Source organism: Lontra canadensis, unplaced genomic scaffold (assembly GCF_010015895.1).
Source record: "Lontra canadensis isolate GAN:19392208 unplaced genomic scaffold, GSC_riverotter_1.0 scaffold1, whole genome shotgun sequence".
Classification (NCBI taxonomy): domain Eukaryota; kingdom Metazoa; phylum Chordata; class Mammalia; order Carnivora; family Mustelidae; genus Lontra; species Lontra canadensis.
This window is the reverse complement of record NW_022630995.1, coordinates 105,679,937-105,752,025: the sequence shown is the minus strand read 5'-3', so window position 1 is coordinate 105,752,025 and position 72,089 is coordinate 105,679,937. Positions and strand designations below refer to the sequence as shown.

At 41.2% G+C, this 72,089-nt stretch overlaps 1 pseudogene; it reads left to right on the top strand.

The window, feature by feature from the left end:
- The first annotated feature begins 27,988 nt into the window (after positions 1–27,988).
- LOC116867794 lies at positions 27,989–34,745 on the top strand (annotated as a pseudogene).
- The last annotated feature ends 37,344 nt before the right edge of the window (positions 34,746–72,089 follow it).

Below are 72,089 nucleotides of genomic sequence, written 5' to 3'. Positions count from 1 at the left end.
TGAGAAAATAAGAATTCTTTGGAAACAAACACTGGAACCCTTCACTCTACAATCTAGAGGTTAAAAAATGGAAATAAATAGGCTCTGAGGTGTTAGAAATTCCATTTTATATGGAGACTGTGATAGAAAATAAGGACAACTTAGGGGCAAAGCCAGAGTCACTTAATATAGAGAACTGGCCTTGAGTTCACACAGTCTCAATTTATTTTAAAGTGGAATTTTGTAATAGTACTCTTTGAGTTGTAATGTCCAATATGGCGTCCTCTAGCCACAAAGAGCATGTGAAATGTGGTTAGTCTGAACAGAGATGGAAAATACACACTGGATTTCCAAGATTTAATTTGAAGAAAGGAATATAAGTTTTATAATTAATAATTCTTTATATCGATTATATGTTGAATGATAATGTGACAGAGTTAAATAAAATATATTATTTAAATTAATTTTATCTATTTCTTTTAAAACCTTTAATGTGGCTACCAGGAAATTCAAAATTATGCATGGGTCACATTATATTTCTATCAGAAGATGTTGACATACAGTCTTTTATGATCCTGAGAAGTGTTCGATTATCTGAGAGAGAAGTGGACACTCTCATGGCTTTGCTATTACCCATGAACTGATGAGCTCATTCTTCTCAGATGTTGCCTTTCTTCTTTCTAGAGTAGTGGTTGACAAACTTGGTGACATATCAGAATCCTCTGGCAAGCCCTGAAACATGTTGATGCTTGGCTCCAGATTAACTTCACTGAGCAGAAAAAGCTCCTTGAGTGACTGTAAATGTGTAGCCAGGTCAAACCACCACTCTAGAAGTCTACAGTGGTTAGAGTAAGCACAAATCAGCAGAGGAAGCCATTTCAGGAACACATTTCAACACAAAGTTTAAAATGGATATTCTGAAAAAGTTCACCTGCTAACAGAAGAACCAACTTTGAGAATCAGGAAGGGAATGACGCGGCTCTCTTAGAGGAGCTAAATGTGGTTGGTGACTGACTACTTGTTATAAATGCAACATCTGAGACCCTAACCCAACCCTACTAGAGCAGAAACTTCGTTTCAACAAGGTTTTGGGTGACTAGTATGTGCATTAAACTTAGCCTAAAGAGTATTTTGGAAGCCAGGTTCTTTCTTTCATGGGACCATACAATTAAAAGCCAATTTGAAAAACCTTTCCATCTTTCAGTGATGGCTTCCCTTGTCAGGAATGTGGTGGGAAAATATTACAAAAATGAGATTTACTCTTGTTCTGTAAAATATAATTTATAGTTTATGACTTGGGAAATAATTTATGTCTAACAAGAAAAACACTGGGGAAAAAAAAAAAAACAAAACTGACCTATGTCCTATCTCACAGTAAAGACTACTGTAAATATTTTGATGGGTATTCTTCTAGACCTTTTTCAACTGATATATGAATGATATTTCTTAATTTATTTGAAGATTTCCCTATTTTCTTACTATAGATACTATAGATAGTTTCTTATTATCACAAACTGCTTTTGGAAATAGCCTTTCTTTCATATATATCTTCTTGAAAATCTAATTTCATTACCCCCCTCAAATCACCAAAAATAGAATTATTACGTCAGACAAGGATCATTTCTAAAGCTTTTAGGTACATATTGCAAAACTATTCTTTTTTAAAAAAAATATTTATTTATTTGAGAGAGAGAGAGTGAGCAAGCAATAGAGAGCAAGTGAGCATGAGTAGGGAAGAAGCAGACTTCCCCTGAGCAGGGAGCCCTAAGCAGGGTTTAATTCTGGGACTCCAGGATCATGACCTGAGCCGAAAGGCAGATGCTTAACTGAATGAGCCACCCAGGCTCCCTGCAAAACTATTCTGAAAGGTTGTCTAAGTCCACTCTAGTGTATGCTTATAGATTTATCAATAATATTTTTAATCACTTGTTAATCTTTGCCAACTTGAATAACAAAATAAGATGTCTCATTTAAAATTTTTCATTTTTATCAAATATAAAGTTGAACATTTTTTTTTTAAATCTGCTGTAATTTCAATTTCTTTTCCTGCAAATTGCCTGTTCATGTTGTTTGCCCATTTTTCCTTTGGATTTTATTTTCTTACTAATTTTTCAAAATAGTCATGCATTAAAAATAGCAAACTTTTGTACCCTTCCTGTATTTCTGACAACTTTTTCCCCCTAATCATAATTAACTTAAAAAAACTGCAAAGAAGGTAATGATTATATAATTCATACTGCCCAGTATGATGGCCATTAGCCACACATGGCCATTTAAATTTAAATGAATTAAAATTAAAAAATTAGTTATTGGGGTGCTTATGTAGCTCAGTCAGTTAAGTGTCAGACTCTTGATTCTGGTTCAGGTCATGATCTCAGAGGTGTGAGATCAAGCCCTGCATTGGGCTCTCTGTTGGACATGGAGCCCACTTAGGATTCTCTCTCTCCCTCTTCCTCTGACCTCCTCCCATAAATAAACAAACAAATAAATATTTACCTCTTCAGTTGCACTATGTACATTTCAAGAATTGAATAGCCACAGGTAGCAAGCAGCTACTGTATTGGACAGAATATTTCCATCTTTGGAGAAGGTTCTATTGGAAAGTACTGGCATATTACATCATATTACAGCAGTTGGAAATAGGGCTTAAGGATCAGCTTACATTTTACTGAATTCCTAACACTCCCAGATGGTTCTTTCTTATATTTTTTACTTCCTGTGTATTTTGAAGGGAAGGGTATAATTATTTTGATATTTGGAAAAGCTGATGAATGGGTTTAGAGCAAGTAAGTGACTTAAATATTCTTACATTAGTTTTTTAAAAAAAGTACTGCACATGTTTCAAATGAGAGATATTTTTTAATGAAAGAGACTTATTAACATTTGTCTAGATCTATGATAAGATGGTTCCCAGTAATGGTTACATATTTGTATTGACACTGCCCTTGTTTTGCTAAGGAGATGCTTTTTTGAGGGACTGTTTCCTTGTTTTTTATTGCATACTCTCTCCCCACCACCCTTCCGGCCCATATAACCAGTCCCTTTTCTTTTCCTTTCTTTTTTAGACAAGCCTCCAAGCAGGACCATCCCCATGCTTCCTTTAACCTTGCAGTAGGAAAACTGAAAAACATGACTGGGTCCATGGAAGTAGGGTAATGAAATTAGCGGTCTTTCCCCTTTGAGCTGAGATGTCATTCTTTCTAAACCTGCCCCCATATATTACCTGCATTTGAGAGACAAGTGTTTTATATATAGTTCACTTCCTACTCTTGCCTTTTTATGTACTTACATTGTTATGAGTTATGATAAAAGTCACAAAGTAAGGGAATCTAAGATTCATACATGTGCACAGATTCCACTGATGATATTCTTAAGGCATTCCACAAACTGGAAATGAAATACCCGGTTATTTCATGGTCCTTACACTCTCCTGTACCCTGTATGTATCATCTTTATGGCCTTATGACTTTTTCGTATAAACGACGAAGCATATAAAAATATAAGTGGATAGTTCTCTTTGGGCACAAATTCTTCTTGTGTCTATTGCACTAATTCTCTTCTGGTTACTTATAGTCATCAAGAGAAGTACAGCTATTTTCTCTGGAGAAGTTCTTAATGTTTTTGAATAGTTCATAATCTGTGACATTTTTTATACAGCTATTTTGAGGCAGAGACATTTTGATAGGGTCCCCAAGATAAACCATTAAACTTTCAGCTTGTTTTTTTTTTCCAGTAATGTAACTGACATATATTCCATTACCAAGTAATGTGTACAACCCCTTCTTTCAAACCCCATTCCTTAATCTACCTAAGACTGATGGGTAGACAAGGTTCAGAAAGAGGGAATCTCAGTGAGGCACTGATGGATAGAGTGAGTCTTGGGAATTGAAATACCACTCAGGGATATTGGTTGCATGCATTACTTAGTAATGAAATTTTGAAATGATCTCTTTGAGGCAGCCAAGTAAAAATAGTGTAGTCAGTATGTTCCCTTATTACTGACAGTTGGTAGTTTTACAACTGATGGACAGGCATGTTGAATGGGGCCCCTCTCTAATTACCACTTCCAAACAAAAAATATGGAATTTGCTTGCAAGAAGGGGGTCTCAGACATTACCTAAGAGTCTTGGCTAGAAAAACTCTTCTAAATAGGGAAAAAGATTCAGCCAGACTCTGACACTCTAAGACTATTTATTCGGGTGGCTTTGGTTTTATTATGAAGACACTTATGAGGAAACCCTGATGAAATGGCACGTGTTTCCCTCAATACCTTAGAATGAGTCCAAACAGGTGTTAACATGGCCCTTAGCCTAAACTTTGGATGCACAGGTGGTTTTGGTTTACTTTTCTCTCCACATGACTAAACAACTGCCTCTTCTAGGGATGTAGAGATTCTCCTTAAAGTTGCTGCACGACAGGGGGTCCAAGAAGCCCAGGAACTTCTGGAGAATGTTATTTGGACGAGAAGCAACCTCTCACCAACTTAAAGAATGAAGGTTTTTACAAACCCTAGTATGTGTGCTCTGTGCTCTTCCTGGATGGGGATGCTTCCCTCTCCCTCCCTCCCTGTGGCTTTCCAAAGTTTACTGGAACTTTCAGTGGAAGTGGTTTTTAGTTATAGTTTTATATGCTGCTGCATCACCAATTTGCTGTTTGAAATCCTTTAAGCATGGTGTGGCTTGTGCTTTCCTGGGATTCAAGTTTGACCTCTTGCGGATGGAAGAGTATTTTATTTGGATTTCATTACTGCTCACCTCAGCTTAGTTTCAAGTCAGCAAGCATTCTATGAAGTGGTAGGACGGAAAAAAGGAAGAAACCTGCCACCAGAGATTTGGCTTCTTAGATGTGTTAGTTGGCACCCACAGATCACTGAAGGAGCTAAACTCGTCATTAGGCTGATCTATGGCATGTGGTGTTCTGCTTAAAATAAACCTGTTTTCGTGTCTCTACATTTCAATGATCTGCTCTATTAGGTTCCTATGGTATCTTATTATATTACTTTTGTATTAGTTTGTATAAAAAGTCCTGTATGAGGAAAAAATAAAAAGGCTGTGAATATTGCCAACAAAAGATAAAGAGGATAAAGTATAAGAGCTCACATTTACTGAGCACCCGCCATGTTGTAAGGTTTTGTCCTAACTGCTTTTAAGTATTTTAGCATTCACTAAAGCCTTATGAGGTGGGTGGTATTATTGATATGGGAAACAAAGGCAGAAAAAAATATTTAATTTCCTTACTATCTACAGCCCATTGACAAGTTCTTGAAACAGGCAGAGTGACATTCCTGTAGGGACTCAACTGCCTCAATGTTAATACTTTGCTAAGGGCAAAAAGCAACCTTAGCCCAACCTCCAGGATCCTGTAAGTGCACCTTAACATATAAAAATTCCTTAGGAAACTCCCTTTATCTCTATTCCACAAGCTACGTGTTGGCACGTATCATCCCCCAAGTATGTGACCCACCGATATATAGCTGAAGGGTCTTATGGTTCAGGTATTATTAGACAATAACAAATGACACTTTCCCAACAATATGTAGCCCCCTCAAGTTCCTGGAAGGCTTGCTTCCAAAATTCCTTAGAGACTTCTGGTATCACTAACCCCCTCCCAACTGGAAAGTACAAAATGGGCCACTTCTCATGACCTCAGTGTAGCTCTTTCTGCCCATGAGTCCTTTCCCTGTGCTTTAATAAAATCACCTTTTTGCACCAAAGACATCTCAAGAATTCTTTTGTGGCCGTTGACTTTGAACCCTAATATCTTTCCTACATCATTATCATTCCCATTTTACAGGTGTGGGAATAAAGGTGTAGAGGTCAAATAATATGTGCAGGGTCATAGAGTGAGCGATAGGTTAGGATTTAGAATTTTTTTTTTTAAGATTTTATTTATTTGACAGACAGAGATCACAAGCAGGCAGAGAGGCAGGCAGAGAGAGAGGAAGATAAGCAGGCTCCCCAATGAGCAGAGAACCCGATGCAGGACTCTATCCCAGGACCCCGAGATCATGACCCGAGCTGAAGGCAGAGGCTCCAACCCACTGAGCCACCCAGGCACCCCAGGATTTTGAAATTCTTAACTAGTTCTACTAACATTACTCTCCCAAATCTCTTTCCTAACAATTACAAAGATTCCCCAAGAGTAGCTACTTGGTTTATAGTACATAGTGAGAACTTTCCTTAGCCAATAATGCAGCCACATTTTCTAAAGGTATTTTTTCTTTTTCTTTTCTTTCTCCCTTCTTCCTCTTTTCCTTCCTTCCTTCCTCTCTCCCTCCCTCCCTCCTTCCTCTCTCTCTCTTTCCCTCTTTCTCTTTCTCTCTTTCTTTTTCTTTCTTTCCTTCACATGAATTACATATTCTTAAACTTCTAAAGTGGCATTTTTAACCTTAAATATAGTTACATTTATTTATTGCATTTAGATTATAGCACAATTCTCTTCTGGGAATATAAATTCAGAAACATGTGAGAATGACAGAAGTGTTAAACCAGAACTCAATAAAATGATTAAGCTGTATGTTTAAAATACTTGTTTCACTTTTAAGTTTGAGTATCAAGTTTATACTATAGACACATTCAAGATGACTGAATCTTAGTCAACCTTCTTTTGAAGCCGCTTAAATCCATAAAGCTGAACAAAAAATCAAAATGGCTGCACAAACGCTTTGGTGAAGCTCTATTTTAAAGTAATCTCTTTCGTCTCTTTCCCAATTTCCCAAACCTCCCCTCCTCTTTTCTTAGCCTTTTGTTTTGGGACCCCTGTCCACAAGAGGAAGGGCTGGTAGCACTTACACAATTCCTGTCAAAATGGGCTAGATACGATTCCTTATAATTCTCCCCTCCCCCAGCCTCTTCCTGTGGGAGGCCTGCAGTTTTTGAAGGCCATAACCTGCCATAACCTCCTTTGCCCAGCAAAGCAGTAAAGCTATTTTCTTCTTTATCCCAAACTCCATCTTCACGTTGTATTTAGACTCTGAAGCATGGGGGGAGGGGTGGTGGTTTTATTAACACTTTTTGTCCAAACTTGCTCAAACTCAGAAGGATGTAGACGAAATGGTCCAAGACTGTTTTTTTCTTCCTCTTTCGTAGTTCACGAAGCAATTAAAACCCTTTCAATATAGAAAATCCAAAATCCATACACTAAATTCTTCACTTGAACCATTGTTAAGTATTTTTGGCCTCCTCAGAACCCCTTCTCAGTTTTCTTACATTTTCCCAGAGGACACAATCTGTACTGCTTGAGATAAAGCTGGGGAAATTTTATCCTGAACCATGAATATCTATTTGCATAATACTAGGGCAATCATTTTGATCACCATGTAAATATGCACTTTTTTTTTTTAACTTTCACAATGATACCACTTTACTGCATTTTTTTTTTTTTTGAAGATTTTATGGATCTGACAGAGAAAGACACAGTGAGAGAGGTAACGCAAGCAGGGGGAGTGGGAGAGGGAGAAGCAGGCTTCCCGCTGAACAGGGAGCCTGATGGAGGGCTCGACCCCAGGACCCTGGGATCATGACAGGAGCCCAAGGCAGATGGTTAACAACTGAGCCACCCAGGTGCCCCACTGCATTGCATTTTAAAGTAGTATTTCAAAGACTTGTTTATAGTGACAACAAAAGCCCACCATTTTGAAGCTACTATAGAAATATTCACTACAGGGTATTCAATGTTTTTATTTTAAAAAATTCCTTTAGTTGACATCTACAAATATCCCCAACCAGCATTGGTTTTAGGTATTTTTTGGTTTAATATGTGTTCTGACAGCTCTTCGTTGCTGAAATAAAGTGGTAGAATAATTCAAGTTATTTAAAAAGTATGACTGTTGGGGCGCCCGGGTGGCTCGGTGGATTAAGTCTCTGCCTTCGGCCCAGGTCGTGATCTCAGAGCCCTGAGATGGAGCCCCGCATTGGGCTCTCCGCTCAGCGGGGAGCCTGCTTCCCCGCCCCCCCTCTCTGCCTGCCTGCCTACTTGTGATCTCTGTCTGTCAAATAAATAAATAAAAATTAAAAAAAAAAGATTCATTAAAAAGTATGACTGCAATTAGAAAGGCGAGGTAAGGACTCACTATAAAACCCCTTCGATTTCAACTTTCTTACTACCTGAGTGTTAAATAGAGCATGACCTGCCAATCCACTGAACCTGTGGAAGCCAAATCCTTCATGCAAAACCAGAGTGTAGAAGATCAGACCTCCCTGACTCCAAAACTCTTCTCTCTTTCCTTTCTGTAGTTGGGGAAAGATTTGAGGGGGAAAAGCAAGAAATAAGAAAGAAATTGAAGGGAGGTGGGGGAGAGAGAGACAGAGAAGACAAATTTGTAAATATTTGTTGGCTTCGAGAGAACCCAGATTTTGCTGCCCTCCTTCCTTCCCCTTTGCTCCTTGTAAACAATACTGATCGAGACTCTGCTCTCTTCTATATTCCCCCACTTTCCTGTTGAACTCTTTGATACCTTGATCTTTTTCCTTTGTAAGGCAAGTCTGCCTTGATGTCAACATACAAAAAATATTTTACATTCAAGTATAGATTAATGGTACAGAGATTTTTTTTTAAAGATTTTATTTATTTATTTGACAGAAAGAGATCACAAGTAGGCAGAGAGAGAGAGAGAGAGAGGAGGAAGCAAGCTCCCTGCCAAGCAGAGAGCCCAATGTGGGACTCGATCACAGGGCCCTGGGATCATGAACTGAGACGAAGGCACAGGTCACTGAGGCACAACCCACTGAGTCACCCAGGCGCCCCGGTACAGACATTTTAAAAAAATATTTTATTTATTCATTTGAGACAGGGATATATATATATATATATATATAGAGAGAGAGAGAGAGAGAGCATGAGCAGGGGGAAAGGAGAAGCAGACCCCCCACGGAGCCGAGACCCCCCCCTCCCCACCCCTGGCCCCCACGTGGGTTTGGACGTGGGGCTCCATCCCAGGACCTGGAGATCATAACCTGAGCTGAAGGCAGACGCTTAACCATCTGAGCCACCCAGGTGCCCCATGGTACACAGAACTTCAGCCTACAACTCAATGAATTTTGCACATGTATCATCTGCATAGGCAACACTCAGAGGATTTTGATTTCCAATATTCCTTCTTAGTCAGTTCCTCTAAATAGCCACTCTCCTGTTATCTATCACTTTGGATTAGTTTTTCCTGCTTTTGAATGCTGTCACATTTGTGTGTAAATTTGGTTATAAAAATTATACTCTGCAGTCTGTTGTATCTCTATTCATGCACTCATGCTTGTTTTAAAAGTTATCTTTGTTGCCTGCAGTTGAAGTTAGTTCATTCTCTTTCCTGCCCAATATTCCGGTGTATGATTCCACCACAATATAAGCTTTCTACTTCTTATAAGCATTTAAATTGTTTCCAGTTTCTGGCAATTATTAAGAGAATGGCTACGAACATTCTTGTAGATGTCTTTTGATGGATCTATACACTCATTGCTTTCAGATATGTACCCAGGAATGGAGCTGCTGGGTTAGAGGGTACACATAGGTTTAGCTTTAGTTTGTTCTGCCAAATATTTTTGCAAAGTGGTTTTTTCCATTTTACATTCCCATCACCAATTTTTTGAGAGTGCCAGTTTCTCTACATCTTTGCCAACATTTGGATAGGTCAGTCTCTAAATATAAGCTCTTCTGGTCATTGCAGAGAGTTATCTTACTTATTTATCTTACAGTAGCTTCAATTTGCATTTCTCTGATGAGTAATAATGGGGATCACATCTGTTTGAAAGTGTGAAGGGGGGTCTTAAATGTGGCATGTATTGCACGCCACCTTCTCAGAGGGATTTGGGATAGACTAACAGTGCAAAACTAAGTAGTGAATAGGTGGCTTTCAGTGGTCTGCACAGAGGTAGGGTTTTGGTGGTAACTTGTCACCATAGGATTTCCTGGGATAATGGATATAAGCTTAGTTAAGAAAGCAAAGATAATTATAACTGGTAGTTTAAACAGAATAACTTTATTACAATTGTGCTTTATTACCCAGACTCTTGCTGGATACAATCTATACATACTGCTCTGGTAAGAAATATCAAATCAGTCCATATATATGTTATTTAGTAAGGTTCATTGAATCTTGATTCAAAAATGAAAATACTGTATTTTAAATTTTATTGTACAGTGCTATTTGACATATGACAAAAATCGAGTTGAACTGTTGGCTTATCCAAGTTACCCTAAGGCAGCGCCAATATCTGAAAGAACTTTCTGGACTCTTGGCCTAGGGTCCAACTTAGTAATAGAAAGTATTGATGTAGCACTTTCAATTCTTTTTTTTTTTTTTTAAAGATTTTATTTATTTACTTGCCAGAAATCACAAGTAGGCAGAGAGGCAGGCAGGGGGGAGGGAAGCAGGCTCCCCGCTGAGCAGAGTCCAATGCAGGGCTTGATCCCAAGACCGCTGGATCATGACCTGAGCTGAAGGCAGAGGCTTAACCCACTGAGCCACCTAGGAGCCCCAGCACTTTCAATTCTTAGTGAGACTTTGATATCTATCCATTTTCATGTGTTTTTGCTAAAGAAAGCATAGTAAATCCTTCTCTTGTTCTTCTACCTAAAGCTCATTCTCTTCTCTCAAGAAAGCAGGAGAGCATACTTGGATGTGTGCCCATTTTGGAAATATTGGCACTCATTTTGCAATCTTGAACAAACGGCATAACCTTTCAGAGCCTACATTCCCTCAGCTGTGCAATAACCACTACCCCCCCAGTGTTGTTGTGAGGATGACATGAGCTCATGATTAAAACAGCACACAGCACAGTCCTTTGCCTGAAGTGATCACATTGAAGGTGAGCACATTAAAGTTGTCTCACATGTGAAAATGAGAGACGAGACATTTTCTGTCCAAAGAGGACTGATAATGAAGCAAATTGTGTTTAAGCTTCAGGGCCCCCTAGCAGGGAGTCAAAATAAGATATTCTGTCACACATGTAGTCAAAATAAGATATTTTAACTGCGGTTGGCAAGCATCACTTACTCCTTTCATTTTGACTTGCTTTCTATCACATTTGCGCTTACATCAACTGGCACTGGGGAGAAATAAGCATTTCTGGGCTTCGGTTGTGGGAAAGTTGAGTCTGGGAATGTGTTTAGTTTGGGCTTCTGGGATCTATTTGACTCACACTTATACATGTAGTTGAGTTACTGCTAGCTGTCTTGGTGTTAGAATAACTTCCAGAGGGGCATCTAGGTGGCTCAGTGGGTTGGAGCCTCTGCCTTCGGCTCAGGTCATGATCTCAGGGTCCTGAGATGGAGCCCTGCATCAGGCTCTCTGATCAGCAGGGAGCCTGCTTCCTCCCCTTTCTCTGCCCACCTCTCTGTCTACTTGTGATCTCTGTCTGTCAAAAAAAAAAAAAAAAAAGAATAGCTTCCAGAAAAACTCCAGCTTCCATTGTGATTTGCTTAGGTGGAAGGCCAGAGGTGTGGTCAAGCTGCTGAATGTGTGTATGGTACTCGAGATCAGGAGCCTGTCGGGGGCGGTGGAGGAAATGATTTGATATGTACTCATCTAGATGCAGCTGGTAGAAAATTCCCCTTAATCCTAGAACTCACATGTTAAAGAAACTTGACAAAAGCCTTCCCGATATTGACCACAATCGTACAAATGTATACGAAGTTAGCGGTGAAGAGTTGTGAAGATGAAAGAACGTTTTCTACGCCACCAGTAAATTTTGAACAAACCTGCTTACAGAAATATTGAAGTCTATTCTTTCTACGGAAATTACAAAAGAATTGTCGTACAAAAAGTGGCTCAAAGGGCATGAAGTTCAAAGAACAGTATAAAAGACCAATGGAAGTATGTCAGGAAGTTAATAAAATTATATTTTTTTCTTGATGTTAACAGTGTCTGTCGGTTTTTAATTTGTTATTTGTTGCGATTTCTTTTCTTAGTCCCTGATACACTTGTAGTCATTTTTGGATTCACAAGTTTGCACTTTTTTTTTCTATAAGGAACCTTCAAATTGTATAAACTTCTGGGGCACGCTACTGAATCCACCCATTTGTGATCATTTCTACACAGTAGCCAACGAGCCAGAAGGATCTTGTTAGACACACCACAGTTTGTGGGTTTCCTTGGCTGTGAGTTCTGAAGTACCACGAAACTGAGAAACCTAAACTATGTCATAGTTGTACCGATGGGATTTTTAAAAATTTTATTCTGCATAACAGATGAACATGGCTGGGGGAGAGGCAAACCATAGAACAGACTCTTAAGTACAGAGAATAAATGGAGGGTTGCACAGGGGGGGATGGGCTAAATGGGCGATGGGCATTAAGGAGGACACACTTGTTGGATGAGCACTGGGTGTTGCATGTAAATGATGAATCACTGAATCCTACACCTGAAACTAATTACTTTAAGTACCTGAAATTTAAATAAAAACTTGGAAGAAAAAAATTAAAATTTCATTCTGCCCTCACATTGCTTTATTTCTTTTTGGCAAGTTGAATATTGGCTCTGCATTACTAAAGGAGAAAATGGGAGTTCTTAGTCCCTTTCCTTTACAGTGTAAATACAGAAAAGACTTCGTAGATCCCTGGTCATGCATAGCGAGATGGCAAAGTGTCCATCAGACAAAGAGACCATGCCCAGAAGTAAATTGTGAGAGAGTACAATAGCATAATCGTAATCACTTTGTGGGTAAAGAAACTGAGGCGTAAGAAGGTCCAGGGGCTTTATCAAGGACATGGTGATTGGGATTAAATCCAACTAAGCTCTGGATTAATGAAACTCTGCAACTTGTTGCTACCTTGCCAACTGATTCTCTTCAAAAACATGAAGAAGAAAGATTTACCTTGAATGTGCTTAGATATTGATGTTTCCTTGGCAACAGGTTTGAAGTTGAAATCAAAACAGTGATTGAACATATGCAATTTTGTTATAAAACCATGGGCTCTGAGGCGGTCGTCTCAGAGGCTCCTTCCCTTTGTTAATTGAAAAGAGAAGTTCTTCATGTTAGATGCTGCCGTGTGGCAGTTATTTTAGAAAAATCTGTTTTCTAAACAGATTTTGAAGATCTGAGACCATTTCCCTTGAAAATCTGAGGCCACTTCCCTTCCCTTATCAATCTCCCTCTGCTCTGCCTTTTTTACTTTCTCGAAGTAAATCAGAGCCATGTGTGTAATTAGCACCTAACACCCACCTCCTTGAGATCATCATCAGTACCTGTCTCGAGTTGAAGGGATTTGTTACAATTTTGTTGCAATTAAATACAGACGAGTGTGAACATAAGGTATATTATTAATAGAATACCCATTTGTTTTTTTTTCTACATTCCTTGGTTAGGCCAAACCATTCCAGTGCTACATTCCTTGTATAATTTTGCTTTTAAAAAGAGGCGGGGCACCTGAGTTGCTCAGTCTGACTCTCGAGGTCAGCTCAGGTCATGATTTCAGGGTCGTGAGATCCAGCTGTGCCCTGCATTGGGCTCTGAGCTCAGCGGGCAGTGGGCTTCAGGGTCTCTCTCTCCTTCTCCCTCTGCCCCTCTTCTCATTCCCCAACTCCCTCACCCCCCCAACACGCCCCCACCTGCCTCCCTCTCTTAAAAAAAAAGGGGGGGGTGCTGTTTTTGAAATGCTTTGGTTTTAGGCCTTCCACTTCCTTTGAGGGATGCTGTAAGATAGAACCCCTAGAAACTACAAAGAGAAATCACTACAGCTTTGTGAGTGAATCACAGTGTGGACTGGGCCAGCAACATGAGTATCTCTTGGGAGCTGGTTAGAAACACAGAATCTCAACAGGCACCCCTGATCTATGGAATCAGAATCTGTATTTTAAGACTCCCAGGTGGTTTACACGCTTATTGAAATGAGATGTACTGCTCTTCATTACTTGGCCTCTTTTGTTGGTGACCTGCAGAGAAAGTTTATTTCAGATATAACCTAGTGGCGGAATTCCTGGGTTTGAGCGAAGTAAAGGGTTTGCTTGATTGGAGACTACCAGCTACCAGTCAGGTGCTTTTGGGAAATCCACCCAACTTCTTCCAGGCACAGTTTCTTCTCTGTAAAAGGGGGACTACAGTAGCACCTCCTGCACGATGGTGAATGCCCAAAATTACAGTTGCAAACGATAACCAATAAATGTTAGCTATTCTTCTTTGTACTATCAGAAGTTTAATTTTGTTTTTTAATTGAATAGTTTGTTTTGTCTTATAGAATCACAACTGATCCTTTCTGGAGGGGGGTTTAGAAAGTAGAGGAAATATAAAGCCAAATTTATAGCCCTTTCTAGCAGGTATTTGACTTTTTGACTGACCTTACTCCAGCTTCCTCTTATTTTTCATATATTTTTTCTTCATTCCAATTTCCTTAGATATTTACGTTTCATTCTATTTGTCATGGTATCTTCGTAAGTCACTTCAAAATCATTTTACATTGAGGTGTGACATAAAAGTAGCCATCACATGAACACAGATGTGAAAATTCTCACCAAAATACGAGCCAATAGGATTCAACAGTACATTAAAAGGATTATTCACCACGACCAACTGGGATTTATTCCAGGGTTGCAAGGTTAGTTCAACATCCGCAAATCAATCAATGTGATACAACACATTAATAAAAGAAAGAACAAGAACCATATGATACTCTCCATAGATGCTGAAAAAGCATTGGACAAAGTACAGCATCCCTTCCTGATCAAAACTCTTGAAAGTGTAGGGATAGAGGGCACATACCTCAATATTATCAAAGCCATCTATGAAAAACCCATAGTAAATATCATTCTCAATGGAGAAAAACTGAAAGCTTTTCCGCTAAGGTCAGGAACACGGCAGGGATGTCCATTATCACCACTGCTATTCAACATAGTACTAGAAGTCCTAGCCTCAGCAATCAGACAACAAAAAAGAAATTAAAGGCATCCAAATCGGCCAAGAAGAAGTCAAACTATCACTCTTCGCAGATGATATGATACTATATGTGGAAAACCCAAAAGACTCCACTCCAAAACTGCTAGAACTTGTACAGGAATTCAGTAAAGTGTCAGGATATAAAATCAATGCACAGAAATCAGTCGCATTTCTCTACACCAACAACAAGACAGAAGAAAGAGAAATTAAGGAGTCCATCCCATTTACAATTGCACTCAAAACTATAAGATACCTAGGAATAAACCTAACCAAAGAGGCTAAGAATCTATACTCAGAAAACTATAAAGTACTCATGAAAGAAATTGAGGAAGACACAAAGAAATGGAAAAATGTTCCACGCTCCTGGATTGGAAGAATAATATTGTGAAAATGTCTATGCTACCTAAAGCAATCTACACATTTAATGCAATTCCTACCAAAGTACCATCCATTTTTTTCAAAGAAATGGAACAAATAATCCTAAAATTTATATGGAACCAGAAAAGACCTCGAATAGCCAAAGGAATACTGAAAAAGCCAAAGTCGGTGGCATCACAATTCCGGACTTCAAGCTCTATTACAAAACTGTCATCATCAAGACAGCATGGTACTGGCACAAAAACAGACACATAGATCAATGGAACAGAATAGAGAGCCCAGAAATAGACCCTCAACTCTATGGTCAACTAATCTTCGACAAAGCAGGAAAGAATGTCCAATGGAAAAAAGACAGCCTCTTCAATAAATGGTGTTGGGAAAATTGGACAGCCACATGCAGAAAATTGAAATTGGACCATTTCCTTACACCACACACGAAAATAGACTCAAAATGGTTGAAGGACCTCAATGTGAGAAAGGAATCCATCAAAATCCTTGAGGAGAACACAGGCAGCAACCTCTTCGACCTCAGCCGCAGCAACGTCTTCCTAGGAACATCGCCAAAGACAAGGGAAGCAAGGGCAAAAATGAGCTATTGGGACTTCATCAAGATCAAAAGCTTTTGCACAGCAAAGCAAACAGTTAACAAAACCAAAAGACAACTGACAGAATGGGAGAAGATATTTACAAATGACATATCAGATAAAGGGCTAGTGTCCAAAATCTAAAAAGAACTTAGCAAACTCAACACCCAAAGAACAAATAATCCAATCAAGAAATGGGCAGAAGACATGAACAGACATTTCTGCAAAGAAGACATCCAGATAGCCAACAGACACATGAAAAAGTGCTCCATATCACTCGGCATCAGGGAAATACAAATCAAAACCACAATGAGATATCACCTCACACCAGTCAGAATGGCTAAAATTAACAAGTCAGGAAATGACAGATGCTGGCGAGGATGCGGAGAAAGGGGAACCCTCCTACACTGTTGGTGGGAATGCAAGCTGGTGCAGCCACTCTGGAAAACAGCATGGAGGTTCTTCAAAAAGTTGAAAATAGAACTACCCTCTGACCCAGCAATTGCACTACTGGGTATTTACCCTGAAGATACAAACGTAGTGATCCGAAGGAGCACATGCACCTGAATGTTTATAGCAGCAATGTCTACAATAGCCAAACTATGGAAAGAACCTAGATGTCCATCAACAGATGAATGGATAAAGAAGATGTGGTATATATATATACAATGGAATACTATGTAGCCATCAAAAGAAATGAAATCTTGCCATTTGCAATGACGTGGATGGAACTAGAGGGTATCATGCTTAGCGAAATAAGTCAGTCAGAGAAAGACAACTATCATATGATCTCCCTGATATGAGGAAGTGGAGATGCAACATGGGGGGTTAAGGGGGTAGGAGAAGAGTAAATGAAACAAGACGGGATTGGGAGGGAGACAAACCATAAGTGACTCTTAATCTCACAAAACAAACTGAGGGTTGATGGGGGCAGGGGGGTTGGGAGGGGGGTGGGGTTATGGACATTGGGGAGGGTATGTGCTATGGTGAGTGCTGTGAAGTGTGTAAACCTGGCGATTCACAGACCTGTACCCCTGGGGATAAAAATACATTATATGTTTATAAAAAATTAAAAAAAAGTAGCCATCATAATGACAAGTTTATTAGCCCACAACTTTCACTCCAAGTTACATTGACAGCTTTGTCTTTTTTTTTTTTCTCTACAACTCACTATAGTTCTATTGGTTCAGCTAATAAGCTTGTAAGGCGGGAGTGCTTACAATTGTTAAAGAAATGTTGTTGCCCTCATGCAACCTTGTTTATGGCCCAATCTCTAGTATAGTATCTTACACATAATGAATGCATAGTATGTTTATTGAGTGGATGATTCTATAGAAACTTACATCATATGTCATTTATAGGTTTATATATCTTCATGATTGCTCTTTAATTCAAACTGGAATGGGCATTCCTCATCTTTTGACTTGTCCAGCACATAGGACTCAGGTCAAGTGCCACTCTCATCAGGAAGACTTCCTTGAGCCGTCAGCCCAGACAAGGGGGCTCTGTCCTCTAAAAACTCTGGAGTTCTGGGGCGCCTGGGTGGCTCAGTGGGTTAAAGCTTCTGCCTTTGGCTCAGGTCGTGATCCCAGGGTCCTGGGACCCCATGTCGGGGGTCTCTGCTCAGCAGGGAGCCTGCTTCCCTTCCTCTCTCTCTGGCTGCCTCTCTGCCTACCTGTGATCTCTGTCAAATAAACAAATAAAATCTTTAAAAACAAAACAAAACAAAACAAAACAATGGAATTCACTGCTCCTCTCACTCAGCTGGCACTTGACATTCCCCCTCATATTGGTAGCTCTCCTTGAATGAGAACACAAGCTTTAGAATCAAGAAGTCGTGGGTCCAATCCGATTTGGGCCACTTGCCAGCTGTGTGACTTTAGGAACAGCAGTTTCTCTCAGGCTATTCTCTCATCCATAAAATGAGAAAAACAAAGTGTCATATTGCTACAATAGGTAATGTATGTGGATGATCAGCACATTTCCTGGAGATATGGTCATAATCGTGTCTTTTTTCACAAATTAAATTCAACAACCTGCTCTCATGGAAACAGCAGGAAATTATTACCGAGCTGTGAGTGAATTACTAGTTCTGTAACTCTTGAGGATTCTTTTTGCCTCAGGCTCCCATGCTTGATGCAAGATACTGGGGCTGTATCTATTGATGATTAGTGGTGAATGTAGCTGTGATTAAATATTGTCTAGGTTTCATGTCTAGATTTCATGACTTGTCACAGGTGGTGGAGGAGGAAAGTAAGAAATGATTCCTGTTACCCAGGGAACGAGGTACAATACAGTTTCAAACTCTCCCTTGAGTCCCTTTTGTTTTTTTCTTTTTTCAAAAAAAATGCCTCCCTTTTTTATTCTGTAGAATAACTTTTCTTTTTTTGCATTTCTTTTCCTAAGAATATGTTATGGATACCAACATTAATTTATTTCCAAAGGAGTGTTGTGCTGTGGAGATATATATATATATACACACATATGTGTGTGTGTGTGTGTGTGTGTGTGTATGTATGTACATATATATACATTTTTTTTCCTTTTGGAAGTTGTTAAAATAATCTCCAACCTCTCTGGGCTCTATGCAAGGTTCTGAAATGCAAAATGCATGAAAGCCAAATAAACAAATCTTTGAATGTGTGCGTTATGGAAAGTGATTTATTAAGCCCATTCTCTTATTAGCCATCTTATTAGAGATGCCTCTCTTATTAGAGACTATACAAAATTATCCCATGAGATGCTTTTTTTTTTTTTCAAAGATTTTATTTATTTGAGAGAGAGAGATCACAAGTAGGCAGAGAGGCAGGCAGAGAGAGGAGGAAGCAGGCTCCCTGCTGAGCAGACAGTCTGATGTGGGGCCCATCCCAGGGCGCTGAGACCATGACCTGAGCAGAAGGCAGAGGCTTAACCCACTGAGCCACCCAGGCGCCCTGAGATGGTTTTTCTATACACAAAATCCTTGGGGATATGGATATAGTCTACTATAAAGTTGATCTGTATAGTATCAGAAATTTTTCTTATGAATATCTGTTTAATAAAAGAAGAGTGCTTTGAACAGCAAAAAGGCGGGCCTACTACATCAATGCAGTATGCTCATTTTATATTTCTTACCGGTTTCTAACTATTCTAGTCTTCTCCATATGGAGACTTTTGAGATCAAATCTGATCGTTTTGCTTTCTGACTAAAGTCCAACTGTCTCCCTGTGGCCTACAATATTAAATCAAGTATGAAAGGTTTCGCCTATTCTAGCTTCCAATAGCCTGCCTGGTCTCAACTTCTGCCAAAGCCAAGGGCGGAAAGTTCCAGCTGCAATGGGGTTCTTACGTCACTGCCTGCAGGTGGCGCCCTTTCCCAGCTGAGCCTTTGCACGGGCTCTCTCCTCTGCCTGATCATCCATCTAGAACCTGCCCAAATGCCTTTTCCACTTGTAAGCCTCCCTGCACTTGCCCAAACAATTCTTCTTGCCTTTTGGGTCCCCTGACAATGTGCAGATAACATTTACATAGGCTAATAATTTTTCCCTTTACAGATCTCTGATTAGCTTATGAGCTATTTGCAATGGGGTCTGTGCCACCCACCCCATCCAATGCAAGGTCCACCACGCAGAAGATACCCAATACAAGCTGGCCTAATAGACCCTTATGTCTACATTTATATTTTTAAAGAAGACTATACATTTTGCTTCTCTCAGATTCAATTTAATTTTGTTGATCTTAAATTCATGTAATGAGTGTTAAAGCAAACTGTCCTTCTATACCTATTTAAAGTGAATACTTGTGTCTTCCAAGTTGTTGCTAAAGTCCGCATAAATCCACATTGATATCTCTATTAGACCTATTGGAAAACACAAGAGATGATTTTCCTTGTGTAAACCTGTTACTGGAAGGCACATGTCCACTCCGGGATGCCTCAGGTTGCTGTGAGCCCCTCTACTGTTATCAGCATGTCAGGGGCAGCTGCAGTGCAGATTCCCTGTTGGTTACTTAACTGATCTTTTTGGTTAGTATGGGACCAAGACTACCCTCGGAACTCTGTAACCATGGTGATAAGATGCCCTATATTAACTTTTCAACAGAAAAGATGAGATGCTCTAGCACTTCTGTGCCTGTGGTTCCCAGCAGAGTTTTGGGGAGCCATTCAAGCAGTTAAGCAATAGAATCAGGACCCTGAACAGATAATTACTTTTTTCCTTTATACCAGTACCTTTTAAATTAGGAGTGGTGACTGACAGCCCAGACAGTCCACGACCAGTCAAATATGAGATCTAGGGCCAGCCTGGGAGGCTTGTCATTCTTATAATACACCAACTGGGGAAAATATCCTCCAAGCCAAAGGCTTTACTTTTTAAATAAAGTCGGAGTACTTACCAAAATCACAACTGTGTGTTTTTATATGTGTTACAAAATAAAACTATTATGGAAGATGGATTTGATTCTTGTAGAAAATCGAAGTGTTTTCTAACCAGGATGAGTCTCAGACAGAGTTGAAATGGCACACAGTATACATTTGAGATTTGGGGGGCCAGGGAGAAGGTACGGTGTCCAATATCTTCCCTTTTCTTTAGTCTGAAAATCTTATCTTCAGAGTTTTTCCCTCTAAAGGTTTCCAAGCCATTGTAATATAAATATCTTTGGGAACGGTATCACAGCAGGGGAAAGGGGAAAATTTAGTGGTAAGTCAAAGAAAACCGGTTGGTAGCCCTGTTTGGACTGAAGAGTGCTTTGTATATTCCTTCAACCAACGTTTAATCATAAAAAACCTACATTACTCCATTACCTTTAAACAACATGGGATATGGCAAAACTAAATTCTCACAAAGGCAGAAGCTACCCAGCTGCTGTCCTATTTAAGTGGACAGAGTTCTCTTGAAGTTGTCACAATTCCCATCCCTCCCACGTGTACTCAGTAACACTTCTTTTGGTCTTCCTTGCTCATTTACTTATCCCTTTGGCTCCTGTAGGTAAAAAACCGAAACAAACCAAAGACAGAGTTAGCTTCAGTAATTGTGACAATTCGAAGGCTGATGATAAAGCATCCGCTTAGGTTTGCTTTCATGGTTAAGATACCTATAAGAATATAAAAATGTGCATTTTTAATGTTTTTTCTCACACACTTATTAAAAAATGCTTACTATTTATATTGTAGCCTGACTACCTATTTACCACAATATAAATGAATGTGCCAGAGACATCCCACTTTTACCTGTGGCTGACTTGAACTGAACCTCGAGTTTTCTCAAGCTGTTGAAAGTTACCTCAGTGGGGAACACATTATAGTTGGACCTGAACAAGGCAGCAAAACAGTTGAGGCATGGAACTTATTCTCTTAATTCAGGTGGTGTGGGAAAAAGCTGAATGATCTATTCCCAAACCTCACTCTCTAGAGGAGAGGCACCCCTGCCAGGATGTGAGGCCACACTTCCCTCAGCTGCTCCCAGCCAATTACCAATCACAGTGCAGACACCACAGCCCACTCACATTTGGTGTGGGTACACCCCACTGGCTGGCTGAGACCTGCTAAGAACTGTGTTTCCTTCTGAGGCTCTTCCTGCCCCATCCCCTGGTCCCTTGTTCCCTTGCTTTCACAGCTGTCAGACCTCTAGCAGGGACTGAAGGCTCTCCCTGCCTTCTCTGGTTTGGTTCCCTGCAGGCCCTTCCTCCAATAAATCTCTTGCACCTCTCATCTTGTTTTGGCATCTGCTTCTCCGAAGATTCAAACTGACACACTGTAAATGACTAATGATTATTGGCAGAATTGTGAGGACTTATAGAGCAATATCACATGAGGACCTGAGGAGGACTGGGTGGGTGCCTTGAAAAGAGCTTGAAAATGATAACATTCTTACCAGTCAGCATGGATATTATGTCTCCAAGTAGTGTGAGGATCCAAGTAAATTTTAAAAACAAGATTCTGCAGGTGTCTGGATGGCTCAGAAGGTTAAGCATCCAACTCTTGATTCTGGCTCAGGTCATGATCTTAGGGTCGTGTGGTGGAGCCCTGTTTTAACCTCCATGCTTAGCGAGGAGTCTGCTTGAGATTCTCTCTCTCCCTCTCCTTCTGCCCCTACATGCACACACACACACACACACACACACACACACACACACTCTCAAAGTAATACATAAAATAAAACAAGATTCTGGTTACTGTTCTTTGGGGGTGGCAGTGAAGATCAAATCTCGTAGAGGCCAGGCATCAACTCATTAAATAATAACAGCAGATAGTAAAATACATAGAACAATTTTCAATGATGAATTGCCAATTGTTATGTTCAATAGATGTTTCTGAGTTCAGAGACAGGTGGAAGAGACCATCTGGAATTTTAGAACTTTGGGGGAACATTTCTTCCTAAAACTGGACATCACAACTGGACAAGAGCTGGTTATTTTCCCTATGGGGAAGACTGAAAGAGGGGGTTATATGAATATTGGAGCCAATAGTCACCAAGCAATACCTTGGAGCTGTGCTTCTCCAGCGGGGGTCTCAAGACCTCTGAGGAATCTTAAGAATCTATAAGAAATGGAAAAATAATTATGTTTTCATTTTGATGCTAAGCTAAAAATTAGTATTTGCATACTTGGGATCCCCTGAATCACCTTCTAACTAAGGGCTACCTCTCAATTTTTTTGCTTCCTTTTATATTTGTGTTCATAATTATCTAGGCCCCCAATAGTACCACTTTAATCATCATAAGCTGAGAAAGAGTTGACAGAAGTAGACTTAATATATAAATGAAGCATTCTTGTCAAGTGAAGAACAAGTAGTGTCATTTGTGTGCTGCAGAAATAATTATTTTGCAGAAAAAGTAGTTTGAATAGAGAGTAGTGGTGACAAAATTGAGTCATCATCACCTAGCACAGAATTTTATTTATATATATATATATATATATATATATGGTATGTATATCACAAAATCAAAGACATTGTGTGCTAAGAGGTGTGATGTGGCACTTAGACTCAGGAAAACAATTTTAATTTTCATATTAAATTAATGTGGTGAATTTGAATTCATTGCTTTTTAGTGTTTAAAGTAGAATCTGTAGTTTGACTTGGCTTTGTGATATAAGGCGTCTAAGCTTAAGGAGTCTATACTTGGTTTTATGAACAATATGGTTCACATCTGAGTATGCCCAGACTTTCTCCTGTCCACTCCCATAAAGGAAAACTATTTGCTCCTGCTGCCTACCCTCTCCCGTACTCTGGTGGAGGGTCTGCTTCTGAGCAGATAATTGGGAAAGAGCACCAAGGCAGGGAGAGGAGACCATGTTTGGAATTAGCGCCTACCTAACCCCTGAGCTGAATGTTTTCGTGGAGCAGACAAGCTCCTCAGCTGTGAGAGGGGTCTTCATCAGGACCTGTGAGGTGGAAAGGGAAGAAGAAAAATTCTTAGCAGGAGAAGCAAAGCACGCATGGTAAAGAGCAGAAAAAGAGGAAAAAGTTGATAAATTTGAGGGAGTGGAGAGGGAGTTGTGGAGACTGTGTTCAGAAAAACACGTAGAGTCATTTGAGGAGGCTGGAAAATTTGGAAGCAATGCCCATCTGAGAAATGTTTCTGGAGGTTATAAATAAGATTTTCTCAACATCTTTCCCAGAGTCGCAGGTAAAGACTAGATTTTCGGTACTTTTTATGCTGAAGGACAGACGGGGACTCCTCAGGGATGGATCTTTTGATATTTGAGTCTTGTGAGCTGCTGATATGCTGGGCTCTCCAATTATGGACCAATTAGTTTAGGCCCATGGAAACCTCTCAAAGGCAGACATTACATTTCAAGGGAGGTATTGAGAAAAGAAATATTCTTTCAAGTTAAAAGTCACCCAGGCCTCATCCAAAGTCTCAACTGCTATTATTTTCTGAAGTAGGGGAGTTAACATGTGATTTCTCTTATGCCTTGCCTGGGGGGGTTGTGTGGGATGATGCTTACCGGAAGGATAAAGGAGATATATCAGTCTTGAGTAGCTCAAGCTTCATAAATCCTTTAGGGTCATGATTCTCCCATTGCATTAGCTAAATGGAATTTCATGGTAGGTCTGGTCTGTGAGAAGAAACCTATGGCAGAGAAGGCACCTAGCTGCCAGGTAAAGTGCAATTAGCAGAGCATATAAAATATAATTAGCATCCTTTGGATCGTAATCCCAATAGCTCTTGCAGCTGCCCCTTTCCTCTCCGTCTCTATCCCTTTCATCTCATCTCCACCATTAGAATAGTTTTTAAGTGTATTCCTGCTTCCAGGAGGCCTGTTTTCTGCCATTTTCTTTTCCCCACTCATTGAGCCTATCTGTCTATTCTGTTCAGCCATTGGTGGCTCACTTGTTAGACCCTACAACGAGACCCCCCAGTCTCTGCCCCTGCCCAGGTGACACCCTAGTGGGGACAGATTCGTTAAATGAGTCATCATTCAAATACTGAGTGTGACGGGCGTCTGGAATCTCATGACAGGGCAAGGGAAAGTCTGGGGGTGCAGAGAAAAGCTTCAAGAAGCTGTTCAAAAGCTTCAAGAAGATTGAGGAGGAATTCACCAAGCAGAGGGCAAGTGGAGGGGCCACGGAGCAAGAACACCCCAACACTGGGAGATGCTGAGTGGTGCCCAGGAAAAAAAGAAAAGACTAGAATTTGGGGGTCAGGTGGATTAGGTAGGTCAGCTTTCAAGCTCAGATCTGTAAGGGCCCTGTAAAAAAAGTGAACATTTGCTGACTAATTGAACATAAAAAATAATAATAATAATACTAAAGTGAACATTTGGTTTTTCATTCTAAGGGCTGTTGGAAGGCACTTGAAGTTTTTAACCAAGAAGTGGTAAGATTGGAGGCAGAGTGAAGAATTAATCACACATGGTACCTAGCCTTTTTTGAGTGCAATCTGATTACGTTACTCCTGTTTTAAAACTTTTAGTAGTGACTTCTTAATGCCATCAAAATGACATCTAAATTTTTAATGAAGCTTGCCAGGCTCCCTGCTACTTTTCCAGGCTCATCTTTGATTCCCTGCCCATGAGGGGCAACAGAATATGCTACCTCAGAATGTGCCTCTTTGGCATGAGGATACACACACACACACACACACACACACACACATTTACATTTACATTTATATTTATATAGAGATAGATATTTTTCTCCCCTAGAGAAAGAGCCTATGTGAGTATTGGCCGGGGTCGGTGGTGGTGGTGGTGGTGGGGTTGGGGGGACAAAGGTAAAGAATCTTAAACAGGCTCAGTGCCCAGGGGAGAACACTAAGGGATGGGGGCTGTTTCAATCTCAGGACCTGAGATCATGACCTCAACTGAGGTCAAGAGTCATGGATTTACCAACTGAGTCACCCAGGTCACATGGAGATAATTTTGAGCCAAAGACAGTCCAGGCCCCTTAACGGCCAAAGGGGATATAGATAATCATTTTGATTGGAAATGGGATGGAGGCAGAGGAAGAGCAACAAGAGTTGAGAGCTCAAGGGAAACTCAGATGGAAAGCTTGCCTTGTGCTTTTGAATTCCTTTTAAAAACTTAGTTGCCCTATAATTTACTTGTAATAATATTGGCTCTAACTTGAAGGTAGATGTATGGGAGGCACAGAATCTTAAAGATGTTTTAGCCAAAATTGGGCACCCTTTTACTTGAAACGAATCACAGTCAAAGAGTTCTGGTATTTAAGATTCTTTGTTTGCTTCTATATATTTAATTCAAGAATGTTATACAGGTTATATTCAGGCACTTGAAGTGCTTGTGTATCTTAGAACACTTTTAAGGGTTAATAAAATAGGTGGCTTAGCCTTATCACTTGCCTTTTACTGCCATCCTGTGGCCATTTCATTTTCTAGCTTAAAAATCCATTTGCTATATATATATATTTAAATTTATTTATTTTTAAGTAATTTCTATTCACCACCCTAGAGATCAAGAGTTGCATGCTCTACTGACTGAGCCAGCCAGGCACCCCAAACTTATGCTGTTTTTAAATCTGGAATGGTGTTCCCCATGGGCCAGGAATCGAGTTTGAAAGGGCACAAGGGGCTCCTGCAGGGCAGGACTGTTCTCTTTCTTGATCAGGGTACTGATTACTGCGTGTGCTTAGTTGTGAAAAGCCACTGAGCCGTACAGATGATATGTGCACTTTCCTGAATGCATGTGGTCCCCCAATAAAAATGCTACCTGAACAAAAGAAAAATGCAAAAAAAAAAATCCATTTGCAAAACCTTATTTTCTATCCTTATCGCAGAATATGTTTTTGGATTTTGTCAGTTCTCAGTGAACGTAGATATAGTCGGATGCACGTATTTGGTAGTATTTTGCTATCTTAAGATGCTCCATCAGTAGTATATACTTCTCATGGAATTTTAATTCTGAGTGAGCTTCCATACAGTATTTCCAAAGAGCCTTCCCTCAGATATCTTTCCTCCATCCCTCCTTCCCAACCTGGTTTTTCAGTGGATGCTTAGGCCATAACAATTTATTGTAGTCTTGAAGGCAGATGCCCTGGGGTTGTTTCTCTCTATTTGAAATACTCACACATACTTTTTTTTGGAATCTGGATTTGGATTTCCTTTCTTGGATCTCCCCTCTTCTGATCCTCCAGAATTCTAAGTCCCAGAGCCCTTATTGTTGAGATGACAGGCATAGGTAGGATCAGGCAATGTGCCCATGACAGGATGTGCTCTTGTTCTTTGGGCTTGTGACCATCGGATTCTGCTTCTCTGTGGAGAAGTGGGGTGTATGCAGGCTGAAGGGGGCAAAGGGCATCTGCTGTCCCAGGAGTTCTTTGTCAGGAGGTTGATTTGGTCTCTATAACCGGGAGGCTGATAGCAAGCACATTCTATGAGAGCAAGTTTTTTTCATGCTATCTACCCAAGACCATGAGGACCTGGAGTCTTGCCCAATAGGGGATGATAGTTCTGAGAAATCACAGTGATAATGGCTAGCACACATTGAAGTTTTCATTTACATGCCATGGGTTATTCTAAACACCTTCTATGCATTATCTCAGACTTTAAACAATCTCATGAGCAGAGACCATTAGCATTCTTATTTGACTAGTTAGAAACCCTAGGTCTTAGAGCAGTGATGTCTTCTCCAAGGTAAGGCAGCCGGGAATTGGTGGGTTTGTGGAATGAACCAGTGAGTGAGTATCTGATGCCCAGTGTGTGTGCCTCCTTCAAAATCATTTCCTTAGAGTCCAAGACCTGGAATTTTCTTTATCCAGACCTTGAATTTTCCTGATGCATCCAAAGAATACATCTCCCCTAGCTTCTGAGGATGAGCTGGGGCCACCTGAGTGTGTCTGTCCCTGGTCACAGTCCCATTATGACCTCTCTTGGGCCAGGCTCACCCTCATCACCCTGTGGCATCTGATTCTAAGGATCTGGCTCTGTCTTTTGTTTATCATTCTGCTCCTGATTTCTAACTTTATGTTAGGTCTTTGGCACCTGACTTTGAACCTTCTCTTCAGGGCCATGTCTTAGACTTGCCCCACAGGTCTGGGAAAGGGTAGTACTGTGCTTACATGTGAAGGCTCAGGAATCAAGCTGTTGGGATTTGTTTCCCAGCTTTGCCACTCAGCACCGTGTGACCTTGGGCAAGTCCAATGAACTCTCTAAAGCCCCAGTTTTCTTATCTGTAAAATGGAAATTATTAATGGGAATAGTGAGAGTATCGTTTGGTAATCCATGTGGAGTCCTTAGAGGGCCTTACAGATTGAAAGTCTTTGCTCGTTTGTTCATTTCATTGAGAGCCTCTTATGTGCCAGGTGCTGCTTTACTTCTGGGACTACAGCGGTGAACGAAGCGGACATAAATCTCTACCTTCTTGGCCTTAAGTCGTATTATGAGTCTCTGTAATAGCAGAAAACAAGTTAAATAAGGATATATCTATATTTCATTAAATAATGATAAATGATAAAAAGAAAAATAAAGCAAGAAAAAAGGGAAGGTGTTGGGGGGTTGGTTTGTGACTTTAATTAGGGCATTTAAGGAGGCCTCAGTAAGAAGATATTTGAGTAAAGACTGAATGAGGCAGAGAAACCAGCCAGGCAGTTTTCTCAGGACCAAGTGTACCAGGCTGAAGGAACAACCTGTGCAAAGGCCCTGAGGCAGGAGATCTGGTGGGTTAGTGAAAAAGTAAGGAGACCAACGTAGCTAGAGTAACAGAATTTGCCAAAGGATCGCATATAGCATGAGAGATGTGTCAAGAAAGATGCCGTGTTCTTTGCCTAAGCAACAGTCAGGATGTAAGCTTCACTTACTGAGATGGGAATAATGGAGGGAGGAGCAGGTGTGGGAAGAAGGTAGGTCGATGGAGGGGGGGTGGTTGATGTGGGTAAGGTCAGGGCCTCAGTTTTGGACAGTTGCCTTTGCGATGCCAATTAAACCACCCACAGTGAGATGTTGGGGAGACCTTTGCAGTTCAGGAGAAAGGTCTAAGCTGAGATGGAAATCAACAGCCTGTCACTGGTATTGAAAGTCATGAGACTGAATGAGATGGTCAGAGAAGTGAGTTTAGTTAGAAAAGAGAAGAGATGAAGGTTTAGATGCCAGGGAGATAAGTAAGCATTCTGAAAATGGTAGCTGCGGGCATTATGATCATCATGGCCCCCCATTTGTCCTTATCTGAGGAGCACTTGCACTCCAGCTGTCCGGGTCTCCACTATGGGGCCATTTGGAAAAGTCCCACTGTGTGCCATGTCCTTCAGTTTCTCTCCGGGATGACACTGCAGTTGTAAACACTGCTTCTGGCTCTGGCCATCCACCTGGGACACAGTCCTTTTCCTGACAATGCCTCCCATCCTAGCTAAAATCAAGGTACCCTGATGATTTTAGTGCCTGCCTGTCTACTGGGGAGAGTCCCCGCCATTCCCCTGGCTATCTTGAGTTGATCGTCCCTCGCCCCCCCACCCCACTCTGGGAAGTGAGCAGTCCACCATCTCACCATCAGGGGTTCCATTCTCTGTCTGACAGCTCTGCCCTCTCTCTGCACAGGGGACAAGTCCCAGGGAGCTAGCCCTCCTCTTCTCTTTGACCAATGAGATTCTTTTTCTCCCTCACATTGAACTTCATATTAATTTTCCCTAAGGATTTGGATACTCTGCTTTGAAATCACTTGTTATATGTTTTTATTTTTAACTTTTTAAAAGGAACTTTTTTTAAATCAAATTATAATTAACATACAACATTATATTAGCTTCAGGTGCGTGACACAATGATTCAACAATTCTATACATCACTCAGTGCTCATTGTGGTGAGTGTGCTCTTAATCTCTTACTCATTTCACCTATTCTCCTACCCACTTTCATTTTCATTTTTAACTTTGAATTGCAACAACTATCACATTTTGTACAAATTAAATCCTATTAATAAAATGGATACTTTGTATCCACCCAACTTAAGAAAAAGAACATTCTAGTGCCTCCGAAGTCCCCTGTGCTCCTCCTTCCTGCTGTCCTTTCTTTTCCCCACTGGAGGAATATTGTGCAAGATATTCTCTTGCTCATCTTTATAGTGATGCAGGCTGAGGGGTGTTTTATAGAAACGACATCTTCTACCTTTCCCTGAAGATCTGGAAGGGGCTGTGAGAGAAATAGAGGAAAAGCCACTAGCCAGCCTCCTGAAGCACTGTGTGGATGGCCCAGCCAGCGGTCTCCAGGAGAAGCTCAGAATCCAATCAACTGAGCAGGGCTGCAAAGAGGCAGCTGTAGGAGATAGTCAAAGTGACTGCCTCTGCATGGGGGCCTGTGAGTCCACTGACAGCTGCCTGTGGTCAGTCAAAGTAAAGTGCCCCACAGTGGACAGAAGGGATGGCAGTCGTGGAGAGGAAGTGTAAGCAGGAACCCAGACCCTCACTGTCTGTCCATCTGAGTGCATGTACCCTGCAAGAAAACGGGGTGTTGCTTTACTTCTGCCTCCAGTATCTTGTTTAAGCTCCTATTTTGGTCCATTTAACCTCAAACTCTGCAGGGAACTCTGGGATTTGTAGTTCCTAGCTTAGCCAAGATGGCCATAGAGTACACCAGCACAGCTGCTTATGAGTGAATCCTAAAACAATGTACTGTTGAGTTTTGGCTGGACCTTAAAGATTTATTTATTTATTTATTTATTTTTGCAAAAGAGAGAGAGAGAGAGAGAGAGACAATGAGCAGGATTAGGGGAGAGGGAGAAGCAGACTCCCCACCGAGCAGGGAGCTTGATGCAGGGCTGGATCCCAGGACCCTGGGATCATGACCTGAACTGAGGCAGACACTCAACTGACTGAGCCACCCTGGCGCTCTTGGCTGCACTTCATTATAATAGGAATTATGCAGCTTATTTTTTTCTATGACTTACTTTTATCATTTTGTTGGTGTTGTTAACCTCGGTTTTTGAAATTCCATCCTGCTGATCCGTTCACTTGTAACTACAATATATAGAATTCCAAAGTATGAAGATGTAGGTTATTTATTCATTTCAGTATAATTAGATATTTGGTGGTTTTTTTTTTTCAGATTTTGCTTTTGTGAACAAAGTTTCCATGAATATTGTATATATCTCCTCATATGTGTAAAAGTTTTTCTAGTATATATACACAGCAGAGAAATTGTGGAGTATAGAATATGTTGTGTGCAATTTTTTAAATAATTTTTAATTTTTTTGTTAACATATAATGTATTATTAGCCCCAGGGTACAGGTCTGTGAATCGCCAGGTTTACACACGTCACAGCACTCACCACACATACCTTCCCCAATGTCTATAACCCAACCAACCTCACCCCACCCTCCTCCCCCTGGCAACCCTCAGTTTGTTTTGTGGGATTAAGAGTCTCTTATGGTTTGTCTCCTTCCTGATCCCATCTTGTTTCATTTATTCCTTTCCTACCCTCCGAACACCCCACTTTGCCTCTCAACTTCCTCATATCAGGGAGATCACATGATAATTGTCTTTCTCTGATTGACTTATTTCGTTCAGCATAATACCTTCTAGTTCCATCCACATCATTGCAAATGGCAAGATTTCATTTCTTTTGATGGCTACATAGTATTCCATTGTATATATATATACCACATCTTCTTTATCCATTCATCTGTTGATGGACATCTAGGTTCTTTCCATAGTTTGGCTATTGTAGACATTGCTGCTATAAACATTCAGGTGCATGTGCCCCTTCGGACCACTATGTTTGTATCTTTAGGGTAAATACCCAGTAGTGCAATTGCTGGGTCAGAGGGTAGTTCTATTTTCAACTTTTTGAAGAACCTCCATGCTGTTTTCCAGAGTGGCTGCACCAGCTTGCATTCCCACCAACAGTGTAGGAGGGTTCCCCTTTCTCCGCATCCTCGCCAGCATCTGTCATTACCTGACTTGTTAATTTTAGCCATTCCGACTGGTGTGAGGTGATATCTCATTGTGGTTTTGATTTGTATTTCCCTGATGCCGAGTGATTTGGAGCACTTTTTCATGTGTCTGTTGGCCATCTGGATGTCTTCTTTGCAGAAATGTCTGTTCATGTCTTCTGCCCATTTCTTGATTGGATTATTTGTTCTTTGGGTGTTGAGTTTGCTAAGTTCTTTATAGATTTTGGACACTAGCCCTTTATCTGATATGTCATTTGCAAATATCTTCTCCCATTCTGTCAGTTGTCTTTTGGTTTTGTTAACTGTTTGCTTTGCTGTGCAAAAGCTTTTGATCTTGATGAAGTCCCAATAGCTTATTTTTGCCCTTGCTTCCCTTGTCTTTGGCGATGTTCCTAGGAAGACGTTGTTGCAACTGAGGTCGAAGAGGTTGCTGCCTGTGTTCTCCTCAAGGATTTTGATGGATTCCTTTCTCACATTGAGGTCCTTCATCCATTTTGAGTCTATTTTCGTGTGTGGCATAGGGAAATGGCCAGTTTCATTTTTCTGCATGTGACTGTCCAATTTTCCCTATACCATTTGTTGAAGAGATTGTCTTTTTTCCATTGGACATTCTTTCCTGTTTTGTTGAAGATTAGTTGACCATGGAGTTGAGGGTCTATTTCTGGGCTCTCTATTCTGTTCCATTGATCTATGTGTCTGTTTTTGTGCCAGTACTGTACTGTCTTGATGATGACAGCTTTGTAATAGAGCTTGAAGTCCGGAATTATGATGCCACCAGGTTTGGTTTTCTTTTTTAACATTCCTCTGGATATTTGGGGTCTTTTCTGGTTCCATATAAATTTTAGGATTTTTCCATTTCTTTGAAAAAAATGGATGGTACTTTGATAGGAATTGCATTAAATGTGTAGATTGCTTTAGGTAGCATAGATATTTTCACATTATTTGTTCTTCCAATCCATAAGCGTGGAATATTTTTCCATTTCTTTGTGTCTTCCTCAATTTCTTTTATGATTACTTTATAGTGTTCTGAGTACAGATTCTTTGCCTCTTTGGTTAGGTTTATTCTTAGGTATTTTATGGTTTTGGGTGCAATTGCAAATGGGATTGACTCCTTAATTTCTCTTTCTTCTGTCTTGTTGTTGGTGTATAGAAATGCAACTGATTTCTGTGCATTGATTTTATATCCTGACACTTTATTGAATTCCTATACAAGCTCTAGCAGATTTGAGGTGGAGTCTTTTGGGTTTTCCACATAAAGAATCATCTCATCTGCAAAGAGTGATAGTTTGACTTCTTCTTTGCTGATTTGGATGCCTTTAATTTCTTTTTGTTGTCTGATTGTGTGCAATTTTATTATGTACTGTCAAACTGTTTTCCTTAAGGATTCTGCTCGCACTGGCAATGCATGAGTGTTTCTGTTGCTAAATATGTTCATTATAAAGACACTTAACATTGTCAGATACTTTAAAATTTGCAAAAGTAGGGAGGTGCAACATGCAATCTGATTTTGATTCCAATTTCTTCTGTCTTAATTATGCATGAAACTGGACATCTTTTACATGTTCTTATTTTAATTAATTAATTTGACAGAAAGAGAGTGATAGAGAGAGAGCTCAAGCAGGGGTCACAGCAGAGGGAGAGGGAGAAAGAAGCAGGCTCTCCAGTGAGCAAGGAGCCTGATGCAGGACTAGATCCCAGGATCCAAGGATCATGCTCTGAGCAGAAGCCAGATGGTTAACAGTTGAGCCACCTGGGTGCTCCTACATTTATTTATTTATTTATTACCATAGCATTTCCCCTTTTCTAAAATGACTGGTCTGTCTTTTGTCCCCCCCCCCCCCTTTAGAAGGCTTCTTCATCAATTCTAGATAACAGTCTTTACTGATTGCTTATATTGCAAATATTCTCTCTCAGTTTGTAGCTTGTGACCAGTTTGAATCATTTCTAGCTTGCTGCACTATTCTATTCCTTTATTGACCGAACTCTGTTCCATTTCCACACTGGCTTGTCTCGTCATATGCCTCTTATAGTGTCTTCTGATGAACAGAAGGTCCATGTTTTAGTATGGTAAAATGTGGCTTTCCTGTCCTCCTGCTTTGGTGATTTTGAGTCTTGCCTAAGAGATCCTTCTTTTCTTCCATATTGTAAAGATATTTGGTATCGCTTTCTAAAGTTTTTCACGTTTTGTTTTCCACAATGTCTTTAGTTTTCCACAGATATGTAATACATGCTCCTTTATATCTGAGCTTTCGTGTATGCATGAGTTTGTTTCTGGTCTCCAGTCTGCTCCTTTGGTCTTGACATCTGCAAGGACAAGTGTCCCCATCTCGCTCTCCTTTAGCATTGTCTTGGCTCTCCTTATTGAGAAAAGTCATTTGCTTTCCTGCATAGATTTTAGGATCAATTTGTGAAGTTCTCCAAGAATATTCTGTAGTGATTCTGATTAAATTTAGGGGACAATTGAAATCTTTATAGACTGCTCCATAGCTGCCTTTCTTCCCTCTATTTTCAACATGACAGATGCCACTTTTTTCCCTTGCCTAGGACTTGCTGGTGGGAGGAGAGGCCATGGGTATCTCCAAGACCGTGGTTGCACCCATCCAGTGGGTCAAGCTGCTGCTGCAGGTGCAGAATGCCAGCAAGCAAGTCACTGCTGATAAGCAATACAAGGGCTGTATAGATGTCATGCTTCCCATCCTCAGGGAGGAGGGAGTCCTGTCCTTCCGGCATGGTAACCCAGCCAATGGCATCAGATGCTTTCCCACCTAGGTTCTCAACTTTGCCTTCAAAGATAAATACAGGGATTCCTGGGTGGCTCAGTCATTAAGTGTCTGCCTTCGGCTCAGGTCATGATCCCAGGGTCCTGGGATCGAGCCCCGCATTGGGCTCCCTGCTCTGTGGGAAGCCTGCTTTCCCTCACCCACTCCCACTACTTGTGTTCCCTTTCTCACTGCGTCTCTCTCTGCCAAATAAATAAACAAAATCTTAAAAAAAAAAAGATAGAAAGATAAATACAAGAAGATTCTCCTGGGTGGTGTGGACAAGAGAACCCAGTTTTTACGCTACTTTGCAGGGAATCTGGATTCAGGTGGTGCCATGGGGACCACATCCTTGGGTTTTGTGTATCCTCCTGATTTTGCCTGTACCTGTCTAGTAGCTGATGCTGGCAAAGCTGGAGCTAAAAGGGAATTCAGAGGCCTCAGTGACTGCCTGGTTAAGATCTACAAGCCTGGTGAGATGAAGGGTCTGTACCAAGGCTTTAACGTGTCTGTGCAAGGTATTCTTATCTACAGAGCTGCCTACTTCTGTATCTATGGCACAGCAAAGGGAATGCTTCTGATCCCAAGAATACTCACATCTTTCTCAGCTGGATGATTGTGCAATCCTTCCAGCAGTTGCTGGGTTGACTTCCTGGCCATTGGACACTGTTGGCTACCAGGTGATGGTGCAGTCAGGGTGCAAAGGAACTGACATGACACATACAGGCACGCTTAACTGCTGGAGGAAGGTTGCTCGTGATGAAGAGGAACCAAAGCTTTTTTCAAGGGTGCATGGTCCAATGTTCTCAGAGGCATGAGTGGTGGTTTTGTGCTTGTTTTGTAGGATGAAATCAAGAAGTTCACATAACTTATTGCCTAGATTCTCCCCTTATGAATAGACCTGTGGTATCATATATCATATCTTGAGCATTCTTTTATTTTAAGATTTATTTATTTATTTGATAGAGAGAGAGTGTGCATGCAAGCGGGGGAAAGAGCGGAGGGAGAGAAAGAATCTTAAGCAGACTCCACACTGAACAGGGAGCCCAACTTGGCGCTCAATCGCACAACCCTGAGATCATGACCTGAGCTGAAATCATGGGTCAGACGCTTAACTGACTGAGCCACCCAGGCGCCTCTCTCTTGAGCATTCTTTCCCCCCCCCGCCAAAGATTTTATTTATTTATTTAACAGAAAGAAACCACAAGTAGGCAGAGAGGCAGGCAGAGAGAGAGAGAGAGAGAGAGAGGAGGAAGCAGGCTCCCTGGCTGAGCAGAGAGCCCATTGCGGGGCTTGATCCCAGGACCCCAAGACCATGACTGAGCTGAAGGTAGAGGCTTAACCCACTGAGCCATGCAGGCGCCCTTCTTTCGAGCATTCTTGTTAGACTGTTGGTTGTTTATCAGTGACAACTGTTATTGGTTGAAAATGGGAAGCAGTAATATTCATCTGACCAGTTTTCTCCTAAAATCATTTCCATGGTGATGAGACTCAATTATATTTTTTATTTCAGTCACTCCTGATAAATAAATTTGAAGAAATAAAAAAATATCTCAAGAAACCCCAAACTTTACAGACTGCTTGCTAATTTGTTCCCACTGAATCTGTTCTTCCTGCTCCTGAGCTTATGGCTGCCATTTGAAGACTCTCTCACCCTTCTTGGCAGCTAGTTTTGGCCATGTGTGGTAGAGTACTTGCAAATTGATTGCCATTATATCCTTCCCTGTCTCCACATGCGGCTTTGCTGTTCTCCTTTCAGTAAACAGAATATTTCTCTTCCCTTGGAATATGAGCTGACATTATGGCTTGCTTTGCCTAACAGGATGCGGTGGGTATGATACTGGGTCAGTTCTGAGCCTAGGTCTCAATAAGACTTCTGTGCCATCGCTTGCTCATGGACATTTGCCACTGTCTGTGAACAAGCCTGGGCTATCCCGCTGGATGGCGAGAGACACTGAGTTAGTCACCTCATATACAGGCTTTGCTGTGTACTAATGGTTTGATCTTAAGCAACATGCCCCAGGCTCCTCATCTCTAAAATGAGGATCATAATAATACCTAGAAAATAGTGTTGTTGTAAGGATTAAGTAAGTTAACATATGTAAAGCACCTAGAGGAGGGCCTCGCACCTCACGGTCTCTCTGAGGGTCTGTTATTACTATTATAATGGAAAAAATTGCACATCTTGGGCTTATATGGAGAAAAACAAAACCATTTGCCTAGAATATAGACTACGTGATGGGTTGGGAAGAAAGCGCTGGGAAGGTAGGAAGGAGCAAGGCTGTGGTCGCCTTGAATGCCTGCCTCTTATACAAGGATTTTTATTCTACAGATATTAGGGAACCATTGCAAGTGTTGAGCATTTAAGAAACATCGTCAGAGTATGCAAATATTCAGATAAGTTCTCACATTAAATAGTCTCCTATAATTTTATCAGTCTCTCTAACTGGAGACTTCTTGGAGATACATTTGATGGCAAGGAATCCTGAAGAGTTCATTTATTTTGGGATGGGGGTAGTTGGATGGGTCTGCTGATATTCATATGGTTGAATAGCTATTGCTTTTGCAATGAAAGCGAAAGAATCTGGTGCAGTTTATGTTTGAGAACTGGGCAACTTACAGCGGGCCATGAAGCAGTGTTGGAGACATATGTCCTTGGTCATTGCCAGAACTGTGACAAATAGTCAATATGTTTACATATATCTTCAACAGATATTGATTTTACCTGCATTTTATGCAAGAAATGAAATAAGCAAAGGGAAGACATGATCCTCACTGTTCTGAAGCGTATAGTCCATTGAGCAATAAAGACACATAGCTCCTGTGTGTTAATAGCATGATGAATCCTACACAATAAGAACATCCATTGGATGTTTGGATTTAGAAAGACGTGAAAGTTGAGATCTGGTGGATGATTCAGAATTTGCCAGGGAGGAGGAGGTGGTGGGTTTCAGACAGAGGCAACAGAATGCATAGAGGCCTGAAAGCAAGGAAAAACACGGAGAAGATTTTATAAATCTGTATATACAGGTGGGGATATCATTTGTCGATATTAGTATTCTTATATTATATAAATATATTATATAAATATATTAACATATAATATATGTGTGGCTCCTGAATTTACATTAGGGACAGTGTCACAAAACCAGGTGAGCTGCATGAAACCCACAGGCTGTGGGTTGTTTATCAATGTATTAGTCTTACCTAAACTACCTTTGGTAGTGGAAACACACCAAAGAAATAGATCTCTAGGAGCCTAAAGAGGTAGTGTGGGGGTACAGGGGGGCAGTCCCCAAAGGTGCCACTTTGGCATAGTTATTATTTTGAATTAAAGTTACTTAAGAAACAGCCAGTGCAAGAATGCTTGGACTACTCCTGGCTTTCTCCGGAAATTGGGAAATAAATCTCCCGTGGCAAACATCCCCTCCCTGCCCAGCAAAGTGGAGGGACATCCATTTTGTCAGAGATGGAGAATTCAGGGCTAAAGAAGCCTATCTGAACAAATCCCATTACTTTTACTAATTTGCTACTCCAGCTTCCCGCCCAAATTCTGTTTGGAACCCCTTACTCATTGAAGCTCTCAAACACGAATTTTCTTTGTTCTGTCAGTTCCTCATAGATTTATGTTTCCTTGTCTAAAAAGTATAAAAATATCTGCCTTGGTCATTTCTTTAGGTCTCAACTTTATTATTTGTCTTCTGTGTGCATGTAATTAAAGTCTTTATGACTTTGAAACCTAAGTGAGAAACAAGGATATCCATGGAAACATATCCAGGATTTAGATGCAGAAGGAAAAGGGGTCAAGCTAGAGTCTTAGGAGTTGTGTCAACCAATTCACGGGTAGGGGGTTTTGTGTACTATTTATATGTACGTATACTGCCAGACACGGTGAATTTCAAATATAAGGTGCTCAAGGGTGTTTGGTTTTATAATATTAGATTAACCAAGTGTTCTCTAATGCTTTATGCTAGTGGCTCTACTTGGCATACAGTAAGTCCTTAATAAATATAGCTGCTATTATCATTTTATCATTGTTAAGAACAACATGTGATTCAGGGCGCCTGGGTGGCTCAGTCGGTTAAACGATGGACTCTTGATTTTGGCTCAGGTCATGATCTCAGGGTCTTGAGATCAAGCCCCATATCAGGCTCCATGCTGGTCATGGAGCCTGCTTAAAATTCTCTTTCCCTCTGCCCCTTCACCCTGCTCACCCTACTTTCTCTCATGCTCACATACTCTCTCTCAAAAAAAAAAAATTAAAATAATAATAAAAAAAAGAACAACATATGATTCAAAGTAATATAACAATAGAATCATGCAGAAGGCCGCAGTTGGAAAACACTGCAAGTGTAGTTGGCTCTTGATTCTTTTTTCTCTCTCCCATAGTTATTTTATTATTCATGGCTGTTTCTACACAAAGAGGATGCAGAAGATGTGATTCAGCTCCAGTGAAAGATTAGTGTTGGGAGTTGTATAATTCTGATCCCCTGAACAAGCCCCAGTTCCATCACCTCTCTAAAACAGGGAGTGCTGGTGAATTACACATCAGGGTATTTTCCAATAAAGCTGCTGATAGGGGACTGCTTGAGTTACAGCACCGAAACTGTTGCCTACATTACTAAAATTAGTCAGATTGGCTCAAACATTAAAGCAAGGCTGCTACTCTGGTTAGAGTGTATTTAAGAAATATATTCTAGGATGGATCGATACAAAAATGTAAGTATAGCTACACATAAATTTGGGAAGAAAAAATACCCAGATTCTAGATCTATTGGGAAGACCTAAAAACAGAAATAAAACAAACCCTCCTCTCCTACTTTTCCATCCCTAAGTTCATCAATACAAGAACTGCTCCCCCCCCAAACTTCACACTTTCCACATTATGAAGAAGGAAAAAAATTATATTTTATTTTATTATTTGGCAGATGAAATGGAAAGAGAAGTTTATAGTGAGTCATATATGTTGTATTTATCATAAGTAGATTTTTTTCAGGGAAATTTGTACCATGTTTATGAAGCACAGAATTTAAATAGTATAACATATTTATTGGGCATCCTGTAAATACAGATACTAAGCAAGAAGTACAGGGGATACTAGGGACACAGCTGGGAACCACAGACCAGCTGGCTTGCTGTTTAAAGGAGGAGATAATCAGGAATCAAATAACCACACAAGGAAATGTCAGAATGTAAGTGTGGTAAATGCTACAGATGAGAAACATATGCTCTACCGAGATCAGGTAGTGATACCTTTGACCCTGTTTGGGATAGGGAATGTTGACTGAGTTCTGGAGGATAAATAGGAATTAATTAGATACAGAGGGTGGGCTGTGGGGCTGGAAGACAGTGACCCAGAGAAGAAGAGCACATGCAAGGACTTTCTGTTGAGAGGCTCTGGGAGCGGGACCGTACAGCAGAGTTCAGGGTGTGGGAGTAAGCACTGAGCACAGAGCAAGGGGGGGGGGACTATACAGATAGGTAGAAGTCAGTAATAAAACCCTAAATTTAAGCTTGCCATGACTACTTTGAACAAAGGACTACATTTCTCAACTCTTTTGCGGCTAACTTTTGTCCAGTGAAATTTAAGCAGATATACTGATGGTAACTTCCAGGAAGTGTCTTTAAAATGGAAAGACATGTCCTTTCCCAACTTTTGTCCGTCCTTTCTGTTGGTAAAAATTTGGAGAGAGCATCATTTTGAAACATGAAGTAACCTTGGGATAGAAGTCCCCTGGTTGGCAGAGCAACAAGGTGGAAGGGACCCAAGTCCCTCACAGTGTCAAGAGTCATACTGGACTTGACCTGACCACCTACACTTCTTGCAGAGAGAAATAAAACTGTCCTCTCTTGTTTAAGCCACTGAAACACAGTGTTTTTCTGTGATTCACAGAGGACCTAATTCTAATAGGTAAACCTGGGGTCTAAGAAGTTTGGAATTGGCCTGGTCAAATCCATAGACTTTTTCGACTTTAGCGTACCCTACTGGGGCTTAGTTCTTTGTGTATGCCTACAGAAGGGAGGAGACTGCTGCTACCCTCAAGTTCTGTTTGGTCCTTGGCTTCATTTAGCTGCTGTGAAGCATTCCCTGAATCTTACCAGGGTGGGATCCTGAGAAAATATTTAGGCAAAATGTGAAAACCGAACTATCATATGATGAAGTTATATCCCACATATGGGATATGAAAATATCCCACATAATCCAAGGATGCCCTTTAGTTAAGTAAAGTACTTAAGTGAAGCCTCCTCTCCTGAGGAGAAAGCAGAGATTCTGGAGGAGTGGATGTCAATCAAAGAGAAGAAGAGAGTGGATGTCAATCAAACCAGGAGGAAAGAGGAAAGTTCCATGCCCTTCCCTCAGTCTATGCAGATCCTGGTGAACTATTAGCTGTATTTGGAATGGCAGAGAGCCCTGGATAAAACACATACTACATAACATAATTTCATGTTTCTTAGGCTGCGCCAACCCGAGGCAGTGGTTTTCACATTTTCTCTAAGCTGTGGAATACTTTCTTCAGGAAAAGCTTACTTGGAAGCCGTATGTACATAAAGTTGGCGGGCCTGCTGCTTTTCTGATTGGCAGAGACATCGAGGATACAGAGGCTTGTCTGAATCCCCTCCAGATCTCCCCCCAGTTGTGGCTCTCAGAGGGGCTGGAGCAGGACACCTTAGGGCTCCAAGGAACACAGTTTAAAAAACCATCTGGGGCTCTTAAAGGGAACACTGTAATAGTTACCAAATAATTTTTTTTTTTCCTGGCTCTATCCTGACTTTCTTTGGAAAAAGTCTAGCTCTGCTTCCATTCCTCCCAATTTTTTTCTGAGCATTTCTGAATGGTATTGGTTAAAATGTTACCTTCTAGAAGAGGCCTTTCTGGATTACCTTGTCTGGGGTAGCATTCCTCAATCACTCTTTACCCAATCCCCAGATTTAAAATATTTATCTATGGGATTTTTCATTCTCAGACAGCTTCTTATTTGTTTGTTCACCAGTGTGGTTATCTTTCCTCCTTGTAAGAAAAGCTCTATGAGAGTCTTTGTTTTTTTATTGCTCCAGGCATGGTGTTTGGCCTAGTGAATGTGCTTGGTAAACATTTTTTTTTTTTTTGCAAATGTATTACTTTCTTGGAATTGTCTTTAAAAAATTACCATACGCTAGGGATGCCTGGGTAACTCCGTAGGTTGAGCATGGAAGGTCATGTTGCTCCAAAGAGTTTGTGAAGAGAGGTCTTTCTTGGCCTCTTCTAGCTTCTGGTGGCTCCAGGCACTCCTTGGCTTGTGGCTAAGTAACTCCAGTCTCTGCCTCAGTGTTCACAGGGCCTTCTCCCCTACCTCCCTGTGTCTTTCCTCTGTGGACATTTGTCACTGGATTTAGGGTCCTCCCAGATAATCCAGGATGGTCTCATGTCAAGTTCCTTAACTTCATTACAACGGAAAAGTCTTTCTTTCAAATAAGGTCCATGTCCCCGGGTTGAGGGGGGTAGAATATGGACATCTGTTTTGGGGAGCCACCATTCCATCTGCCACAGCAAGCTCGCTTGAAGGAACAAATGAACAAAGTAAGTGGTTCCTTAGCTCCCTATGTTGACTGCCATTTTCCTCTTCTGCCCATGTCTGGGGTCATGTTTCCCATCACCTCTGATGGCCTAAAGGGATAGCTCTACCTCTAGTGGCCACTAGGGAAGGGCAGTCAGCAGGGATAGCCAGAGACACGAAGGTGACAACTTTCTGAAGATGGGGTCCTTCATGGCTAAGCCCTGGATGCTGTCTCTGGGCACTACTGAAACAGTGCTTCTTCTCAGAGAAGATGCCATGCCTGGGGACTTGATATCTTGGAACTGGTAAAGGAGGGGTGAGCCTTGGGTTCATCATTGCAAAGAGCAAGGGAAGGCTTGGAGGGCTGAGCAGGAGATTAATCTGAGTGATAAAAACTATTCTGTGTTCCAAATCACCCCCACCAGTCCTCCTTCAAACGAACTTGTATCCCCCAGTCTTTCCTCCAAAGGAAAAGTTCCTACCCCGGTGTGTCTTGGTACTTTGTGTAAATAAATTCCTGTTGGGTCCATCTCTGCTCTCCAGACCCCTGGCACTGAGGCTGAAACCTTTTATTATTTATTCTTAGTCTTATGCAACTTTATTGTTTATTTTCACCAGGGTTAGAGGGATAAAGACTCAGGAAGCAGGAATATAGGAGCTGTAGAAGTCTGTTTACAAGCAGGACACTCTTGACTTCGTGTTCTCTCCCTTCTTCTGTGTCTGCCGGCATGATCTAAGGAGAGCCCCTGCTTGCAGTCCTGGTGATGGCTCTCCTCCTGAAAAGCAGGGCTCAGTGAGGATGCTCTAGTCCTTTCTCCGGTCCTTAATCAGCTTGCTCTGCCTACTACTTTCCTGTCGAGGATTGCGAGGCACCTTTCAGATCTCTCTCCCAACCAGAGTCTTCTTTATGATGTCCATGTCACATAGGACTCCACTGTCTAAACTAAACCTGAGGCCTGTTTCGGTTTTTAAGTGCTTGCTTTCTTATCCCACTAACTTCTGAGAAAAAACCCTGGTTACTGGGGAAGGAAAACAAACAGAATTGAACCCCAGGTATTTATTTGCTCTGAGGCCCAGAGCTCTTTTTGTCTTCCTGGACTCTTCCCGGAGAAAGCTATGACGCCCGATGACCACTGGGGGGCCCCAGCATGCTTTTCCAATGCTCCAGGGGCGCCCCGCTCCCCGCCCCTCGCGTTCCTTCCCGCGGCTGCCTGCGGGGGAGGGGGAGGGGGAGGGGCAACAGAAGCCTCGGGAAGCTGTGACGTCAGCGAGCCCGAGCCATGCTGCGGCTGTTGCCTATAGGTAGAGCTAAGCTTCGGAAGAGTGGGGCCTCGTGCTCTCCCTGCAAGCCCAATTTTCAGCTTAAATCATCGCCCTAATGTGATTTTAATGTCCTTGGGGGCCCCGGTGGGGCGAGTGGGTGGTAGGGGAACAGTATTTAATTTCCTTTGGAGTTTGGAATGTACCCGATGCTTCTCGATTAGTCAACTAAGAGAATCTATAATCCTTGTAGTAGCCAGCAACTTTGGGAGACCTTTTCATTTTTGGGTGAGCCTCATGGAGAAGTTAAATTTTTGCTAGGGGAGAAGAAAAAAAGAAGTGAGCATTTATTAGACGGCGGAAGGACCATGCTTTTTACCTTCAGGATATTACTTAATCTTCAAAGGAACCTCCCGAGGTGGGGGTTATTGTACTTTTTTTTTTTTTTTTTTTAGTTTTTACTTATTATTTGATAGAGACACAGGGAGAGAGGGAACACAAGTAGGGGGAGTGGGAGAGGGAGAAGCAAGCTTCCCTCTGAGCAGGGTGCCTGATGCGGGGCTGATGCCAGGATCCTGGGATAGGAACGTGAGCCTAAGGCAGAGGTTTAGGCCACCCAGGCCTCTTGGGGGTTATTGTTCCTAAAGTGCGGATTAGGAAGGAGGCATTCAGGGAGATAAGCTAGCCTGCTAAGGAGCTGCCTCTGGGAGCCCGCCCTCCCTCCTAGTCAGGCTGAATACCCAGGGACGCTCTTTGGCCTACAGCCCTCAGCCTTGTGGTTTGACCCTGAGGGCTCTTGCAAAGGAGTGTATTCCAAGTACATCCCCCAATCTGTTTCACCTATAAAGGTGAAGCAGTCCTTCTGCAAATCATAAAATGAGAAGTCTACATGTAATCACCAAACGCATACGAAGCACATTTATTCACTAGGCCTTGTGTTGCTAGAGGTTCAGGCAAGGATCATAGGTCCTTCATTTGGGATAAGAAAATTGAACTACTGGGGTGCCTGGCTGGCTCGTCCTAGAGGATGGGACTGTGGATCCGGGGGTTGTGAGTTCAAGGCCCACACTGAGCCTAGAGTTTACAAAAAAAAAAAAAAAGGACTATTTTAGGGAAAATGGGTTATCTTGGCCTAGATTGGCTGTGTTTACATGAAGTCAACCAAGGGAAGAAGAGAACAGTTATCTGATGAATTGCTGCAGAACAGAAACCCGTGATTCTCTACTACAGAGAACCAAGAGAAGGGGAGCTTGACCAAGAAGAATGTAAGAGGCTTAAGAGTGGAGAAAACCACCAGTCAGTACTCTAGAAATTCAGCACCAGGGGAAAAAAATATAAGGTTCCATTTTAATCAACTCTGTTATAGGGCCCGGTGCGGCGGTGGGTCTCCTTCAGTGTTGACCCATAGTTAAATGATATTTTTTCAAAAGGTTGATGGGTCTGCAGTGTGCCTCCCTCACTACCCTCAGCTGAAGTCACATTTGTGTGGCCTTAATTTAATCTGCCCTCCAAATGAAAGCTTAAAATGAGAAACCAAACCTAAACACTTTACCCACCATCATTTCTCATTTTCCTCCCATGGTGTACACAGAGAAGCGTATTCCTTATCAGTAACCCAATAATTACATATTTACAGGAAATGTGCCTCATCTCCAAGAACTATTCCTGCCACATGATCTGGTTTGATCCTACGGAGATCCCAGTGGTCCTGAAGGTGAAATGACTCCGAAGTCCCTTAGAAGAGGCATCTTAAAAAGTCTACATCTCCTGGAATTTGAGAGAGCTACACTAGAGAAAAAGGGGCTAATGATCAAAATATGTATTAGGTAATTTTTAGTCACTTACACATGATTGGGAGCTTAACCATGGTCATCTTAGGAGAAGATGGTAATGATGAACCTTATTTGAGCTTATCTTGTGTGTGATCTCCTGATCAAAAGTCTTCACAATTAGCTCTCAGTTATGCCTATAAAATAGATAATCCAGTAGGACTCTTTGTAAAAACATTAATGCCTCTTTTGCAAGGAAAACAAAACAGAGAAAGGAAAAAAAAAAAGATCTGAAAAGATAATTCAAAGGCAGGGTTTAAATTCATCTGTGCTCATGGGTGGTGGTAAGAGGTGATGCCATTTGGGAAGTAAGATGCTTGGAAATTCAGCACCTTGAAAATAACAGTGTCAATCTTTTCTCCTCACTTTTGGACTTGTAAAAGGAGAATAGTAATAACAATATTTGCCATTTATTGAGCGCTTACCATATGGAAGGAAGTAACCTGACCCAAACTGTAAAATAACAATTTCTCTGAATTCTTAGGAGTCCGATGACACAATCCCCATGTGTAGGAGGAACACAGCCAGACAGGTGGAATACTTCTGCCTACCATCCCACAGCTAGTGAGTTCTGATGGTTCCTTGAGGTGTAGGGAGGATTTGGTGGCACAAGTCAGTGTCACTGTGCTGCTGTCTCTGGGATACGTGGTCATGTGTTAAACAGTGGTGACCTTGGCCTAGTGTTAACAAAAATAATAGCTACAGTTGGTTGAAAGTCACCGTGAACCAGTCTCTTCACCTATATCGTATCTTAATTTGCACCAAAATTTCTGCAAGAGAGGTTTTATCTTTTCCTTTTCACAGGAGACTGAAACTCCTATGGCTAGGAGGTGTTGGAACCAAGAGTCAAACCTAGCACTGTCTGGTCCCCAAGCCTGTGTTCTTTCCACCTCTTCGATCCCTGGCTGCTTGTGAGGATAATCCCACCTACCTGACCTGCTTGCGCAGGCCACACGCCCCCTGGCGGAAGTGTGGGAGACGCACATACAGTCGATGCCCTCGCGTGAGTCAGTGAGTGAGCTCAAGACAGCCACCTGTCTTCGCTTCTTACTTTCTTTGTCATCTCCGGATCCTTAGCCGGAGACCCAAATACGCATCCTCTATGTGTGACTGACTCTGTTTTTCTGTTTTGGTTATTACTAATAAAAATAGCCAACAAAACAAACAGTAAGACAACCCACAAAACATGAATGAACAACACATACCCACAGTCTCTCCTTTTTTTGTTCTGTTTTGTTTTCTTTCCTGTTTTAGGCACTTGGGGTGGTTAGCAAAATCTACCAGAATATATCTTACTTGTTTTTCGGATCTGTCAGAAAAATTGCTATGCTGTTTTGGATCTTGAGCCTTCTTTTTTAGCCCACACCCTTGTTTGGCATGAGGTAAGCCTAGGAATAAGAGAATAAACAGTTGCTTGTATAACATTTCCATAGAGAGTAAGTTATTATATGACACCTAAATGGAGAAACTCATTCTCTCTCTCTCTTTCTGAAGAACTCTCAGGAGCCAGGATTCTGATGCAAGAGGTCTCCTCTCTGCTCTGGAGCCCCGAGCACAGAACCATCTTCCCAGCCCAGTCAGGGGTAGCAAAGAGAGGGAAGAGTAAAAAAAAAAAAATTTCGAATGGGAGCACGGACAGATGAAGAAGCATTTTCAGAATGACATTGTTCAAGTGTACTGGGTTGAGAGTGGGCATGAAATTAGAGATGGAAGAAAATGGTAGTCCAGTTATTTTAATGCTATGAAAATCCAGGTGTATTGTGCACACAAGCTGAAGAGTAGGGTGCATGTGAGCAATACATTGAAGGAAGAACTGATCGGAGGAACAAAGGAAAAGCTAACACCACATTTAGAGAGTTTGATCTTCACTGATGGAGGAAAAGTGATTCTGTTGACAGAGATAGGGTAATGAAATGAAGAAGCTCATTTGGGGCAAATGAATGATGAATTTTTACTCACAGCCCAAGCTGACATCAGTTAGAAGTAACTATTGTTTAATTTTCCTTTTTGCAAATAGTTTTGGAGTCAGGCATTCCTCCTTTCAAAATTTCAGTTCGGAGGGTGTTTAGGTTGCTATATGCCCGTAATTTGATGGCCCCACAACCTGGTCTTATGCATGCTTCTTTCTCACTGAATAAAGACCCTTTCTTTTATTTTCCAGGTAATCTTCCTTTGTTGATGTTGACATGTGAAAGCTTTTACCCAGAAAAATATGTATGAGTGATGACAGTTTGAACAGGTGGAATTAGTCAAATTCTCTTTTTCAAAAAAAGATTTATTTATTTATTTATTTTTGGGGTGGGAGGGTCAGAGGGAGAGGGAGAAAGAATCTTAGGCAGACTCCATGCTGAGCGTGGAGTCCAGTGTGGGGCTCGATCTCATGACCCTGGGATGCTACCTGAGCTGAAACCAAGAGTAGGACACTTCACTGACTGTACTACCCAGGCACCCCTCGTCAAATTCTCTTAAGTTCAGATTCAAGTCTATAGATCACTTTTTATTACAAAAGATTTTATTTACTTGAGAGAGAGAGAGTGACAGACAGACACGGAGAGAGAGAGAACATGAGCAAGGGGGAGGGGCAGAGGGAGAGGCAGTCTCCCCACTGTGTGGAGAGATTTGATCCCAGGATTCTGGGATCATGATGCTTACTGACTGAGCCACCCAGGTGCCACAGTAGATGGGTTTTTATAACCCAGACCACAGTCCTTTCTTTTATGGGAAAAATATTCCACAGCTTCACGTAGTTGATACTCTTCAAAGAGAGCAGACAACACATCCTTCCCTTTACGTAGGCATATGCCGCTCTTTCCGTTAGGAGGTGGATTCCAATTCCATTCCCCTGAACTTGACTGGCTAGGTGGCAGGCTTCCCCTAATGGGCTTAATGGCATAAGTGATACTCTGCAAGGTCTGGGCCTAGCCCTTTACAGCTGGGCATCTTTTGCCTTTGCTATTTTGGAACCCGGCTGCCATGTTGTAAGGGACTCTGGGCTCTCCTGCTTTAGAATAAGGCGATGGGAAAAGGCCATTGATGATCCAAAACCATATAGAAAGAGAAAGCCTGTGAAAGAAAAGCAAAACACCCCAGGACAGCGCTGCTTCCACAACCCTAGATCCAAGAGTGAGGCCTTCTTGGACCATCCATCCCAGCCCCTGTCCCCGCACCCCCGCTGAGTGTAGATTCATGAGTGACTCCGGCCTCCACCACATGGAACAGAGGAACTCTCTCATGAGCTCACAAAATTGGGAGCAAGTATAAATTATTGTTTAAGCTGTAGGTGTTACATTTGTTTGTTATATAGCAATTAATAACTTACATATTTAAAATTCCTTTTTATCGTGTGATAATTAACAGATAAAAAGAAATACAGGTCACAGTGTGTAAGGGAAATAAAATTTCTCCTCTCCACTCTTAGAGTTTCTGGTTGGGAATGACACAGATTAACAGGAGAGAAGCATACACATTTTATTTAACAACATTTCACACGTACATGGAGACCCAGGAAAGCGAAGCCCCGAAGAAGTGACCTATGGACTGACCTACTAGGTTGAACAGAGAGTGGCAGCTGTGGAAAAGTAACTAAGATTTATGAGGACGTTAAAAGAAGGTCAGAGTTACTCTAGTTGGTTTGGAGCAAGTTCTCTTGGCTTCTACTCATTGTTCCTGGTGATAAGAATGTTTCTTTGCTCTTGGCTTATTGAGGGTGCATTTCACATGGGCATTTCATCTCCCAGCTTCAGGAAGAAGAAGGAAAGTCAGAATGCCCTTCTTACCTCTGCTATTTTGCAAGTGTCTTTAAGTCAAAACAATCAATATGCCAAAGCAGCATTTTGCATGATAATATGAACCTGCCTTGTGAGAACTAGAACACTTGCAAAACCACTGGAGCTCAATCTGTGACCCTTCAGAGATAATCACTATCTTTAACGCTGTATTGATTATCCTCTTGCTTTTAACTAATATATAGTATTATCATTTATGTTACCAAATAACATAACGACTGAGTGAGGCAGACATCTTTGGAGAAAGCAATGTTTCTGGGCTCTCTTTGTGACCCTCCTAAAGGGATGGGTGTCGGGATTATAGGTCCTCAATTTCAAGACCAGAGAGGGAGACTTGAGGTGGAAGGTGCAGAAAGTTCAGTGTGTGACCCCTGCAGCTGGGAGTTGAGTGGGCCAAAGTCTGTCTCTCACCAGGCAGACCTAGAGGATGAGAGATGAGCTGACTAACTGCCTTGGTGACACAATGACAGGAGATTCTATTGCTTTGGGACATAGCCTGCACTCCCAAGGTTTTCAGCGCACAGGTTCTGCAAAGGTTTTCCATAGATCGTAGATCCTGAGAGAAAGGCCGAGGCTGGGAGCAAGAGTGTGACAGGCAAACAGTCACACAGACAGACAGACAGACACACACACACACACACACACAGAGCTTTTAGTCTTGGCCAGTGGAGGCATCCCAAAGGCCAAAAGGGACCCTAGCGGCAAGAAGACAGAAGTATATCTGAGATTCCCAGATACACATCTCCTGAAGACCCATGAGAGTTCCCCCAAGATGGATTGCTTTAAAAATCTAGGAGGCCCAGAAAAGGCCCAAAGCCAGCTCATGCTCGTACGAATCCACAGAGCACATTTCTGATCCTTGTTCCTGTTCTCTGACTCCCTGCTGCCCAGAGTGTGACACTAGGAGGAACACCAGCTCCTTGGGAGCGTATTCGAAATGCTAGACCTCAGCGCCCCCTCCCCAGGTCCGTGGAATCATCTGAATTTCTACAGGATCTCCAGGTGACCTTTAGACACGTTAGAGTTTGAGGAACAGGGTAACCCTGTGCTGGGGTTCACCAGTTGGCCACAGTATGGTGGGGAACTACCTGGGACTGAGAAAAATCAACCCCCCTCCCCATCTGGACCAGAAAAAAGTCTTCCTCACTGAACACGTCTTGAAGAGGAAGTAGGAGACAAAAGTAAAGCTATGGTTTTTTGTTTTCTTTTCTTTCTTTCTTTTTTTTTTTTTACATCTCTCATGTTGTGTTTTTTCAAAATCCTGGAGGCAGGCATTTTGTAAAGGCTGGTTTCTTTCTTTCTTTTTCTACTTTTAGAATAGCTGTTTTTCAGAGCGTGGGCTGCCTCAAAACCACCTGGGCTGCTTGTCTCCGGAGCTGATGAATTGGACCTGCTGGTGCATTCTTAATAAACACCTGAGGTGACCCTTCCTGGACGCTGACATGAAAGATGGCTGCCTTCGTGCTCCCTGGACCCCCGAACTTTGCCCTGCGGTTACTCCCGTCTCACCCCAATGTTTCTTTGCCGCTATCCTAAAGCTGGTCACATCAGAAACCAGGAGAGAAGGGACCTGGTCCCTGCAGGTGTGGAGTAAGACCTTCACCCTCTGTCTTGCCCCGTCTTCCATTCTGTTGCTTTGTGGACACGTTAGCCCATCTTTCTGACCCAGCCTGGGAGAGGTCTTCATCTCTGAGCCCTCTGGTGTTTTAATGCAGGGATCCCTGCCTCAGTTTTGCTCGGTGGTGAGAGCGCATCGGAGGGCGGCTGGCCCTGCCTGGGCTGTGGCCGTGAGGTGGAGATATGGTTTTGAGTCTTGGCTGAAACTCTGAACAACTTTTTTTTTTCTTTTTAAAGATTATTTATTTATTTATTTATTTCTCTATCTGAGAGAGAGCAGAGTGAGCAAGAGCACTAGTAGGAAGAGAGGCAGAGGGAGAGGGTGAGCAGGGAGCCTGACGAGGGACTCCATCCCAGGACCCCAGGATCGTGACCTGGGCCCACGGCAGCTGCTTAACGGACTGAGCTACCCAGGCGTTCCCTGAACGACTTTTGTTAAAGAAACTGTTGAATATTCTTAGTTACGGTAGACTTCAGATCAAGTCTGTGGCCTGGTTTCAGTCAACGACCAACCCTGATAATGGTTTTTAGTGGAAAATCCATCAGAGTCTGACTTAGTGTGTTGGAGTCCAACCCATTTACACCTGGGGACTGTTTATGCTGCTGTGGGTTGCAGCTTGCCCATGACAAGGTGAATTCTTTCACTTGCCGACTCCTTGGGCTGTGATGTCTTCCTGAGCAACAGCTTACTATTTCTTAGGAACACCTGCTGATCCCTCATTCCCGGGCATATGGCTTCCCTGAATATTATTCAGCATTCGGCTCACAATGAAGACCGCCTTGCCATCAAAAAGTGCAATTCCGATTTCTAAATAGGATTTCAAAATCAAATGCCTTCTTTCTTAGTAATTTATTTTTGTTTAAGATAAGCCTTGCAACACTTCTTAAGCTGTGGAGAAGCTCGAGAGTAGAAGGCTGCGTGGAGGAAGGTAACAAGCATCTGGAGAGCCCCCGGAGGGTGGGGCCTGGGCTCCTCTGGGAACAGTTTAGCGGGAGAGTAAGACTCCGAGGGCTGCGTGTTTCCGAGGGATTACTGCAAGCCTCGTTGCTGTCAGGGACAAAGCGAAACGAAGAATAATGTCAAAGCCCCGTTGCCCAGGCTGTCATGCTGCAGACACAAGATGGAGATTACAAAGGAGGAAAATGTCATTTTTACAGATTTACACCAGGTCTTCCGAAGGCTCCTTGGTGTCTTTCTTTCATCTTTTTCCACAGGCAGCTCACACACACAGGGAGAGAAGTCTATTTTCTCTGAAGACATTAGAGAAATAGTTTTTCACCAATGAAAGTTTATTTACATATCCTTTGAAAAAAAAAATATATATATCCCCGCACTGAAGCAATGTATTTTCGTGGAAGAAATACGTGTTTTAGGATCAGACAGAGATAGGTATAAATCATGGCTTGCCTACTTGTTTAATTATGTATTCTTGGGCAAATCATTGACAGTTTATCAGGTTTTCTGATCTAAAAAATGGAAATAAAAGTAGCTACCTCATAGGACCATGATGAGGGTGAAATAACGTGATGACATCTAGCACATGCTGTGCACACACAGTGGGGGCTGGATAATGTTTGTGTAATATATTGGATACTTAGCTTTCAGTCTGATACAATTTTCATATACACAGTAAGTTAAAAGCAAGGTATTTTTTAAATGAAAATCGATTCATTGTGGTCAAAATGTCAATGTTTAGAGTAAGAATAAAATTTAACTTAATGATAGTGCCTTGCTTTGATGGGCTAAGGATGTATTTTTATTTTATATTTCCTACTAACTGCATTTCTGGATTGACTATACATCATGGAATAAAAACTCATGGCAAGACATAAAGGAATAAGATATTTCCTAAAATCAGGGCACCTGGGTGGCTCAGTCATTAAGTGTCTGCCTTCAGCTCAGGTCATGATCCCAGGGTCCTGGGATCGAGCTCTGCATCAGGCTCTCTGCTCAGTGGTGATTTCCCAAAATTGTTTGTAAATCTAAAAATAAAGATGGGATGATAGGGAATAATAAGAAGTATTAGATTGAATGAAAGGTTGATTAACTCGTTGATCCATCACTCCCAACCTTTTTTTTTTCTTCTTGTACCTCAAATAAAGCCAATTGAGTTGTTTTTCATTTTGAGGAATTGACTGCTAATCACTGCAGAAAAATAGGAAAAACAAAAACAAAAACAAAAAAGAATAACATGAGGGAGATTGTAAGGCTTGGGACATGGGAGAGGTCTTTATACCAGAGTCTTTACATGTAGGTCTATATCTCCTGACTTCCTGCTGAAATGGTCAGTGGAAACATGACCCCATGGGTTCTTTATGCTTCAAGTTTTAGAATATTTTGAAACTTACCAAATCTTCCAATGTCTCCACTCTTTCATCTGACCACCTCTGCCAGCTGCTGCACACACCAGTTCCTCCTCAATGGCTCTTCTCTCCAGTCCAGAAGATGCCAACAAGGCAGAACAAGAAGAGATAGGTCTCAGGTGAAGACCCTCCAGTGTTGGTAACAACTGTAATGTAGTGTCAAGCTTCTACTCCAAATATCCACAGGATTATCTCATATATATTTATTTTCTACTTTAAGATGTCTATGTTTGTATGTTGAAATACACTCATATAGGGACACCTGGATGGCCCATTGGTTAAGTATTCTGTCCTGGATTTTGGCTCAGGTCATGATCTCGGGATTGTGAGATCAAGCCCTGCATCTGGCTCCACGCTCAGCACGGAGTCTGCTTGAGAGTCTCTCTCTCTCCCCCTGCCCCTCCTGCTGTCTCTCTTTCTCAAATGAATAAATAAATCTTTTAAAAAAAATAGATATATTCATATATTTAAGCAGAACTTTTTAAGTGCCTATGTGGTAGTTTTGTACCATGTCAGCATCACTAAAACTAGATCTATGCTTTCCAGAATTCCTTTCCATGTATGTTTCTGGCTTAGAGTCGTCCACAGAAGAAATTTGCATGAAATTTGGAAGACAGGAAAAAAATACAGGCATTGCTTGATGTTCTGAAATTTGGGGGCAGGGTGGCAGTCACGGCAACAAGCCGTGAACATTGTCACCAACCTGCTGCCTGACTTTGGTGGCCTGGTGGGCAGCACCTGGGCCTGTAGATTCTCCAAGCTCTTGCTGGCCTGTTGGCTTTAGCTTCTCTATTCCCTGGGTGATGTGTTGGTTGCACTTTGTCAATGGCATTAGCTTCTGTGGGTCACCTGTGTCATTGAGACTGGAGGTGGTGAGAGACGGATGTGACCTGTAGTTTATCTCGGTTTTCCCTTCTTTTACATCTAGATGTTTTTTTAGCTACCGTTCTAGCTTACCAATCACAACTTCAGGCTCCACATCAGATGAAGACAATGAGCTCCTTTGTTTTATATCACTCTTGTGGTTCTGCTTCTCTTGTTGACCCATGACTGATCTAACCGGCATATGCCAGACACTGCTGGGGTTTGGGAATGCCAATGGTGAACCAGGGAAGTATTGACCTTCTTCTTTGTAGAGCTTATCATCTAGGTTAAGATATTATTATTATAACACAAAAAGAGTAACACATGTTGGTTTTCATTTTTAATCAAGCTGAAAGTTCTTGGTAATATATTTTATAGCTTTTTTTAATGTTTCAAAGACTTTTCTTGTTACTTAGCCACTGTCACAACAGCCTTACAGATGTAAAGAGGACTAAGCTGGGATTTAAGACTTTCCTTAAGGCTAAGCAGGGATTTTAGACAACACCTATCTTAAGGTCATAAAGTTTGTTAAGTGGCAGAAATGTATCTTCTGGTTCATCTTTTAGCACGTATTTAAATGCAAAAGGTGTGAAAATAAACCCAACTTCTCAGTTTCACGGAGCAAACATTTATTATCAGTTGTGTCTATGCATTGCCAAAATACTTATCAGTCCAGAAAATACATAAATCCAATAGGATACCTGGCACCATACAGAAAACCATACTGGATTTTTCATCCCGGTAGATGTGACCGTAGAAATATGAACAAACAAAATGCCAGTTGTTTTGGTGACCTTTCCTTTGTTGCTAAGCTTCACATAATAGGCACCTGAAACTGTCATTGGAGGGGATTATCTCCAATCTGTCCACACCAGGCAGAGCTGAAGTGATAGGCACTTCTGCCAGATATGCCACCTAGATGCAATTTCACAAAAAGTGATCATCGGTATAGTGTTTCCTCCACCACCCAAGAACTGCTGAGAGGGTCAGACCAATCATCCAGCCAGTGAAGGCTCTCAAAACAGAGCCATTGCTTTCTGTGATGTTGTTCCTTAAGAGCTGGGGTATACGCCTACCATCTTTAATCTGTTCTTTAAAAAGTTTTTATAATAAAATTATTATATGCTGGCTTGTAAAATTAAACCCTATAGAGAAGTGTGTGGATGAAAAAGAAGCCTCCCCTTTACCCCATCTCCCATCCTAATCCCCAGGTTAGCCATTCTCAAAAAGTCATGTATATATATTCAACGAATATTTATTGAATCCTACTGCTTACCAGAAACTATTTTGGGGGAGTGGAATTATGGCCGTGAACAAAACAGACCAAAAAACAAAACAAACCCCCCCCAAAAAAAAACAAAACCAACCAAAAACCATTTAGTTTATGTCTTAGTCTGTTCAGGCTGCTATAACAAATTACCATAGGCTGGGTAGCTTAAAGAACAAAAATTTATTTCTTACAGTTCCAGAGGCATCCTAGTCCCAGACCAAGGTGCCAAAAGATCACTGTCTGGTGAGGGTCCCTTCCTGGTGTGCAGATGGCCGTCTTCTCATTGAATCCCCACACAGTGGAGAACAGAAAGAGGGAATAAGCCCTCGTGTCTCTTCTTATAAGGACACTAATCTCATAAAGACTCATAACCTGATCATCTCCAAAGGTCTCGCCTTCTGGTACCATCACCTTGGGGGTTAAGAACTTGGCATATGAAATGTGATTTGAGTGTTGTTTCAAAGTTCACTTTGTTTAAGGGTTTGATATACAAAGTCACACATCCCTAAGCCTTTGTGTATCGAGTTAATCTGACACAGAGCTGCTTTATTTGTCCCAACTTTACCTTTAGCTTTCCTCTAAACAGCAATGATTTGTCTAGAAAACATCTCACAGTCTATATGTGCTGAAAAACTACTCACCGAGATGTCTGGATTTAGTGTTGCTGCCTTTTTACTTATGCTTATGAATTCACCTTTTCTTATATATATGAGGGATATGAACTAATTTTATACTTCATTCCTTAACAATCTGTTCTTTTTTTTTTTTTAATATTTTGACCTTCTGTAGATATTATTTTCTCCTTTTTACAAATGGATCTCAGGAAGTTAATGTTCTTCCTGAGTTTACAATGAATGAGGGGCATACACTGGTCTGGGAGGTTCCAAACCAGTTTATCCAAAGAATAATCAAAAATTCATTAATCAGGGGCACCTGAGTGGCTCAGTTGGTTAAGCGTCTGCCTTTGGCTCAGGTCATTATCCTGGGGTCCTGGAATTGAGCCCCAAATGGGGGGGGTCCCCTGGTCAGTGGAGAGTCTGCTTCTCCCTCTCCTTCTGCCCCTCCCCACACTCATGCTCTCTTTCTCTCTCAAATAAATAAGTAAAATGTTTTATTTATTTATTTATTTATTTATTTATTTATTTGACAGACAGAGATCACAAGTAGGCAGAGAGGCAGGCAGAGAGAGAGGAGGAAGCAGGCTCCCTGCTGAGCAGAGAACCCAATGCAGGGCTCCATCCCAGGACCTTGAGATCATGAATGAGTGGAAGGCAGAGGCTTAACCCACAGAGCCACCCAGGCACTCCAAGTGAAATGTTTTAAAAAATTCATTAATCATCAGGGAAATGCAAATCAAAACCACAGAGAGATATCACTTCACACTTGTTAGAAGTGTTATTCTCCAAGACAAGAAATAACAAGAGTTAGTAAGGATGTGGAAGAAAGAGAACCCTTATGCACTGTAGTGAGAATATAAACTGGTGTAGCCACCATGTGAAGAAGTATGGAGATTCCTCAAAAAATTAAAAATAGAATATTTATATATATATATGTGTGTGTGTATATATATGTGTACACACACACACACACACACACACATATATATATTAATGAATAGTTCTACTCTGACCTAACCCTATTATGACCTAACATATTATATATAACACATATATATAATATGACCCAGCAACTCTATTTCTGGGTATTTATCCAAAGGAAAAAACCCACAAATTTGAATTTATATATGCTCCTCTATGCTCATGGAAACAACCTAAATATTCATCAATGAATGAATGGATAAAGAAAACGTGGTACACATACACACAGTAGAATATTATTCAACCATAAAAAAGAATAAAATCTTGCCCTTTGCAACAACATGGATGGAACTTGAGAGCATTATGATAAGTGAAATAAGTTATATAGAAAAAGATGAATAGCATATGAGCTCACTTATATGTGGAATAAAAGAAAAGAAAGAAAAGAAAAGAAAGCAAAACAAAAACAAAAACCCAAAAACCCTGAGCTTATGTATATAGAGAATAGATGAGTGGTTGTCTGAGGTAGAGAATAGGGGTGAGCAGAATGGGTTGAAGGAGGCCAACAAACACAAATTTGCAATTTTAAAATATATAAGTCATGGGGATATAGTATATAGCATGGTGACTATAGTTGATAATACAATATTGCATAGTTATAAAAGCTAGGAGAGTGAATCTTGACAATTTTCAGCATGAGAGAAAAACATTGTAACCATGTATGGTGATGGATATTAACTGGATTTGCTGTGATGATCCTTTCCCAGTTTATACGAACATATGTAGCAGTCAATATATATCAATTCATTACATTGCACATTGGAAACTAATATAATGTTATATCAGCATGCATGCAGAATGCATGCATAAAAGTAAAATTATGCATGAAGAATTTTCAAAGAAAGTGGAAAAATTGGGTTCTATACTCTTAGCCCAGTTCCATCCTAAAAGATGTAAGAGTTGGAAAATGCAGAAAGGCAGTGAAAAAGGATCTTTGTAGAAAGTTGTTGGAGGACATTTTCTGTCCCCTTCTTTCACGGGTGTGGATGGAAGGAGTGCGTCCTTATGACCTCAAGTCTAGTGAGAAGGACTTTGAGGGGACTGAATCCTGGCTTGCTGTGTGTCTCCTGGGGGTACACAAGAGACTGGTGGTTGACTTGCTCCAAGAACCAAAGGCAGAGGCTATAGTTGAAGAGCTCACAATGGCAAGGGGAGGACAGGGGACAGCAGTGAGCACTAAGTGACTTGGTGAGGATGTGTGGGCTCCTTTCAGCAGGGCAGATGCCACAGAAGGCCCCTGGGTGGGAGCTATGTGATGGACACTTTCCTAGAGGAGGGCCTGTGGGACCAAAAAGGCCAAAGAAGACCAGGCAGGAAGTGGGGAGTGGAGGACTGGAAAAGGAAAGCTGGAGAGTTTATCACCTATGAGGAAGTTGTGCAGTTACATGAAGTTCAGCTTAATTGACTAGGACCAGAAAGCACTAGGGTTAGGTCAGAGTAGAACTATTCAAGCAAGTCTTCTGTTTCTATTTTCCCTCACCATCTTGCCTGCTCCGATAGGGTGGGGCTACTGGGATAAAGATTGCATAGGGTTGAAGGAGTTAAGAGTTGTGATGAGAGAACTGGAACTTGATGCTCTAGCATCATGGAAACAGAGAAGCCCTGGCCAGACCCCGCCTCCTTTCCAGACTGCAGGCTGCTCCTGAAGTAGGCCGAAGCTAAAGGGGACAGATTAGAATACTACATTCGACTCAACTGCTATTATGTCTAGAAGCCACTGGAAAACGACAGGACCCATGCAGGCTTTTATCTGGGGACAAGGAAAAAGGTGAGGGGTTTTGCAGGGACCATTTGTGATAATGAGTAAACCTGGAGTCTTCACCCTTTGGAGTTGTACTTGCTTAGCCCACTAGTTACATATACAAGTGTATAAAGCCTAATGGTTACATATACAATATAAGCAATTAGATGTATATAATTTTATAATACTTTTTTTGCATCTAAGATATTATTTTTCATTTTGAAGTTTAAGGGTTTCAAAAATTTGGTTGATGAATATAACACAAAAATTCTTTCTGGGGCACCTGAGTGGCTCAGTCTGTTGAGTGTCTGACTCTAGATCTCAGCTCAGGTCTTGATCTCAGGGTCGTGAGTTCAAGCCTCATTCTAGGCTCCATGCTGTGTGTGGAGCCTACTTAAAAGAAAAAAAAAAAAAGTTTTTCCAAACAGGCAGATTTGAACTTCGACTTAACTGTTTTAGGTCATTTAAATTGGCCCCAAACATCCTAAGAAACATCCACTTGAAAGTGGGTAAGGCACACAGAGAATTTGGTGTTCCAAACATTAGCATGCATCAGAATTATCTGGGTGTGTTAAAATAGCTTTCTGGGTCCTTCCCTCATGGTTTCTGGGTCAGTAGGTCAGGGTGGGTCCTGGGGCATTTGTACCTGTAACGAGTTTCCATGTGATGCTAATGCTTCCAGTTCAGGGACCACACTTTGACAATCACTTACCTACACCACAGTCTGACATGGGTCTTCTGAAACCTGGGAACTCTGCTTGTCTTCAACCCGAGTGCTGGGATTTCCTTTTGGGAATCATCAGTTTTAAAGATTTCCTCCATACTACTCATGGCCAGTGTCACTATTTCCTCTGATATCAGTCTTCTGTCCTTATTGAGTCCTGTGTGTTTGATGTGTTTCTCCTATTCAGGAAGAAAGACTAACTTTTAGTTGAATTTCCCTTTTAAGCTAAGAAAGGCCTAATGGTGTTGGCAACTGATAACTACTGAAAACATTCTCATTAATAAAACAAAACAAAGCAAAGCAAAATAAAACCAAACCCTTCCTTTATTTACCAAGTAGATGACCTTCCATAAGTCACCCCGTAGCAAAAGAATCACATGACCCATCCAGACCCCTGTTTCCCATGGGATGGCTACATGTAATATAGATATTTTCACTCTTAATTTTCTCTGCCAGTTATGGAGGGCTTTCTTTTGGGGGAAAAGGATACTTTTAAATAAATATTTCTTCCACACAAGCACAGGCACACATATTAAAGATTTAGCGTTCCTACAAGGACTCCACAAGCTCAAGCCTCATTTAGGTCTTAAGTGTTCCAGATGGTACAAGCCCTAAGTCAACGTATTTTGTATCACAAGATCAGGTCTGTTATTTTGCCCCATCGCTCTGCTCACCTGAGCCATCAGTCCAACTCCAAATGGTGAATGCTTGTGTTGTAGTACACTTTCTATAGAGAAAAGAGTCCTCGCCAGGTTGAAAGCTTGCGGAGTGTGAGTGTATGTAACTGACAAGGAGGGATTACCTAAGATGGAAGCCGGTGGCTGTCTTGCAAATATATTTCTATAATTACTTTTACAGATGGAAAATGCAGAGATGAACAAGGAAAAAATTGGTTTCTAAAGCATCAGAAGTATGTTCAAACATCTATCTTGCCCAAAACATAAACTTGACCAACTTTAGCGTCAGATCTTGGCAAGCATGCCTTTCTTCTCTCTTCAAGGCAGGATTTGTTTCTGAGTTTTCCCTGGGTCTTTCCATGCCTGCTAAATTTATTTTCTGATTTTGGCAATTTCTCTTAGGTATTTCAATTAGTAGTCAAGAAATCATGCAACTAGGAACTAACTTTAATGAACTTATGAGAATGAGCTTAACTGTAGCCAATGCCTGCCTGTTCCCACTACTTTTTCCTTCCCCCTTCTCTCCCGATACAGTTGGCCCCTGAGGTGCAAAGTGTAGCTCCCCCCGGAAGATTCTTAGGAGCCCCCATATAAGAAAATGCTTACTCATCATTTTATGAATCTTGTCTTGAGATTTAATGCATTTGCTTCTTGTGGTTTACTCTGTTAATTCAATTAACTTAAGAAAAGCATGAAGGTTAAGATTCACTAGAAACTATTTCCATCGTGTCTCTCTTCTACCTTTTCTAAATCCTTCTGATTGCTATTTTGTTTGCTATAGGTTGAATTCTTAGAGGAATTTTTGGCATGTTCTTCGTTAAGTACAAATGCCTTCCATTTTATGTTTAGACCAGCAGAAAGGATTTTATCACAAATGCTGTCCAGTAAGAAGTCACAAAAATTCGAATTAGAGACTTCTGTCAAATATACTTTTCCAAAGGTCCAAAATACAACCATGGAAAGCTTTTGAGAGTCCTTTCTCTCTGGCTGAGTCAATATGAAATAAATTTTTTCTTTTTTTTTATTTTACTAACATAATGTATTATTTGTTTCAGGGGTACGGGTCTGTGATCTTGCCATTTGCAACGACGTGGATGGAACTAGAGGGTATTATGCTAAGCGAAATAAGTCAATCAGAGAAAGTCAATTATCATGTGATCTTTTTATTAATAATCCATATGAGATGTGGAATTTGAGAAACAAGGCAGAGGATCATAGGGGAAGAGAGGAAAAAAAATGAAATAAAATTTTACAGTAGCCTGAAGCCTCTTGGCCCCTCTCCAGCACCCCCCGCCTTTAAAAATTTATTTTATATTATTTTGTTTTATTTTGTTTCATTTTGTTTTATCTTATTATTTCCATCCCCTTTGATGTCTCCTCTCTGATCCTTCAATGACAGATCATACCCGTTACAGGTTTCACTGTTCTTCCGGCTCACCCAGTCGTACCTTCGTACAAAAAAATATTACTCAAAAGAAAAATAACTTAAAATTCTCATTTCTAATCTCTAAGAAGAGATCTATAATAAAAGGGTAAGCATTTGTACAATCATAATATCCTCCTCTTAGCAGATATTCCAAAGTAGAAAACACTGGCAATTAGAAATAATGCAGATAGATTGTTCCAGACTGCAATCCCAGGCCCCAGGACGCGTTAGGAACTGCTGCTGGGACAGTCAACCGTCCTTTCCTCCAGGGTCTTGCATGAGAGCACAAGATGGCTCCCTCTCATTTTTTATTTCCTCACACGATATCTCTAATACCTTGTCTTCCATAGTCAGACAGTATTAGAGGTGTGTTTCAGAGTACCTGCTAGAGCAATAGTCTATTGGACTGGAATGGATAACTGGGCCAAAGGCCATTGAGCCACACACCTGTCTGCAGCCTGGGAGGTCTGGCTGTACCAGATAAGCCCGAGCAGTCAGACTGTCTCTGGGGAGACTTGTACTAAGAACCTCGGTGACATTTGCAATCAGCTGTAAGGTTCGAGCTACAAAGTCCTTCTATAGAGCTGCGGTGAGGGCGGTTGTTTTGAGGCCCTGTGCAAGATAAACAAAGAAAGCGGGTCAAGAAAGAGAAGCCTGTAAGCTGACACCTAGGAAGAAGCAGAAGGCAGAAACTCAAGTCCTGGGTGGAGCAAGGGGGTGGGACACAGGGAGGGAGAGCTTGCTTTTCCATGTTCATTTTTCAAGAGGTCCAGATTTCTTTTCTTTTTTCTTTTAAGATTTTATTTATTTATTTGACAGAGAGAGAAAGAGACAGAGTGAGAGAGCACACAAGCAGGGGGAGCAGCAGGAAGAGGGAGAGGGAGAAGCAGGCTCTCCACTGAGCAAACAGCCCCATGTGGGGCTTGATTCCAGGACCCTGAGATCACATCTTGAAGCGAATGCAGACACTTAACCTACTGAGCCACCCAGGTGCCCCTAGAAGTCCAGCTTTTTTTGCTTCTTGATCTTGAAATTAATGAAATCCCTGTATATTCCAAAACCAAGCCTCCTTTTTTTTTTTTTTTTCCCCTCTCTCTCTTTTTTTACTTACTTTGAATAGGTTTCTGTTCTTGCACAGTGGGATAATGTTTGGACATGGTCAATGAGATGTTATTCTTGTTCAGGTCTTGATGTTCTCCTGCCTGTACTCTGGCAGAGGGGGAGCCTGCTCAGAAACCTACAGGTTCCTGTCCATACAATAGGGTTTTCAGCCTCAGAAATCTAAAGGAGGAAAAACATTCAAGCCTGAATATTTGAGCTTCTCAAATAGATCTTTACAAATGCATGGCAGAGACGATCATTTTGAGTGAAAAGACTTTTTAGGGATCAAGGGCTGAGACCACAGAGAGGGAGAGAAAGAGAGAGAAAACTCAGAAGGACTAAGAGTTGCCAACATTCTGATTTGAGTAATACATCAACGGATTTGTCAGAGTTTTACCCAGAAGTGAATGAATTAAGTTTTCTGCCACCACCAGGGGAACATTAAGGGTTGAGATGGAAATAGGTACGTTTATAGAAAAATTTAAATTGAAGGTCAATTTAAAAGAGTTACATTTTTCTATCTGAATTTATGGCTAGTGGAAATGGTACCCGGAATATTAAGCCATAAGAACACAGCAATATCAGAAGGGCAATTTTACAAAGAAATTGAAATGTCAGAATTTCTCTACCTATCGAAGAATAAAAGCTAACTTGTACTGAACGCTTGATACTACTAAACTCTAAGGTAAGAATTCTTCTCTACTTACATGCAGTTCCACATAGATCCACCAGGTGGCAGTAGCCTTATTATTGCCCCCATTTTATAGACAAGGGAACTGAGGCCTATAGAGATCAGTGCCAGTGGTTTCCAAGCCATCACACAGAGCTCTGTTAAAATGACACACTCCCCACTCCTCCAGGACAATAACCACCTGAGCAGAGTCCGAATCCCAGCAGTACTATTCAAGAACTCTCTGTCTTTACAGTCATCTGGGAAGCTCTTGTCATTACAGAAAGATCGAGGACTCTGGAATCAGACTTGAGTTTGCAGTCTGGGTTAAATCCACTAAACAAGGAGGGAGGGTGCTGGACAGAGGTGTCCCTGATACCACTCTGGTAGTTTCAGAAAGAAGCTTATAAGCCAGGGGCTTCGGAGCCTACTGAGTGCTATCTGTTGGGTTCTCCTCAGACTTCACTAAGATTCTCCTCCCTGCTGTAGTCAGGATGGAGTTGGAGGACTCGGATGCTAGGTCCCAACTCTGTCACTAGAGCTAGACATGTATTCCCTGGATCTCCTTCTTGCATCTGTGTGTGTTTTATGTCTAAATGGAGGGAGTTTAGACAAGAATAGGATTTCCACGATCTAGTCTAAAAGCCCATTATTCTAATCAGCTTCTTGCAAAGTACTGCTAAAGGCTTAGGAAGCATAAATTACAAGCGCAGGATGAATTAGGAACATTAAGGGGGGGGGGGCTCCTTGGTGGCTCAGTGGGTTAAAGCCTCTGCCTTTGGCTCAGGTCATGATCCTAGGGTCCTGGGATCGAGCCCCGCATCGGGCTCTCTGCTTTTTGGGAAGCCTACTTCCTCCTCTCTCTCTGCCTACTTGTGATCTCTGTCTGTCCAATAAATAAATTAAAAAAAAGGGGGGGGAGGCGGGGAAGTCCTTGTTCCAGGCATGCTGGCATCGACCCTAATCTAGAGGTAATGTTTATGCTTATAAAAATGTCACAGTTGTCTTTGCTTCACTTCCTGCTGTAAGGCTCCTGTGCAGATGGGGGCATTCGGGTCTTTAGAAAATTACTAAGTCCAAACAGCTCCAGGTGAAATACTTAGAGGAAAAGTTTAGAGGAAATAATGGTTAATATTTGAAACCAATTAGCATTCCTGTCTAACCCCCAGTAATGGAAATTTCACCTGCTGCTAATGTTTCTGTTGGTTGTAGAAGAAGCTTTGTGTGGAGGCAAAGGGTCCGAGAGAGAATGATCTGCTAAAGAGCAATTCACACAGAGAAAACACAACCAGGGGGTTCATGAATATGAATGAGCAAAGTCAGAGGCATCTGCCTGATCCAAGTGAGACCCCTTCCTTCTTAATCTCCAGAAAACAGCAAAAAAGGACTCTGTAGAAGCCTGGTAGGTAGCCAATCCTTAATTAAATAAGCAGGGCAAAGTAGAGAGCAATTGAAAAATGAAAAAATATAGAGCAGAGAGAATTAGCGTGCCCTCTTATGTGATCTACTGAAGTTCTACATGAATGAGGAATGAGACAAACTTAATGACATTTGGCTTAATTTGTTAATGCTTTACCGCAGAGATAGCCTTCATACAGACACACTGCCTGAATAAAACATGGATAGGAATCCACAGACAACAAAAGGTTGAGATGTCTCTTTTTTTCCAAATTCATTTAAAACAACGTGCTGTTTTAAAAACATTTTTTCCCTCAGATCAAGATCTGTATTTTACAAAACAAAGGATATGTTTTCTGAACAAGAATCCTCAATGCTTGAATATGGATGGTTCTTATACACTCGGGTATTCAACAAACATCTGCTGAGTGGCCCCTATGACCCTAGGCATTGGGTGTACGAAACTCCCATTAAATGAACAGATACTACACACGTTCGGTGATGTAATTATCATGATGACATTGCAAGTGAGGCATAATAGCTCCTCTTTATGGAGGAAAAAAGTGAGACTCAAAAACATTTGTTAATTTCTCCAAGTTTTCATGCCCATATTTAATGGAACCAGGTAGTAAAAGAGAAAGTGAGGCATATTAAACATTCAAAAGTTTATCTGAACAAAAATCTATTCAAATTGGCAGCACCACACCGGGATGTCTCCTTAGCTGCTGAAACCCCCAATTTCTTAAAAGCCTCTTCCTCTGTGGAGTCCCTCCCAGCAGCCCAAGATGGCTTCTCTACCCTTTGTACTTTCCCCTCTGACCCTCCATGCAATCTATTAGCCGTTTCCTCATGATTCCTTGGCTCAGGATGAAGGAATGCCCTTCTCATGGCTCAGGAGGGAGCTAGCTGGGCACAGGGGGAACCGATGTTCTGCTTTCGGGCTGCAGAAGTGATAGGTTCTTGGAACCTCCAGCTGGAACTCTGGACCGCTTGGAGGTCCCTAGTGTGTCGGCTGAAGGTAGTCCTGTATTGTGGCTCACATGTGGTCTGTCCGCAATCAGAAGTCCTGTCTTCAGACCTTCAGCCAACATCAGGAGCTTGAGCTTCAGTTTCCCACCTGTGCGAGATGAGATGATGATGACAAAAGATGCCTACCTCATGGTGCTGTTGTCAAGGTTAAATGAGGTGTTCACTGGCATATGTTGTTTAAAACATGTTAGCTTCTATTTTCAGTTTTCTGATATACTAGTACCACATCCAGGTCAAATGGGGTGAAAAATCCTTCTGTGGATTTGCCTAGAAATTGATGAGTATTATGTAAGGTGGTTTTCATGGGTAAATGTTCTGATTTCTGAAGGAATTTTGGAATCTCACCTGTTTGTAAATTCAGGCTGCCCTTCTCTCTGTTTGTGTCTCTTTCCTCCTTTATATTTCTTCATGTGGATATAACGAGGGAGGTTCTGAGTCATTCTGTAGATTTCACTTCACATGGGAATCTCTTGTACTCTGTACTTCCGTATGTATACACAACTAAACAAATTTGCTGATTTGGCTCCTTATGTGGAGCAAACGGATGGCAGGACGGTCCTCTAATTCACTTGCCCTGTAGCTGTCACTCCAGCGCACCCTCTCCGTGCACCTGTCCATGGCATCTGCTGGCTTGGCCTTGACAGGTGTGGGCTGAGGCTCTGAAGGAACTAAGGAGCCCTGCTTTGTGTGTGGAGGATCCACAATACTCTTTGAAGACCCCTGAGTTATTTTGGAGGTTGTTTTTGAGAAACTACTTTTGAATGGTAGAAAGTTTTATTTATAACATCTTTTTTCCCCAAGATTTTATTTACTTATTTATTTATTTGAGAGTGAGAGAAAGAGAGTAAGAGAGAGGGGAGGGGCAGAGGGAGAAGCAGGCTCCCCACTGAGCAGGGAGCCCAATGTGGAACTCAATTCTGGGACTCCAAGGTTGTGACCTGAGCTGAAGGCAGACGCTTAAGCGACTGAGCCACCCAGGCACCCTATAGAGATCCAGTGATGAAGATTTTTGTCATTTTCTTTCACTCAGTGTCCGGTCCTTCTAAGATAGAATTTTGCCCAGCAAACATGATTGGCTTTCTATGTATTTCAGAAGGAACAACAATCCTTAGGAACAACCAAGATACTTCTCTTTCTTACATATCAAAAAGTGTTAGAATCTGTTTTTTGTGCCAGTACAATAATGTCTTGATGATGACAGCTTTTAATGGAGCTTGAAGTCTGGAATTGTGATGCCACCAATTTAGCTTGCTTTTTCAACATTCCTCTGGCCATTCAAGGTCTTTTCAGTTCCATATAAATTTTAAGACTATTTGTTCCATTTCTTTGAAAAAAAAATTAATGGTATTTTGATAGGGATTGCATTAAACATGTAGATTGCTTTAGGTAGCATAGACATTTCACAATATTTGTTCTTCCAATGGACAGCCACATGCAGAAGGATGAAGCTGGACCATTTCCTTACACCACACAAAAAAATAGACTCAAAATGGATGAAAGACCTCAATATGAGACAGGAATCCATCAAAATCCTTGAGGAGAACACAGGCAGCAATCTCAGCTGCAGCAACTTCCTTCTAGAAATATCACCCAAGGCAAGGGAAGCAAGGGCAAAAATGAACTATTGGGACTTCATCAAGATCAAAAGTTTTTGCACAGCAAAGGAAACAGTCAACAAAACCAAAAGACAACTGACAGAATAGGAGAAGATATTTGCAAACGACATATCAGATAAAGGGCTAGTATGCAAAATCTATAAAGAACTTAGCAAACTCAACATCCAAGGAACAAATAATCCAATCAAGAAATGGGCAGAGGACATGAACAGACACTTCTGCAAAGAAAACATCCAGATGGCCAACAGACACATGAAAAAGTGCTCCATATCACTCGACATCAGGGAAATATGAATCAAAACCACAATGAGATACCACCTCATACCAGTCAGAATGGCTAAAATTAACAAGTCAGGAAATAACAGATGCTGGCAAGGATGCGGAGAAAGGGGAACCCTCCTACACTGTTGGTGGGAATGCAAGCTGGTGCAGCCACTCTGGAAAACAGCATGGGGTTTCCTCAAAAAGTTGAAAATAGGGGCATCTGGGTCGCTCAGTGTGTTAAGCCTCTGCCTTTAGCTCCTGTCATGATCTCAGGGTTCTGGGATCTAGCTCTGCATCGGGCTCTCTGCTCAGCAGGGAGCCTGCTTCCCCCTCTCTCTCTCCGCCTGCCTCTCTGCCTACTTGTTATCTCTGTCAAATAAATAAAGAAAATCTTAAAAAAAAAGTTGAAAATAGAGCTACCCTATGACCCACCAATTGCACTACTGAGTACTTACCCTAAAGATACAAATGTGGTGATCCGAAGGGGCATGTGCACCTGAATGTTTATAGCAGCAATGTCTACAATCGCCAAACTATGGAAAGAACCTAGATGTCCATCAACAGGTGAATGGATAAAGAAAATGTGGTATATATATGCAATGGAATTCTATGCAGCCATCAAAAGAAATGAAATCTTGCCATTTGCAATGATGTGGATGGAACTAGAGGGTATTATGCTGGTCAAAATAAGGCAATCAGAGAAAGACAATTATCATATGATCTCCCTGATATGAGGAAGCTGAGAGGCAAAGTGGGGGCTTTGGGGGGTAGGGAAGGAAAAAATGAAACAAGATGGGATCAGGAGGGAGACAAACCGCAAGAGACTCTTAATCTCACAAAACAAACTGAGGGTTGCCAGGGGGAGGGGGCTAGGGAGAGGGTGGTTGGGTTATGGACATTGGGGAGGGTATGTGCTATGGTGAGTGCTGTGAAGTGTGTAAGCCTGACGATTCCCAGATCTGTACCCCTGGGGCTAATAATACATTATATGTTAATAAAAACAAACAAACAAATAAATAAATCTTTTAAAAAAGAAAAAAAAAAAAAAAGAAAAGTGTTAGAATCCGCATCTCTATGCATGACAACTAGCCTGGGGATAGGAAGCAGGTTCCTGGGAGAAATGCGAATGAAAGCGTAAGTTGCAGAGAACAGCTTTGCTTAGTGTGTTGGGGAGAAATCAGATATGTCTGATTAGTGCAAATTTCATAAAAGGTTTGGTTTTGGAAAAGGCAATAAAGTAGAACCATACAAAATTATTTGCATTTTTTCCCTGTGTTTTCTAAACATTTTGGTTTAGGTGGTTTGACATTAGCTTAATGCTGGAAATAGTCTGTAATTCAAACAAGATATATATATTTTTGGAAAGTAGGAAGGCAGAGTACCAAATGGACATTGAATTGCACTTCCCCAAGCCTGAGCGAAATGGTTAGCTCTAGGGAAAGTGCCAGGGGCAGAGGACATAAACAAAGGAGCCCACTCTGTTTTTCCAGGACTTCCTATCACCTCCATATGACAGGGTCAGGTGCAGTGCTGAGAAGGGAGGAGGGCTTAGAAGGTACTGGAATGACCATGCACAGAAAGAGGGTTCACTGATGCTTTAACGGAAGGAAAAACTGACCTGTTAATTTTATTCCACATTTGAGCAGCTCCAGTCATTAGACATTTCTTACTCGATGTGGAAATGAAATCTGCCTATGTGTAACTCTATGCATGGCTTCTAGTTCTGCTCTCTGGGAAGACAAAGAACATATCCCATCCCTCTTCCGAATGACAATCTTTTGAACATTTAAAGATAACTGAGTTACGTCCCTGTGCTCTCCAGTCCATCCTTATCATGTTCCAAACTGTCTCAAGTTTTATTTATTTGGTTAAGTATTACTGATCCCTTCAACTATTCCTTATATGCTCTGTATTATGGACACTTTATTCTCCTAGTTTCTGGATGTGTTAGAGTTTGTCAATGGGCTTTTGAAATGTTGGACTGAACAAGATACTTCAGATCTAGGGTAGTCCTTTCAGCATACTGAGGGAGCGTCTTTGCCCTGGACTCCGAAAACTAAGTTTCCCTTGAGGTTTCTGGTAGCTACATCTCATCATGGCTCAGTCGGAACTTTCACTCCATAAAATACCTAGACCTTTGTTGTGCTGACTTTGTTAACAACACCACCACCACCACCAACAACAAAAATGTTCCTCCATCTTGTTCTTTCCATGGTTATTTGAAAAGTATTATCTTGAAAACTTATTCTGACCCCTATTAAAATTCACTTATTTGTTCAGCCTATTTTTCCAGCATGATCTCATCTTTTTGAATCTTGATTTTTGCTGTCAAGAGCATGTCTTATTTCTTACAATTGTGGCAATTGCTCATGTGATAAGCATGTCTTGGTACTTAATAGAAATGTCAATTGAAATGCTAATGAGGTTGCATTTTATATATGAAATTAGAAAAGAAGTAAAAGAATGAAAAGATGTGGGTGGAGTCATTTTCATAGATTATCAATCTATTTTCATAGATAATTAGGCAGCAAAATTTCAAAGAATGTACATTCCTTGGGAAGTCATTTTTCTTCCAGTAAATAATCCAAAGGGTTTAATCTGATCAGTGAGAATAAGATATTTTTTCCACATAATTCTGAATACTGAGAAACTAGGGAGACCTAAATGTATCAATAGAGGATTGGATTAAATCTATTTAGTTCCTAAAATAGAATAGTAAGCAGTCAGTAAAAATTATGTATTTTTATATGGTTAAATGGGTAAAAAACAGGCAATAACAGTCTGAGAAGTAGAATTTTGTTTGTGAAAAGATGAGTATGTATGTGTGTGATGAGTCTGTGTATATGCAGAGAAATATCTGAAAGTTTGTTTACTAGTTTAATTACAATTCTATCTTGGTGGCAGAATTGCAGGTGAATTTTACAATCTTGTTTCTATTTTTCTTCATTGTGTAAATTTTCTAAAATGAACAAGCATTCATTTTATAATTAGAAAATATTCTATTTTGGATTTTGGGGGGGGAATTTTGAATGAATCATGACAAACACTGTTTCTTACGGCATCTCCCTGAAGTTCCCCTTCAGGTTGATGTAAGTAAGAAATGGTTATCAGATCAGCATCAGAGTCACCATTTGCAATAACTCTACTCTTTTGGCTAAAGCATGACATGGTTCTGGAAGTAAAGTGGGATCAATGCTTCTACCTCCTTGTTTTTTTCCCTATTGAGGGTGTCTCAGTTGGGTGCCCTGCAGACAGACTCTGGTATGGAGATCTTCTTGTGAGGGTTAGTGGAGGGGTGTCCTCAGCAGCGACACTTGCAATGGAGTAGGCGAAGCAGAACTGAGCAGCGGCAGAAATTGAACTGTAATCCGGTTGTCACGGAGGCCTCAGCCAATCCTGTGGGGATCTTGAAACCTAGGATGGCCATTCAGAAATGACCTGTGTTGAGGCAAGGGACCAGGCTGTGTACCCTCCTCTTGACCCTGTTACTGGATGTGGGGTACCCCAGCAGGGAGCATAAACTTGGGCAACAGCTCCCTTTGACCAAGGGCAACTGCCAAGGAGGGATTCAGCTCTGAATCATCTACAAATATTCCCAGCAGTTGGGGGAGTCAGTAACTCCTATCCTGAAGGAGGATCTCTGGGAAATGACCACAGGATTTCCTGCAGAAGGGCAGATTGTACCTCTGCCTTTTTTTGCAACGATTGGAACAAAACATAGAAATCATAGTTCTTTCTGCTCACGCTTTTCCCTTGTTTGTTTCTCCATTTACAGATTCCCATAATTGAAACACCTTGATTCAAATACAATTCTATGAAGAATTGGCCCAAGGACTAGTTCATTCGTTCATTCATTCATTCAATATTTATATTTATTGAGAATTTACTCTTGTGGTAGGCATTGTTCCAGGTGTTGAAAACACTATGAGGGATAAAATCCCTTTCTTATAGATCTTATAAATGGCAGACTCCGGCCACACTCAAATTTTTATGTCTCCCGTCATCACTGAGGCTTTGTCATTGGGTCAAGCTGACTGACACTGTACTCTTAAGGTGAGTCTCCTCCTTACAGAAGAGCCTTAGTCCCATGTGAAAATAGATTTCTGGCTGCTTTCCTCATGTCCCAGTCTTTCCAATGAGCCCAGAAGAGTTTGAATCCTAGCTATGGATTCAACTTTGAGTAAAAATAAATAAGTAAATAATAAACAAACAAACTAAAAGCAATTGTTTGGCATTATGCAGGCAAAATAGCCAACTAGCTGAGGACTAGTTCACTCTTCAGCAGAGTCTATGAACATTTTTATACAACCTAAAATATTCTGTCTCAGATAACATCAGGTGATGTTTTTCCTGAATGAGCACAGGACTCTAAAAAGGCTTTCTTTACTCTTTCCTGCTTGGCACCTCTCCTAGATAAATATAATTTGCTTTAAGTTCTCAGTTTTAAAGTGAAATTGAACCACTGACTTTGTGCTAAGATCAATCTTGAAAAGTGGGGGAAGATGAAGATAATTTTTCTCAGTGATATAATTCTCATATTTTGATAAGGAAGTCCACATTATTTCAGGTGGGATAAATAAATAACATTTCTAGTAGTAAACAAACCTACTGGGGAGAAATGAAAACAAGCAGATAGAATAGGAATGACACATTTTTTTCTAGATTTTTTTTTTTCCTCAAAACTTATTCAGGGGTTATCCTGATAAACGGTATTACATTTTTAAAGCTGTAAAAGTTTCTTTCTGGTTTTTGTTAAGTAAAAGTTTGATGACTGAATTCAACTTTTAACAAATGATCACTGTAATGTTTATCCTTTCATGTTAAGATGGGAAAGGATAATTGGTGTAACTATAGATATAATGATGTTGGCCACTACCCCTACATTCAGGGTTAGAATCTCATTTAACTTCTGTGAATATTGTGAACTTGACTGAGATACTTAGCAAAATGTTCATGCATTTGCTGCAATTTTCTCTTTAAAAACAAAGCAAAAGTTAATTATGCAGATTTTATTTGGACGCACTCGTGATTCCGATTAAAGGCTGTCCATAAGACAAAAACCACAGCCACGGATCTTCACACAGTTGCTGTTTCTTCTTTTCAGTGGCAAATTGTATTTCCACACTGATGAACACATAGGGTTGGGAATGTTGCCAGGAAATATGAAAATAGTCAACAATAAATAATGCCCAGCCATTCACACAAATTTATCAAGCTCAATCTCCTAATTAATCCTCACATTTTAGTGGGACTTCAAGTTAAATTCACTGACCAACACTTCATAGAAGAAGTAATTTTCCATGCAAGAACACCTGATATAAAACTAATAATGGGGTCATTGTTACTTGGGTTGATTGGCTCAGCTCATTCTTTAGCTTATCAGCACTTTTTCAGACACTAAAAGAAATGTCTCAATAAGAAATATCATGGAGGGGCGCCTGAGT